We start from the raw sequence: 72,089 nt of genomic DNA, 5'->3' as shown, positions 1-72,089 counted from the left end.
AGGGCTGCTTGAACGCGACATTGTACTCTCCAGATAAGATCATGAGAGTGGGGCTTGCAGAAGGGACAATTTATTATTGTAACTTTATACTTCCACGCAGTGCCTTAGGTATATGCAGTTCTTTCGAGAGAGAATGTGTGCACAAGGGAAAAGAGGCATAAAATGCAATTACTCTTATATCGCCGCAAATCCCAAAGGCTTTCCTGAAAACAGAAGTTGGTGATTATCTCCTGTACATGGAATCTTCCTTTCATTACCCCCAAACAGGAGAAAGACAATGGAGGTTATCCAAAGAAGAACATTTATTTTCTATGGGCACTGGATCCAGAAGAACAGGCTCCGGGGTACAGTGGGAGCTTTTCTTCCTTGTCAGTTCAGTACAGTACAGTGACTGCCCTTTGCTGCGTTATGCTTTCATTTTCCTGTGTCTCCTAAGTGCAATGTCTTAGGCAGGAGCTCAACGGGTGCTGCTTTGTAGTGGCGTAGTAATGGCAGGCGCTTAGCCCCTTGAATGTCTTAATTGTGAAGTTCTTAAAAGGCACAGGAGGAGGAAATGTAGCCTATTCTGCAGTGACATGGTAAAGCCTCAGTCCTGGTGAGGTCTGTGTCATAAGAATTATATCCCTTGTCTGAATTCTAAAATAATCATTTTTGAGCAAAGAGTTTCTTGGAAAGTGTTGCTGCTCTTTCAGTGTCTTTGGGCCACCCATAAACAAGTCTGCTAGCTTTAAAATAAAAATGGTACAGCTTGATCACGGGCACATTTCTGTAGGAGTTCTAACGGGGTTTTTAACGGGGTGACCCTCTGGGAAGTGTAAGTAGGATGTAAGACCTAAGTTTTGGAAAACAGCTGTTGGTGCAATGGGTGAGGGCTCTTTGGCAAAACAGAAGACAATACCCTCATGGCCGCCTCCCCCCAAGTCCTTTGAAAGTAGATTCTCACTTTCTAAAACTCCAGTAATTGGTGGAACCTTTGTTTTAGATTATGCAGTCTATGGGGAAACTATATTCCGCATCAAATAGAATATTTTAGCACTTGCCAAGCATTTCTAGAACTAACATTTATTTATTTCTCTTTTTTAGGTATATGCTGCCTTTCCTCCCTAAAACAAACAAACAAGAAGAAAACAGAATGTGGATCACATTACAGAAAAGGAAGAGTGAGGTTTTAACAGCTGAATAAAGCACCGTCACCAGAAACACACACAGCCGAATCAAACAAGCTGTAACCAACCCACAAACACCCCAGAGCAGCAGAGGCAACAACCTGACTTCTCAAAGCTCAAGGGAGGGATGCCACAGCCTGTGATTTGCTTTTCATGTAAATAGATGACGTCCTTTGACTGAATAATGTTGTTATTGCTTATTCATATACTGCTTCTTTTGGCTCAAGGAACCCCACGCCCAACGACAAAGAAAACGGCGAACGACTCATTAATGCAAAAGAAACATGTAATCAAAGCACGATAGGCACAATGAATCAATCAAAACAATTAAATATCACAAAGTATCAGTCAATCAGGCTGGATATAGGTTAGGGGTGCCAATTAGCTCTGCAGCAAGGAATTGGGGGGATACATCAATCAGGCCATGCCTATATCTCACCTAGGGTGTACCCACTCCCTTAGAATCACAGAATTACAGTGGTACCTCTGGTTGAGAATGGGATCCATTCCGGAGGCCCGTTCTCAGCATGCAAAGAACGCAACCCGCAGTGGCGCGTCTGCACATGCGCGAGTTGCAATTCGCCGCTTCTGTGCATGATGTCATCTTGTGCTTCTGCGCATGTGCGAGTGGCGAAACCTGGAAGTAACCCTTTCTGGTACTTCTGGATCTCTGCGGGACATAACCTGAAAGAACGTAACATGAAGCAGACGTAACATGAGGTATGACTGTATAGAGTTGGAAGGGACCCCGAGGATCATCTAGTCCAGGCATGCCCAAAGTCCGTTTTGGGGGCCTAATGTGGCCTGCCGGTCGATTTAATCCAGCCCCTGTGGCAGTATATGTCCTGGGGTAAAGTCCTAAAAAAAGTTCAGCAACTCCAATTGTAAAAAAAACTCAACAACTCTGGTGTAAAATTGTAAAAAAAAAGCTCAACAACTTTGGTCGGCCCTCATGCATGTTCACTTCACCAAATCTGGCCCTCTTTGAAAAAAGTTTGGGCACCCCTGAATTCTGAATTCTAGTCCAACCCCCTGCAGGAATAGGCAGCTGTCCCATACAGGGATCAAACCTGCAACCTTGGTGTTATCAGCACCATGCTCTAACCAACTGAGCTATCCACTTATCCTTCTTGCCTATCTCCTGGAGGGAGGTTGGGGGTGATAAGGTTCTGCCACCAGGTTGTCACCCTGTACTGGGGCAGAAACCCCTTTTCTCTCCCATTGCAGCCAACCAGACAGCAGACAAAACACTAATTAACCCCACACAAGAATAACCAGAGCCTGGAGAAAAAACTGGGCAGGGGGACCCTGCAAACCTGGCATGCATGACTCACTCCCCTCCTGTCTCCCACCCAGGGGGCAAAAATTGATGGAAGTTGCACTGAAAAGAGATAGGAACGGAAGGAGAAAAACTCAGGGTCATATTAACACTGGCTGTATGCACATCATACGAACATCTACCCACCGACCCCCAATGAATCCTGGGAACTGTAGATTATTCTTCATAGAGCTGTAATTCCCTACACACTTAACAAAGTATAGTTCCCAGGATTTTTTTTTTTGGGGGGGGGAAGCCAAATGCGTTAAATGTGTGGTGTACATATATGCAGTCTCAGTTAAAGTGCCTAAAAGGTGGAGGCCAACCATCCCCTGCATATATTGTTCCCGAAAACTACCTATTTTGTAAAATAACTGATTTTATTTTTCATATTACCAAATGCCTGTCATTGTACAATGACCAAAGATTACCACCGTTTCAGCAAATTACTGAAAATAGTAGGCTAGCAATACAGTTGGTATTAAGCTAAAATTGACAATATCCCTAATCTATAGTCCGCTGCACACATGGTGTTCCAAAATGGGCAACGCTTTCCCGTTCACTTCTTTGGAAGAGTCACCTAACTCAGGAACAAAATTCCATGCACTGTATAATCACTGCCAAAATAATTAGAGATGAAAGCTGTCAGGAGGTGGTAGGGACTGGAAGGAACTTAGATCAATTGCGGTCATTATGAGTGGCTGGACATGGCAGCCAGAGCACACAAGGCCCTGAAAAAGAGGTCTAAGGTGGGGTAGGCAGACTTCAGACTTGTTGAATTAACCAGAACCCCAAGATCTACCCATCAGAATCAAGCACAAAAGCCATACAGTTAGTATTAAAGACCATGGTGCCCATCTTGAGCCAATTAATTTATTTTCAGTTCCATATTTGAACTGAGCTCACTGTCTTGTCACACAAAAGTATTCTCCTGGCTAGCTTTCTTCAGTTCAGCAGCCTAATTTATGATGTGCATAGCTCTGAGACTTTGAAGGGTGGTGTACAATTTTAATTACTTACTTAATTATTATTATTTAGGTGGGGAAACTGTGAGGGTTGTTTTTTGTTTTTGCTGCTATCAGCAACTGGGAGTCAAAAACCCCTTTAAAGGTAAAGGGTAAAGGGACCCCTGACCATTAGGTCCAGTCGTGACCGACTCTGGGGTTGCGGCTCTCATCTCGCTTTATTGGCCGAGGGAGCCGGCGCACAGCTTCCGGGTCATGTGGCCAGCATGACTAAGCCGCTTCTGACGAACCAGAGCAGCGCACGGAAATGCCGTTTACCTTCCCGCTGGAGCGGTACCTATTTATCTACTTGCACTTTGACATGCTTTCGAACTGGTAGGTTGGCAGGAGCAGGGACTGAGCAATGGGAGCTCACCCCGTGGCGGGGATTTGAACCGCCGACCTTCTGATTGGCAAGTCCTAGGCTCTGTGGTTTAACCCACGTCCCAAAAACCCTTGATTGAAAGCAGGCGTGTGGAATATTGCTGGACTCCAACTCCCATCAGCCTCAGCCTTAGAGAACAGAGGGAAGGCAGGGAATTTCAGTCCTCACAACGGCTTCATTGGGGCAAGACTTCCTGAAAAGAGTTGCTGAAACCACTAGGCTTGAGCTGTGGTTTGTTTTCTTGAATCAAGAGTTAACTTCACTGGCCTTGGGTGATTTATTGTTTTATTGCTGACCGATGCCTGATTCCAGTCCTGACATTAGGGAACTGGGGCAATTCTTACATTTTCTTGTTGCATATTCTTGGGATCCATTATAATTCATGGTGGCTGAGATTCCCCTGTACTTATGTCTTTAGGCTCAATTCAGATCGGGCACAATTGTGTGCCATTTAGAATAGAATTTGCCAACCTGGTGCCCTCTGGAGGTTTTGTACTGAAACTCTTATCAGAACCCAGTCAGCACATCAGCACCAACCTTCTTCCCATTCACTAAAATCTAATTTCTGAAAGCAGCAACAGATGAGAGATCCAAATGAGGGACTTGCTCCTTGAATCTTCCTTACTAGGGGAACTTCCTAGTCTTCTGAGCCAAACATTGCTAGAAATTCTGAGCTAAAAATTCTATGGGAATTGTAGTTAGTAATAATATGGAAACTCCCCACAAACCACAATTCCTATCAATCTTTGCACTTGGAAGTTATTTAATTAAGGCTATTCAACCTGATAGTGGGACGCAGGTGGCACTGTGGGTTAAACCACAGAGCCTAGGACTTGCCGATCAGAAGGTCAGCGGTTCGAATCCCCACGACGGGGTGAGCTCCCATTGTTCGGTCCCAGCTCCTGCCAACCTAGCAGTTTGAAAGCACGTCAAAGTGCAAGTAGATAAATAGGTACCACTCCGATGGGAAGGTAAACGGCGTTTCCGTGCGCTGCTCTGGTTCGCCAGAAGCGGCTTAGTCATGCTGGCCACATACGGCGGCTCCCTCGGCCAATAAAGCGAGATGAGTGCCGCAACCCCAGAGTCGGCCATGACTGGACCTAACGGTCAGGGGTCCATTTACCTTTACCTTTATTCAACCTGATAAGCTCTTGTGCCCAATAGCAGCCCAGCTTGGGGGTAGAGGATGAATAGGACAAGCTTATTTATGAACCAATGAAAAATTAAAGTGACTTCCGCTTGGGCAATAATATGTCCAGTATTCTGAAAATGAAAAGAGCTCATTTCTGGGGGGGCGGGGAGCACCCTATTAATTTCTGAAGTTTTTCTCAGTTTTCTAATTATAATGCTCCCCAAATCTGCATCAGTGTTTGGGAGTTGTTTTTTTTTAAATTTTCCAACCCTCCAGGGGCAGCGGATAGCTAACATGATAAAATGTATACTGGATTCTTCCCACAGCGGAAGTCCACCTGGCTCCCCTCTGCCAATAAAAAGCCTTTGCACCAGGGAAAAAGAACAACCGCTCTTCTCTATCATAAATAAAAATATGTTAAGTGATTCAACATTGAGAGATCAAAATGCAAATGGCTTCATTTAATTCCACATTTTATTTGAAGCTTCCGTTCTATTACTTTTAAGGAGCTTTTAAATTAAAGTCTTTTATAGGGCTTTATGAAGGATGCCTATAAAATTTCAGGACACAGAATACGTACATAGGAACTATACCATTGATAACCAGTAGTGGCTACTTCATAAATGGGGCATGATATTTATAGGCATTTATATTCCAAACACATAAATATTTCATCCTGACTAGAGTAGCTTTGTGAGAGATTCCATATGGTAGGAACGGAAGTATGATGATGGAGGAGGAATGAATAGCTATAGCTAAAAGGGAGATTTTGAAAGCCTGTTTAGGATTTGAGGAAACAGAAGGAAAATGAGAAATAATAATAAAAAAGTTTCAGCTTTTTATGTAGAATGTCATCGGCTCTGAACTTGCCTCAGACAAATGTTACAGCAATAAATCCATAAACAAATAAGACCAATGGTTGTGTAGACAGAGCTTGGTTTTTACAATTATCATTAAGTATGGACACTAGCAGTTCGAAAGCACATCAAAGTGCAAGTAGATAAATAGGTACCGCTCTGGCGCTGCTCTGGTTTGCCAGAAGTGGCTTAGTCATGCTGGCCATATGACCCAGAAGCTGTACGCGGGCTCCCTCAGCCAATAAAGCGAGATGAGTGCCACAACCCCAGAGTCGGCCACGACTGGACCTAATGGTCAGGGGTCCCTTTACCTTTATGGACACTGGAAAGAAATAACCCATACCAGATGAATTTCATTTATATTTTTTGACAGCGTTACAAGCTTGGTGGATCAGAGGAATGCTGTGGACATAGTGTATCTTGATCTCAGAGAAGTTTTTGACCAAGTCCCCGATGATATTCTTGCAAAAAAACTGGTAAAATGTAGGCTGGATGAGGTTACATTTATGTGGATTTGTAGCTGGTTGACTGACCGAACCCAAAGAGTGCTCACTAATGGTTCCTCATCATCCTGGAAAAAAGTGACAAGTGGGATGTACTGGGCCTGAAGGTATTGAGGTAATGCTCATCAAATTTGCAGATAACACCAAACTGGTAGGGGTAGCCAATGTTATGTCAGATAGAATCGGGATCCAAGATGGCCTTAACTGATTGGAGAACTGGGCCAAAACAGGAACAAACAGCTGCACACATATAAGGGGACATGTGGCCCTTCATCTGAAAAGTGTTCCTCACAGGTAATAAGCTGACTTCTAGCGGTACGTCATATTGCCATGTGTGCAATAGTAGGTATTGAAGAAGCATATTCACCTCTGTTCCTGCAGCTGAAGGTCCATGCCAAGTTCCTTGGGGAGATATTACTTGCCAACAGAAAAAGACGTATAAGGGAGTGTAAAAGTAATGGGTTATGGTTTGCCTCAGGCTCCTGCAGAAGCCAAGAATCTGATCCACTTAGGAAGTGTACCAAAATGTCTCCTCTTGGGTACGGTGAGACAGTTTCTTGCAATTTATCCAGCTTTTGCCACTCGCCTTGAGTTGTCATTTCCTTCTTCTATTTTCCCTCTACGGGGGCGGGGAGCGATAAGCATATGCTAATTCATTCATTAATTGGTTTTGTTACATGCATCTCGAGACAATTTACCAGCACATCAGAGAAACAACTAAAAATAGGGGTTTCCCTCCCAAAATAGTCCACAACCCCTACAGATACTGAAGATATTTATTGAAAGCAAAAGAACACCACCTAAGACTCGGACCTTTTCATATACCTGAAATGCTTTTTAAAACAACAACAAAAAATGCCTTCGCTTATTTCTGCTGTATCTCAACAAGGGGGCTGTTCCAGAAAACGGATAGCCACACTGAAATGTCTGTTCCAGGTGACTGTAGGATGGGTACCTCATTTTTTAGGGACTTGAGCCACTCTGCTGCAGAATGCAGTGACCTAGTGGGTTTATAAGGGCCTTATATGTTAGCACAGTGTCTTGAACTTGGCAGCAGGTTGGCATTCAGTGCAAATTCTGAAAACAAGGTGGAATTGTGAAAACAAATTCTGAAATTGTGAAAACAAATTCTGAAAACAATGCTAGTGGTAGTTTATTCACACAAGCAACCAAGCTGCTGTGTTCTACACTAGCTGCAGCCTCAAGCGCAGCCCCACACAGAGTGCATTGCAATGCTCCAATCTTGAGTTTACCAGCCCATGGCCAGCTGTGGCCAAGCTATTCTGATCCAGGAGCAGACATAGCTGCTGTATCAACCCAACCCGTTAAAAGGCACTCCTAGCCACAGAGGACACCTGGACTCCAGCGGCAGAGCTGGGTCTAGGAGCAGCCCCAGGCTATGCACTTGTTCCTTCTGGGAGAGTGCAGCCTCATTCAAGGGATGCAACCTCCTGACTTCCCAGACCTGGGAATCGCTCACCCACAGTGCCACTATCTTCCCAGGATTCAGACTCATTTTATTAGCCCTCATCCAGCCCATCACTGCATCCGTCCTTTCCCAGTTCAATGTTAGAGAAATAGAATTGGTACCATCAGTGTGGTTATGGCACCTTGCTCCACATTCCCCAATGGCTACTCCTTTCTATTTCTACCACCACATACAGAATTTTTAAAAATGGTTTGTTCTTTTTGCAATTTTAAGAATTGGAGCTGCAAGAACTTGTTCTCAACCAATGGAAATGTGGATGGATTTAGAAGACAGTGAACTTGAGACTGAAAAAACAACAGCCAGACCATACTGGGTTTTTTTGCTTCCAAATTTATTTTTAAAATGCTCCAGATACAGATTAGGTTTATTGTTTCAATATTTATTAGGATGCCAGCTGCTGGCAAATGGGACTGCTTGCTGCAAGGACATCAGTAAATGATGCATAGGGATGGTTCTGTCAAAACATTTGCAAAAGCAACGATCTTCTTGCCAATTCAATACATTAAAATGTAACGCTACATAAATATTCCTGTTACTAGATCATACTCCAGTCTCTGTAGTATTAGTGGACATTGGAAGCAAACCACTGTGTCCTTAAATACAGTATATATTCAGTTAGCTCAATTTTGGTGCTTCCATGGTCAATCCTACATTTAAAATATATGTCCCAATGATTCTTAATGAACATAAAATATTGTTGATTTTAGATTGTAATTCCCTTGGAGTAGGGATTGCCATACCTGCTGTTACAAGGCACCATGTACATAGTTTCCATACCCTGAAGAATTGTTGCATTCATTTCATGAGAAGGCATACTTGCACAGCTCAGCCTTCTCCAGGGAAGTGAGTGGGGAACTTTCCCACCCGAGCAAACTGCAAATGTAGGGAGGGTCCCCTACTCAGGACTGGGGCTACAGCAGAGAGCAAAGGATTAAGGATGTGGGTGGCACTGTGGGTTAAACTGCAGAGCCTAGGACTTGCTGATCAGAAGGTCGGTGGTTCAAATCCCCGCAATGAGGTGAGCTCCCGTTGCTTGGTCCCTGCTCCTGCCAACCTAGCAGTTCGAAAGCACGTCAAAGCGCAAGTAGATAAATAGGTACCACTCCAGCAGGAAGGTAAATGGCATTTCTATGCACTGCTCTGGTTCGCCAGAAGCGGCTTCATCATGCTGGCCACATGACCCGGAAGCTGTATGCCGGCTCCCTCGGCCAATAAAGCGAGATGAGCGTCGCAACCCCAGAGTCGGTCACGACTGGACCTAATGGTCAGGGGTCCCTTTACCTTTACCATCCCTTGTGGGATCTCCAGTCTGGATCAGGGTCCTTGTGCCCACCATTTGTGAAAGTTTGCAGTCAAGGGCGAACTACAAGATAGACATTGTGGATAGTTTGGCCCTGTAGACAGAGCTTTAGCTTGAGGCCAATGGAATTTGGTTGTGGGTTTGTTTTTTGTTTTTTTAATGCATGTCATATTAGTGTATGCCCCTTTCCCAGGCTCTTCAGCACAGGGCTCACCATGCTTTGGTTTAATGTGAACAGTAAGCTTACTGTACCTTCATTAATTCTCCATTGTCCGTATGACTTTTTCCTCTAAATCCCTGTCTTCTCATACTTTCCCATCCGCCAGGGCTTATCCACACTTCCCTTACCTCCACTCTTACTAGGTACTGTCCACACTTTAAAGCTCCATGCCCACACGATTTTCTTTTAGCCCTGGAGCTTTCTCCCCGAAAACCCACTTTTTAAAGCTCAATCAGATTAATGACACTCCATGGAAAACTAGAATTGATGTTTGCTCCGAATCAACGCTAAAAGAGTAGGCTTTCTTGGAGAAAGCTCTAAGGCAATAAATAAATTAAAATGCTCGGATGCAGAGCTTTTAAGCATGGACCTGTGTTTGGAAAGGGCAGGGCAAAATGTAACTGTGGATGAACCTGCAGTCCAGATTTTCTCATAGCCTCTCCTTTCTGAGTATCCTTGATTTGAAAAAATCTGGATTGAGTGGGGGGAAAGTGTGGGAAGGCAGTGATTTGGAGAAAAAAAGCCATATGGCCAGCAGAGAATTAAAAGAGGCATGGGAAGCTCATTACCCACATTAAATGGCAGTATGGAAGAGCCCTTACTATAAGTTACTAAAACCTCACCTTTCGCAAACCTGCCAGAAGCCACCTACACCTGGATCTAACATGGAAGTCAAGTTCAATGTTGCTCCCAAATGAGCTCTGAAGCACAGTTCATAGTTTAGTGACTTTTAATTGCTCTTCGTTATAATTAGAGTGTTGGTGCACCTTTCTCGGAGGAGGAGGGGAAGAAAAAGCATGCCAAAAGTTCAGGAAAGGTCATGACAAAAGCAGACCCAAACTGGTTTCCAGAGATACAGTAAATGTTTACCTAAAGACACACTGGGAATGCTCTTATTAAACAACATGTTAGTAGGGCATTGTGTTGCTGAATGGTAAAATAGCATGCCAATGAATGATCTTGTGGAAAGAAACCTTGTTTTCTCCTGAATGATTCTTGGGGGGAGGTTTCGCTTGGGGCCAACAATGGACCCCTCACTCCCCCAGCCTCCCCACACTACTGCCAAAAAGTGCCACATTACCCTCCAACAAACACCCAGTGATGTTTCAGTGATGGATAGGTGTTGGTGATAGTTTCAAATGGGGGTCTAAGCTCAGTTTCCATTCATAGTGGCCACCTGTTATTGAAAGTTCCCACAAGGCAATGCCTCAGGCCTACCCAGGTACCACCACTTGTGCCACCACCAGGGTCCCAGCGGTGAGGGCAATGAATGGTGGCTCAGCTGGGATGGTCAGTGAAGGGGCCCATGGTCAGCACATGACCTGGCCAACTGCTGGCCCAGGCCTGCATGCTTTCCCTGACTTCAGTGTAGCTTACTTTGAGGAGAATTCCTTTGGAATAAGTAATAGGTATATTAGCAACGGTTTATATTGTGCTTTTTAAAAACACCAACAGTCACAATACAGTGGTACCTCGGGTTAAGAACTTAATTTGTTCTGGAGGTCTGTTCTTAACCTGAAACTGTTCTTAACCTGAAGCGCCACTTTAGCTAATGGGGCCTCCCGCTGCTGCTGTGCTGCCGAAGCACGATTTATGTTCTCACCCTGAAGCAAAGTTCTTAACCTGAAGCGCTATTTCTGGGTCAGCGGAGTCTGTAACCTGAAGCATATGTAACCTGAAGCGTATGTAACCTGAAGCGTATGTAACCTGAAGTACCACAGTACTGGATAGTCTTCACTCACAAGGTACACTAGTTCTCAATGGTTCTCCAGCTAAATGGAGAGCTGAAGTTCAAGTCTTTGCAGCTACTGAGCTTTAATGGTTGGTTTTCAGCCTGCTTCCCAAATAGAAGTTTTTTTAAAAAAAGAAACCTGATCCCCTATGTTGCTTTTGGCCAATCAATTAAATCAACTGTCAAAATCCCTCAATGCGGATGATATTTTGAGATAATGCAATAGCAGCTTCTCTCATTGTTTGGAAAAGCACTTTAAATATATTGCCTGAGCACACCTTGACAAAGCACGCCTCCAATTAAAAACTGATTAACAATTCAAAATGCTAATCTATAATTAATCAGTTAATTGCATTTATTAATTAAATCAATGTTTTCAATCCTAGTTTTATTCCTCACTGCTTTGTAGAAACAGCACCCAAACAATATTGTGGGGGCGGGGGAGGAAATAAATGGATGAGAGTTAGTTTTCAAGACACTGTGCCGGAAAAAGATGTATATGGGCAAAGAAGTAACTTTTAAAACGTGTTATACTGACCAACTAGATGTGATTTAATTGTAGAAATGTACAAAATAGATTGATCACTGCAGATGATGACAGCAGCCACGAAATTAAAAGACGCTTGCTTCTTGGGAGAAAAGCAATGACAAAACTAGACAGCATCTTAAAAAGCAGAGACATCACCTTGCCAACAAAGGTCCATATAGTTAAAGCTATGGTTTTCCCAGTAGTGATGTATGGAAGTGAGAGCTGGACCATCAAGAAGGCTGATCGCCGAAGAATTGATGCTTTTGAATTATGGTGCTGGAGGAGACTCTTGAGAGTCCCATGGACTGCAATAAGATCAAACCTATCCATTCTTAAGGAAATAAGCCCTGAGGGCTCACTGGAAGGACAAATCATGAAGCTGAGACTCCAGTACTTTGGCCACCTCATGAGAAGAGAAGACTCCCTGGAAAAGACCCTGATGTTGGGAAAGATGGAGGGCACAAGGAGAAGGGAACGACAGAGGACGAGATGGTTGGACAATGTTCTCAAAGCTACCAGCATGAGTTTGACTAAACTGCGGGAGGCAGTGGAAGACAGGAGTGCCTGGCGTGCTCTGGTCCATGGGATCACAAAGAGTCTCATACGACTAAACGACTAAACAACAACAACAACGAAATAGATTAATTTGATATTATTAGTGTTAGAGATTTTCAGGCATGGGAACAGAGATCTAGAATCCCGTTTGCTCTGTTTTTCACATTTCCTTTAGAATTGTTTTTGACAATGAATCAGACAGCTTTCCCCAGGTTTGATCTCAATAGTCAGGCCTTTGCTTGATCAGCGATCGGTGTGCAAGTATTAACCATCCGGTAACCGGCTATGAATTAGGCTTTAGGGAAGCTAATGCCTTGCTGTTTGCCTCTCTTTTCCATGAGGCTTAAAGGGAAGGGTAGGGACGCGAGTAGCGCTGTGGGTTAAACCACAGAGCCTAGGACTTGCTGATCAGAAGGTCGGCGGTTCGAATCCCATGAAAGCTTGAAGACTTGGTGGCTATCTCAGACTATGGGGCGGGGGAGAACTCTACAAGCATCAAAGAAGAAATGAACCCCTGAATAAAGCCACACAGGAATGAAACAACTGCAGAGGTTAAATGGAGCTATTTCACAAACCAACAATATCTGGCAAACCGCTGCAGCAAATAAATAGTACCAGCACTTTGCCATGAATTGCAGCTGAGAGCAAACAAGCCGTAAAGTGTGCGTGTGTGTTTCTTGTAGTAACCTGGTGTTTCTGAAGGAACTTAAGGGCTTTTGCTTGTTGGAGAGGTAACCTTTTACTCTGTGCTGGTCAAGTGCTTGTACATGCAACATGGTTCCTTTGGAAAGAAATCAATAGGAAGCCAAAGACAGCAATCACTGTAAAGAAACTATCCTTTGGGACTTCATCACTGCATCGTCCAAGGCTGTTGCTTCAATGTTCTCCATGCATATTCTTTTCTACCATGTGCCTGCTGTAGGCTTCCTGCAAAATGGCAGACCAAAACAACCCATTCTGCATCTCTGGACACTGAATTGGGAAACTGAGGAGACTAGGCATGCATGCTGGGAGTTCTTGTCCCCCTCTATCACCCATTGACATGAGTATGAGGCCAAGCTGCTTGGCTCTTCAGTCTGGCATGTTTGATGAATTGATAATACAGCAGTACCTTGGGTTAAGTACTTAATTCGTTCCGGAGGTCCGTTCTTAACCTGAAACTGTTCTTAACCTGAAGCACCACTTTAGCTAATGGGGCCTCCTGCTGCCGCCGCACTGCTGGAGCACGATTCCTGTTCTCATCCTGAAGCAAAGTTCTTAACCCAAGGTACTATTTCTGGGTTAGTGGAGTCTGTAACCTGAAGCATATGTAACCCGAGGTACCACTGTGAAACAATAATGGGTGAAACCTTGATCAGACTCCCCAGCAAGTAATTCAGTCAGGAAAGAGATTTTCCTGCTAAAGACAGAACCCAAGTATAATGCAAGTCAAGGGACATACCTGGGCAAATAGAAAAAATCAGATTGCACTATACTTCCTGGGAAACCAGGATCCACCGCAAACTATCTCATCTGAGGCACATTTGTACTTTCTACTCCAAAAAAGAATGTTTAACTTTTAGTGGGATGAAAAACACACCCCACTTCTAGAAGGGCTTGCTCTTCGCTTGTAGATACTCCTATGAAACCAAATTCTCTCTCTCTATCCCTGCCAGACTCTACACACACTGCTTGCTTTCTTCTGGGAAGAAACACTTCACTACAGAAAGCTCTAAGGTGAAGGATTCTGTTGCCTGATTTCCCCTCACTTCAATCTTCCTAGTCCCAGAGTTGAAATTCACTTGGGAGCACACTGGCTTGAGCTTCTGGTTCTAGCTTCAACATGTACACCATGCTGTGACATTGCTAATCACGTCGAGTTTCAAGGACTGCTTGAAGCCCCGGATAGGTAAACCCTTCTTCTCTCTTCTGTCTTTTGGAGTTTTGTGCCAGCTTGATCTGCTCCCACCCCATTTCCCCTCCACCTTTTAGCATAGTACTCTTCTGAGAATTTATTCTCTTTTTTAGGGTTACAAAGGCAGTAGGGTGTTGAGTGAAATGCACAAACGAATTTATGTTTTGTGAGCTATACCACATTGTTCAGCATGTAATTGAATTCCCTTTCCCACCCCACTTCAATAAACAGATGTTCCAGCATTCAGTCTCAGGTCTTGGTAAGATTTGAATTCCTGGATAAATTACCAGGGCAGCATGTGGTCAACTCATGTAAAACATTCCTTTCTCTTGTAGGTGTGTCTAGGACAGGGTCAGCAAGGCTTACCAGGCATGGGCTGGATCACTCCCTCGGAGATCCTCCGTGGACCAGACTGACGCAGCACAATGCCAAAAATTGCATCTGCGCATGTCCGCGGCACCGGAAATCACTTCTGCACATGGCCAGACGCCGAAAATTGTGCCTGCGCAGATGCAATTTTCAGTGTCTGGGCATGCGCAGAAGCGATTTCCGGAGCCGGGGAAGAGAGTCCCTACACCGCGCTGCGCCGGTTTAGCGCAGCGTGTGGGGACTTGCTGAGCGGGTGGCTCAGTTCGGGGGTGGCTTGTGGGCCAGTTAACCAGCCTCTGTGGGTCGCTTCTGGCCCACGGGCCTTAGGTTGCTGACTCCTGGTCCAGAAATTATAGGTGAGGATATGGAGTTATCCGACCCCTGAGCTGTCTGAAGGCAATCCTGTACAGGAAAGGGGTTTTTTAATGTTTAATGTTTTATTATGTTTTATATATGTTGGAAGCTGCCCAGAGTGGCTGGGGCAACCCAGTAAGATGTGTGGGATATAAATAGTAAAATTATTATTATTATGGAACAGGACATCTCCTGTTTGCATTGGAGAAATGTTGGAGGGTATGACTTCAGCAAAGCTCAGCTTGAATAAAAAAAGCTTTTGCTTCATTTTCCATCTCTTCTAATATTATTGTTGTTGTTGCCAAATCCATAGAAGCCATGGAAAACCAATCATTTATGTCCAGTACTGAAAACTAAGAGGCACTTTATCTCCAAATTCATAGGCACTCCTTATACGTGGTAATGCTAAAGAACAAATGCACAGATGGTTATTGCTTGTTCAGACCCAGAAACCTCTCCCCTAAATTAAATTAACATTTGACTCAAAATTTGGTTTTGGTTTTTGGCAGAATTTAGGCCACAACTTTATTGATTACATAAAGTGACTAGTTGCATAGGCTCTGGTTCGACTAGCTCCCTGCACCCTTGCAGGTAGCACTGATCCAGGGTTCCAGCGTAGGTCAGAAAAGGGTGAACACCTGGATGAGCGGAAAACCAGGAACGGGCTAACACCGCCACCCAAATGCCCCCCTGGCCTCAGGCACAGGCACAACCCCCTCTCAGGGGTTGACCAAACCATCAAGTCCCTGGATTCCTTTAACAGAATACCCTTCATATAGGGATGGCGAGACCTTTCTCCCATCCCTATCACCTGAACCAGAGCCTATCTGCAACCTTACAAGTTGTGACGATTTGCTACGCAGCAGGCAAAACCCAAATAGCAACAGCCAATCAGCCAAGTGGGGAAAATTCCTGCCGTGCCCCTGTCCCAACAACAGTCGACACACGAAGGCATAGCAAGGTCAAGGGCACAAGCCCTAAAAGTAGGGAGAGGTGGGCAGGTGTTCCGATGCATGCACCGAAAGAGGAAGCTCTAGGTCACATGCATAGGTATATATAGGTTCCTTGATCCGTTTAGTCTGCATCCCACTGACCTGATTAAACCCAGCATCAAGGGACCTACCAATCGGGTGTTGTGGCTGACCAAACGTACCCACCCACAACACAGGGTGTTGGTTGTCCAGGTCTCACCGAAATACATGCCCTCTTTAAGGGAGGACCCGATATTATTATTATTATTATTATTATTATTATTATTATTACCATATCATTCAGCGTCTACACCATTGTCTCAAGGCGATAAAAACACAAACAACAGCTGATACATGCTAAATGCTGCACCTACACAGTTTATGTCAACACGCTTTTCCTCGGGGTGCTGAAACTATTTGCTACATTAACGTTTGCTTAGTCGGTCGGTATGTAATCCTGTGCGACTGCAGGAGAGCACTCTATACCCCCAAAGTATAAAAACCCTTTAACACATTTTCAGACGAGGCAATAAAGCTTGCTCTGTTTCACATTTGGAACTGCAATTGTAATCTGGCCCTTATGTGTATTGAGCCAGGAGGGACACAAGAAGGAAGAAGTGATGAAAAAGCAAAAGAGCATTTTCCAGCAACCGTTCTCCTTTCCAGAGTATTACACGCAGCCTAGCAGAGCATCCTAATCCACTACCAAGGAGCAGTAGAGGACCCACATGAAAAACACCATATTCAGATCTACATCATGTGCTGCGTTCCTCCTCTTCCCCCACCTATCCATAAATATGTCCCACTCTGCACTTGGGAATGTTATCTATTACTAGGCTCTAGTTCTGTGATGTAAACGTTTTCATAATTTTGGGGGATGCTTTGCACAGAGAAAGAGATACAAATGTGTGGGTGTCAGGGAGCTGTCGGGGAGCAGGTTCCTCAACAGGTCAGAAGGGAGGCTTGGAGACTCAAAGTAAAGTTAGTTTGTTTTATTTAGGAAATTAGCATACAACAGAGATCACTCCGGCACAGCTGCCTCCGCGAAGATGTTGCCAAGGCTGGCTCTTGTCACCCCCTTTTCCTGCTACCCCTCCTCTTCTGGATGTCTTCTGAGCAGACAAAAACTCTGGCAGGAAGGAGTGGTTAAGAGCGGTAGACTCGTAATCTGGTGAACCTGGTTCGCTTCCCCGCTCCTCCAGATGCAGCTGCTGGGTGACCTTGGGCCAGTCACACTTCTCTGAAGTCTCTCAGCCCCACTCACCTCACAGAGTGTTTGTTGTGGAGGAGGAAGGGAAAGGAGATTGTTAGCCGCTTTGAGACTCCTTAAGGGGAGTGAAAGGCGGGATATCAAGTCCAAACTCTTCTTCTTCTTTTTCCTAGTTTTCTGTTTGGCCACGCGACCTTGGATCCTGAGCTCTGAGTGTGTTCCTTGGTAGGCTCCCTGCCTCTGGCTCTTCTTGTTCACCCGAGCCTCCTCTGTCTTCTGCCTCCCAGCTTCCTCCCTCCTCTTATGTGTCTCCTGTGTCTCCCCACCACTCCTCTGGGCCTGAGCCTTCTTCCTTTGTGCCTTTCCTTGAGGGTTCCTCAGCTGGAGCCTTCCATCACTCTTCTTCTACCAGCCAGTCCCTGGAAGAGTGGACTTTTCTGGCTACACAGGCATTTGTGCAGTGCAGAAGCAGGCCATGTATACAAACTGGCCCTACCGCTTGTACAAAGCAGGGGAAGATGGCTGAGGGTGGGGCAACCACATCTGCACCTGCTTATTTGGTACTACTGTATTTTTCGCTCTATAGGAAGCACTTTTCCCCCTCCAAAAATTAAGGGGAAATGTGTGTGCGTCCTATGGAGTGAATGCAGGCTCCTTGGCTTCAGTGATAGCAACACGCTCCGGAGGCTTCGCGTTGCTTTTGCTGAAGCCTGGAGAGCGAGAGGGGTCGGTGCGCATCGACCCCTCTCGCTCTCCAGGCTTCAGGGATAATCGCCTGAAACCTTTGGAGCACAGCACGAGTTCCCGCTGCGTTCTGGAGGGTTCAGGTACCTTTCGCTGAAGCCAGGAGAGTCTTGAAAGGGGCTCCGTTTCCCCTGCCGCTTCACTGAAGGGGCGCTGAGTAGAGAGGGGGAGATTTTTTCCCCTTGTTCTCCCCCTCTAAAACAAGGTGCGTCCTGTGGTCGGGTGCGTCCTATAGAGCGAAGAATACGTTAATTTTGGCGAAGAGGCATAGCTCAGTGGTGAAACATCTGCCTTGTCTGCAGAAGGTCTCAGGTTTAATCCACAGTTAGGGCAGAGAGCTTCCCCTCCCAGAAACCCTAGCAGCGGTTCTCAACCTGTGGGTCCCCAGATGTTGTTGGACTACAACTCCCATCATTCCTGAGCTCTGGCCCTGCTAGCTAGGGATGATGGGAGTTGTAGTCCAACAACATCTGGGGACCCACAGGTTGAGAACCGCTGCGAGAGTCACTGCCAGTGAGTGTAGACAATATTGAGCTAGATGGGCCTGACTCTGTATAAGGCAGCTCTATGTTCCTATGGACTATTTTAAAAGAAACAAGGGAAAACAGCAGTTACACACAGGCTTTTTTTGTTACTGAGGAAACAATGCTCTGTACCATGCCCCCACCCCAATCCTACGTCTTTCTAAACCCATTAAAGAACTTGCCCATTATATCTGTTGCGTTCCATTTCCTTTCTTCTTGTCATTTTAAATCTGCAGGAATTATACCATACCCATGATTGTGTGTGTGTGTGTGTGTGTGTGTAATGGTATCTTCGCAGGTAATGAAAAAGTAGAGGCAAGCCTCTTGCCAAGTGAGGCATATAATAATGCCGCAATTCTCTCTGCCTGCGAACTCAACTTGAGGAGCCTTTGCAGATCAACCCTTTTAAAAATAAATCTTTTGTTTTTAATTGATCTGAAGAGAGACCTGAGTTCTGCCCCTCCCAGTTTCTCCCCTCTCTTTGCCCTTCTGGAAGTGGCTGTTAATCAGGGCTCCTCTCACACTAGAGCAGAGCGCTGTATCTGTAATGTGCCCACTCCTTTACAGGAGGGGAGGGGAGGGGAGCCTGCGCATTTGTGATTTATAATTTTTAAATGGGTCATTTAAGATGTGCAATAAATGAAATAATTATTCAGGATGGCAATAACTCTCTTGAATGCGATGTTAATGCAATCAACCATTTATTGAAGTGATAACAAGCTAGGCTGTTAGCTAGTAAACAGGTAATTAAGTGTCTAACTATGTGGTCAACGCATCCTGTAAGAGATATTTTTTTTCTTCTTTAAGGGCTTGTGGAAAGGTGCCTGTTCAGGTTGAATATGTTGTTATCTACATAATTCTCTCTCTCTCTCTCTCTCTCTTACACACACACACACACACACACACACACTTCGGGCTCCTTTACGTACAAGTGCTTTAGCACGAGGGTCTCAAAAGTCCTTTCATCCACAATGGCTCAGTTGAAGACACTGGGTATAATTTAACTCACATACCCTCCAACATTTAAACAATAAGTGATAAATGTATTATTATTATTATTATTATTATTATTATTATTATTATTATTTATAAAAGAAGAATCTTCTAGAACAGCAAGCTCCAATGATTTAAAAACATCATCCTCATCATCATCATCCTCATCATCATCATCAACAACAACAACATTTTTTCCAGCTTCCCAGGCTCTGAATTTGTCAATAGGAGATGTTTGGCCAGCATGGCTTGGCCTTATGATCCAGTTATGCCACTCATGTTGTCCTTGTGATTCTTAATAGAAAAACATATGTCCAAACAGAACCGCTAATGCTTTAGAAACACCTGTGTACCAGGTGCTAAGGCAAACAAAATGCAGGGGAAATGCATATTTTTTTGGGGGGGGGGGCACTGCAGAGGGCCTGCTCCCACACACTTGCGGCAATCTCACTTGAGACGTAGAACCTCATGAGTCACAAAGGAAAAGTTCCTATTTCAGTTCTGAAATTAAAATTTCCACATTTCTGAAATTACATCATGGCCCACACTTGCAACATTCCTCTCATGTTCCACCACCCACCCTTGGGGATATTTTTCTTTCATATCATACCCATTCCAAAGAAGAGTCCCACAAAGGTTCGTCCTAAAAACCCCCCAACACAAATGGTATTACCCTGTGGATATTTTGATTTTTATAAATCTATTGCAGAGACGGGGAAGCTCAGGCCCAGGGGATGGACTGGCTGGATGCCCATGTTATGGACTGGCTGGATGCAGAAGAGTGCTGGAAGGCACCAGCTGAGGAAAGGCTCAGAGCCAGGGGAATGGTGGTGGGATGACGATGTGTGGTCAGAAGGAGAAGAGGGAGAAGACTGGGAGGAGGAGGTGTCGGAAGCTGAAGAGGAAACAGGGTTTAGTGAGCAGGAAGAGGCTGTGGCAGAGGGCAGTCCAGAATCAGAGGCTGGAGAGGAGGAAGGCCAGGAAAGAGTTCAGGCAGGCTGCTGAAGAATCCCCTCCTGCTGCACCATAGCTGGCAACCGTCCCTTATTTGGCGGGAAAGTCCCTTATCCCAGCGCCGTGTCCCGCTGCTGTCCCTTATTGATGATGTCCCTTAAATTCCCCGGGTTTCAAAGGAAGCAGCTCCTTTCCCTCCCTCCCTGCCGGCCAGGGAGGAGGGAGGCTCCAACTGTGTTGCTTGGCTGCATTGCTCACCCAATAAGGAGTCTAAGAACGACTGGGGGGGTGGAGCTTGCATGCTTTGTTCCGATCAAATCGGCCGCTTTGCCTGGGGACTCGCCTTTGCTCAGCGCTTCCCAGCGGAGAGGTGACGGTGGTTTTCCTTGCTGCATTTCCTTTGCCGGGTTGCTGCGCTGTGGGAACCACTGCTTGAGGCTTCGTTTGGCTGCTGGTTGACTAAAAACCCTTATTTTTGAGGCTGCTGGTCCCTTATTTTCAAATCTGTAAGTTGACAGCTATGTGCTGCACCCAGTGCCCCTCCTCCCTGGTCTCCCAGAACACACAGAGAAATGAAGAGGGTGCAGCAATGGAAAGATAAGATGATGAAGCCTTAGGTTGCTGGGGAAGGAACTGGAGGAGGAGCCTCAGAGAGCAGTGGGAAGGTGGGGATAGTCAGCCCTCACAACTGTTTCATTGGGGCAAGACCTACTGAGTTGAGTTGCTGTGACTACTAGGACTGTTTTGGTTTTTTTGAATGAAGCGTTGACAACAGTGACATTAGGTGCTTAATTGTTTTATTGCTGACCTCAAGCTCCCGACAGTGCAGTGCTGTGGGCCTCTCCAACTAACCCTTGAAAGTATCCTCAGGCTACAGTCCTCAGTAACTCTACTTCATAGTCTGGAATGTGTCCTCCAACTCTAATGATGCCTCTTGCTTGCAAAATTCCAAAATGTTCCTTTGTGGCTCCTCCCACTTTTGCCTTCCCCCCCCCACCCTCACTGGCATGTGACCCTTGGGAATTTGCTCCTAAGGAAAGGTGGCCCATGGTCTGAAAAGGTTCCCCATCCCTGTTCTTATGGGACTGGCATGGCTGCATGTATGCTATAGATAAACCAGTTCATTTTAAAGCTTTATTTTTCTGCCCCTTTCCATTGCGAAACAATGAATTATCTCCCCAAAGTCAATTTCTCTTTCAACTTCACACTCAATAGACAAAATAGCTAAGTGATTTAACTGTTCTTGCTCCATAATGAAACACCTGCAGTTTTTGATGAGTGCTAGCCTGCTGAAACTTCTTTCAGGGCCTGCCACAGTCACTGGCAGTGTGAAAAAAATCCATATGGCTAGGCACACCACTGAAAATTAGTTGCAGTTGGGGGTTTTTTTGGTGTGTGTGCGCGCGTGTGTTTTAAAGAAAATAATATTCATTTAGTAAGATATGTGGGGGTAGTTCATAGCCTTTTTCAAAAGCAGACTTTTGTCAAAAGCAGTGGTTCACAAATAAAATTCCTTGAAAGATCTGTGGAGTAGACCTTTATAAGTTTTTATTACAGTGGTACCTCCGGAGGTCCATTCTTAACCTGAATCCGTTCTTAACCTGAGGCGCACTTTCGCTAAGGGGGCTCCAGCTGCAGCCGTGCAATTTCTGTTCTCATCCTGGGGGAAAGTTCTCAACCCGAGCTACTACTTCTGGGTTAGTGGAGTTTGTAACCTGAAGCGTTTATAACCTGAAGTGTCTGTAACCCGAAGTACCACTGTATTTGTATTTGCAACCCCAAAAATGGCAGTATGGTATGTGGGTGTGAATGTAATACTAAACTGGTTTAGTACTATGTGAAGAAGCCAGAAGCATCCCAAGTGATTTTTTTGGGATGCTCTCCACTTTTCCCACCTGGCTGGGAATATGACTTTTGCAGCATTTAGTGTCACTTCCATAGTATATAGATTTGGTGTTACATATGAACCAGTGACAGTCTTTTAAAATGAACTCTGATTAGTTAAACAAGCCAGCTTCAAAACCATGGTTTGTACACAACGACAAGCTGTGATTCTTTGAAAGTGAAACTAAATGCTGCAGAAGTCTTTCTTCCAGATGCACAGGAGGAGAAGTACGGGGGAGAATGCACAAGCTGGGCACTTGGCTCATGGACATAGCACTAAAACCACAGTTTAGCATGATATGCAAACAAGCCCATTTAATCACATAGGATAGGTTTTTGCTCACCACTAGGTTTTATGTGCAAGCTCATTGTTCTTTATATATAGATTATATTGTATTTTGTCATGTGTCTCTCCCAATTACATCTATAAATAGATGATGAGTAGGATGAGGTTCAAGCGTCTTTTTGAATAGGAACTGATGGTGGAACTAGAACAGGGGTCAGCAACCTAAGGCCCATGGGACACAAGCGGCCCACAGAGACAGAGAAAAAAAGTCTGTGGGTTGGGCTAGTCTGGTGTGAGAGAGTGAGAGAATTTGTTAAGAGGAGTCAGTCAAACAGTTGAGATAATCAGTCAGAAGGTATTTGGAATGTATAGGCTTTGTAAAGAAACTAAAGTTAAGATGCTGACAGGAATATTACCTGAGAACCCAGTTTTAGGAGTAGGTGAGAAAAGACAAGAACTCTTTCCATACCCTCCAACATTTCTTGGGACGTCCTATTCAACAACAACAACAACAACAATTTTATTATTGATACCCTGCCTATTTTACTGCCACTCTAGGCAGCTTCCAACATATAAAAAAAATAATAAAACATTAAACATTGAAGAACTTCTCTATACAGGGCTGCCTTCAGATATCTTCTAAATGTTGTATGGTTACTTATCTCCTTGGCTCGGGGGTCTCATAACTCCACACTCTCCAACATTTATCCGATGAAAATAGGGATGTCCTAAGGAAAAGTGGGGCATTCTGGGATCAGATAAAAAACCAGGCTGGCTTCTGTAAATCCAGGATTGTCCCTGGAAAATAGAGACACTTGGAAGGTCTGTCTTTCTTTGTGTGGAGAGACGAAAGCATCTTGGACATCCTAGTTTAGCGGGGGGCAGAGAATCATCTTGGGGATTGTGGCAGCACTTTATAGAATTCTGAATGGTTTTGAGAAAATAATGGGAGAGAGAACTTTTCTCGTTTTCTCCTAACACCAGATATGGGGTCACAAACAACACTGAGTAGGACAGATTCAGGAGAGACAGAGAAAGAACCTTTTTCACTCCCAGAGTATAATTAAAATTATGAAATTTGCTGCCACAAGTTGTAAAGCCAGTCACTGGCTTGGATGGCTTTAGAAGGAGATTAGAAAAATTCATCGGTCTGTCAACAGGGGTTAGCCATGATAACTATATCCCAAAGCACCATGAAAGCAATAGCTGCTCAAAGAAAGCAATGAGTGTCCTGCATGCAGGTTTGCTTAAATTTCTAGAAACAGGGTGATAGACTAGAATGACCTTCCTTCTGATCCAGCAAGGCCTTTTTATGTTTTTACTGTTGTCTGGTCATCTGTTCCTCTAAACAGAAGGTGTGTTTGTGACAACTGATGATTCAGGGCAGATCATCCAGTGTCTGACGTGGGTGCAGAAATGTTGGCAAAGAACATCTCTGGGAGAAGAAGTTGCAGCCAGCACCATTATTTCTTTTAAAAGATGCTTTTAATATGTCAATTATCATTAACTCTGATTTCCCCCCTGCTACATCACCGACAGGAAAATTATCATGTCTGTACCTACATATTTAGTGCCTACTTTACCTCCCCTAGAATAAACAAAAGGGGTAATACCCAGTCGCTATCCGCAACAACATATTTTTGGTCTGCCAGGTATGTTTTTCAATCTTATATTTCTTTTTTAAAAGAAAAACAGTACTAATTAGAACTGCAGTTACCAGATCAGAAGAGCTGGTTTTCCCAGAAAATAAGGGATTTTGGTTTCACTCTTTGCTGTTGTTTTGTCAACCCTTCTCCATTGCTACTCTTGTTATCCAGAACTCCCTTCAGCATAATAAAGATACAATACAATATTAATGAAATAAAAGCACTTCTTCTACTTTATTAAATAATGAAGTAGTGTAATGGGCTGATGGCGAGAGTCCTCCGTCACAAGCATATAGCCTCACACAATTTTCCACACAATTTTCTCTCTTCCCTACTTCCTGCCCTTTGAGCTGGCTAGATATTTTGATTCAGGCATGATAAGCACCACAGATGTCTGGGTAAAACAGCTGCAAAATACACACAAAGAGAAAGAGAGAGAGATTGGGAAAGAAAGGTAAAGGTGGGAGCTGACTTCTCACCTTCTGCCTTTTTGCAACACAATAACTATGATCTCTTTTTTCCAAAGAAACCTATTTGCAAACTCTGGACCAGAGGCTGTTTATTAATTTTCCAGCCAGCTTGATAGCTTTTGGGGAATGTTTCTAAATTGAATTTGTATGCATATATGGCAGACTGTTCTGATTCCAAAGGACAGGTAACAATAACTTAAAATTAGCGCCAAAAGCACTAATGTGTTTAATATGTAAATCAATTTAAAAAGGAATTGATTAGTCAGCAGGGCCTTATCTTAATTTAGGAGGGCAAACTGGAGCTGTAAACTGAAAGCACAGTGGTTTTTTGTTTTCTTTTGTTTTTCTGGAGCATCAGAAATATTACAGATGGCCTTTCCTATTTTTCTTCATACAAAAAACATCATAGGTTACCTTCAATATCCCCCAAAAGGAATAATCAAAAATGTTGAAGTTTTGGTTGTGCGCATACTTGAATTGAAAAAAAATATATATGAATAAACTCAAAATATTGAATTGTTTGATAGCACTAATTAAAATGGACACAAAACCAACACAACATATGCTCCACTTTTTTTGGTCGAAACTGCAGTCCTGTGGTTTCTATAATGTGTGCAATGCATAGCACACTTGTTTTACCTACATACTGGATTTGATATCCTTCTCTTTTGATGTAGGTTATATTACAGGACCTGCAGGTGATGTTCTGTTTGTTGTAATATGGTCTCTTCATCCTGGTGCTTTTGAAGGTTCATCCATGAGATGAACACAGGCGATACAATGTTTGGAATTACAAGGATGCAATCTAGCCTTGCTGCTAGATCGCTGAAGTACAGCTCTCACTAACAGTCTGCACAGATTTGGAGGCTGGGAAAAAACTATAATAGGAGGCTTGTTGATAGCTTTAGCAAGACAGTCAGAGTTTGCTAACAACAGGTAGCTTTCTCTGATTGTCAGCTTATAGTTTGAAGCTGCTGGATGGAAATCTACCACAAATGTTAGCACAGTACACCAAAGCCTATAAGAACCAAGTCAGTCAAAATGTATATCATACCAATCCCCAAAATGTACCTTGGGCTGGTGGATCACTTAGAATTAGCAATGTGTTTGAAGCTCATCATTTACTGGTCTGGAGCACAAATTTCCCAGGGAAGAGGGACTGATGGTTAAACCATTTTGAGAATTCTAGCTCTGTGAGGGAGTCTCTCCACAACTCTCAACACCCTTAACAAACTACGCTGCCCAGGATTCTTTGGGAGAAACCATGACTATTAAAGAGGCATGATGTTGCTTTAAATGAATAGTGTAGATGGGATTTGTCGTGCGCTCCCCAAAATTCTTCTGCATCTTGAAATGCACAATGAGTTTGTGTGCAGGCTCACGTGCTGCCAAGCATTCAGCAAACCAGACATCGAAAACCAGGAGCTTTGTAGGTACCCGAGCAAAAGTTCTGTAGTGTTAAAGGACTATTGATGAAAGTCCTGTTGATTATTGTGAAATGATGCAGCAGTTTGTAGGCGCATGTGCCCAGTTTCTTCAGTATTAAGTCCTTACTCTCATTAAGTGAGTAACCAGGCTTGCTGACCAGGGCCGTCTTACCCATAGGCGGTAGGGGTGCAGGGCACCCGGGCGCCAGGCTCTCAGGGGCGCCAGGCCGAGAGTCCGTGGCCTGGGAAGAGCTGACAGCCGCTGCTGAGCAGAGCAGAGCCCATCAGAGCGCCGCAGCTCTTCTGCTGCAGGCAAGCGAGGCTCTGAGGCAGCCAGCTGGCTCTGCTCTCCTGCACACCTGGGATTAGGGGGCTATCGGGAGTTCCGCCCAGCACAAGTTGCTCACATGAGTCTCGGGCTTGACTGTTGTTGTGCTGGGCTCTGCTTGCCCCCGGCCTTGCTCTGACACTCAGGCTCCTTTGTTGTTGCTGAGGCAGCTGGCCAGGGGCCAACTCTGCCATGTGGCCCTCGCTGGCCCACCCTTAAAAATGTCAACAACTTTGGGGTTCTCCCCAAAAAGGTTGACAACTCTGGGCAACCTGGGGGGGGGGTGCTGGGTGGATCTTTGCACTCCAGCGCCACATATGCTTAAGACTGCCTTGTAGCTGACCCAAGAGCTTTTAGTTGGGTAGGTATTTTCCCCCTCTGTTTTGGTCAGTTATCGCCATTATTCCTTGAAAACATTTTATATGGGTGATGTCTCCCATATAGATTTTTAAAAAACCCCTCTTTTGTTCAGGTGTGTTGGGGGTTTTTTGGGGGTGGGAACTAAATTGCAAAGCAGCTCTCTGTTATGGCTGGTGCTGGGAACTACAGTTTTAAGGGATTGGTGCTATAAAGCACATACCTGCAGCTGCATCAGTCTCCGTGCACCAACATTGCAAGTTGCGAAAGAAAAACAGATGAGCTTCTCCCATCATTTGCCAAGAAAGCTTCTAATGACTGAGCCAATTCCAAAGCGAGCCAGATGAGCTTAGCCATCACTACTTGGAACAGGATTCTCCTTATATTTCCTGTACAACTTGTGTGCTGTGCCTAAATGAAAATAGGTATTCCTATGCAATTTGACCTACATAAATCTCATTGGGGAGATCTTTGCAACTCCAAACCGTATTCCATTCGCATTTCCCTACCCCTTAACACAATCCTCCTGTAAATCCCTTTTTTTTTCAATCCTGTAAATTCCTGCTATATGTAGCCTGACATCTCGAAGGACACACTTTCCTACAGATCTTTATCATTTTCACCAGGGGAGGGAAGCAATACTGAAAAGGCTGTCTGCAGGGAAGCGCCTTACTGCTGCAGTTTGTCAATATCACTGAAAAAGGTGATGAAATCGACAATATTTTCTTAACATTTGGGAATAGGAGCTGCAGAGCACTAGATAGGGTGACTCCTTTTTAAAAAGTACTAGGTCCTCTGGGTGAATGTGTTATTTTGCTTGGCGCTATTGATTTCACATCACCTTCCGAAAGATACGATACTTGCACACCCAGAGTTTGCACACCCACAAGTGCACTTACACTGCAATCATGAATGCTAGAAGAGAAAACACATTTTAAAAGAGGAAGGAGAGGTGCGTTTTTCAGCAATGAAACATTGTGTGCTATTTGTTCTGCTTTAAAAAAGAAAAAAAGGAGCATAAAGCCAGGATATTCTCAAGCCTCAAAAATGCAATTTATCAAAATCCTGTAAATAATGCTGTTTACAAAATCCTATAAACAGAAATCCTAGCCACTGGAAAAAGTTCAATTGAGTTAAATCATGCAATGTAATCCCAATAACATAAATATTAAACACAGCTCCACTAATGCAAAAGAAAAATAGAATATCTAGGAAAATTCTGGTTAACAGTACCATTCTATACATGTCTATTTAGAAGTAAGCTTCATTGAACTCACAGTAAACATAGATATGACAGCACTCCTCGCTATAGCATGGTTAGACTTTATGATAATGATCTAAGGAGCTCATTTAAACAACTGTTTGGCAGCGATCAGTCCACATGATTAATGGTTCACCTGATCAGTTTCAGTTCAATTTGGATATAAACCATTGGAGAATAGAGATTAAAAAACAACAGCTTCTTGGCTTCAACAGAGAAGTATCAATTACAGTTGGCAACTTCGATGTTGACGAATATACCTAATGGCAGGGCCTGCATGTAGGAAGTTGACTTCTGCCATCAGTCCATCTTAGCCCCATTTTGTCTCCTCCAAGTGATGGCAGCCTCAGGCAGAGGCCTCCCTCATCTCCTGTTCCCTGATCCTTCCACCTGGGGGTGAGCACCATTAAGCAGAAATGCAAGTTTATACTCCTCTCCTACTCCATAACAAGGGTGCATTCCTGTTATCAAAAAGGAAAGGGGAAAACAGATCAGCAAAGGAAGCCTCTCTTCCTCTCCTCGGTGTTTCACTGCATAATTAAAACTCAGAAGAAGAAGAAAATGAGCAGAAGAAGAAAAGAGAGAGAAGGACACAGATGTTTCCTTCCTCAATCAACTTTAAAGTGTCCTAAATTTGTATAGGCTGTGAATATATTTCATGCCCCGCTCACTTAGAATTAGCATGAGAAGTCATCGCAGAGTGAACACAGGCAACTGGGTGAATTTCAGTCTGCTACCACAGAAAGCAGCCACTTATGTTGTTTGATGTCAGCTGCAGTCACATCAAGGCAGACATCTTTTAGAAGACTAGCAAAAGAGCGTCATTTTTGACATGGCCGCCTGTCCCTTTCCGCAGCTCAAGTGACAGGATTCAGAGCATGCTTCCTGTTTCTCGGTGTATCTAACGAACCCAGGTGCAGAGAGGACTCTCCTAGGCTCCTCTTTGAAGAATGTCAGATCAGCTCTGGGGTTTTTTTGGTGTGTTTTTTTTAAAACTGCTTCTTTGGACCGGATGACATGTCGCACCATGCTGGATTTCAGGCAACAGATAGCACTTGGGGGACTCAGGATCACTAATCTAGATGAAAGATAGGAATAAAAAATTAAGTTTATGCGGGCCTATGCACCACCAGGGAACAAAAGCAGACTACAACATTACAAACACAAGAGTTAAAGGTATTTCTGTTGTACAACTATGCTATTCTATTTGATTTTTTATATATATAAAAAAACACCACAGGTTCACCTATTAGCATGTGTTAAACTGAGTTATTCCACGCTTTGTCAGTGTGGGCTTTGCAGTGTGAACCCCTTGCTCCCACCCAACCTCAAGGGCATTAATGTGCATGCGTGGAGCATGATTCTTTACTGGTATGTATGGAGAAGAAGAGGGGGAGGAGGAGGAGGAGTAGTTTGGATTTGATATCCTGTTTTAGCACTACCCAAAGGAGTCTCAAAGCGGCTAACATTCCCTTCCTCCCCCACAACAAACACTCTGTGAGGTGAGTGAGGCTGAGAGACTTCAGAGAAGTGTGTCTAGCCCAAGGTCACCCAGCAGCTGCATGTGGAGGAGCAGAGACGCGAACCCGGTTCACCAGATTACAAGTCTATCGCTCTTAATGGTAAACTGGCTTACTTGCCCCTTACTTGCTCCTCAGGAATAGCTGAAGGGAGAAAAAGCAAATAAACAGAGTGCAAACTCTGATTATTTTGATTCTTTAAGCAAAGTGTCCATAACCCTAAATATGGGCACGCACACACTTATGCGCTTCCCACTTGCACATAGCCACATTTATGTGGGTTGCCACAAAATAAGTAAATAAGTAGATTGGCCTTCCATTGCTTCTGCCTGAGAGAGGTAAGGCAGCCTTCGATCGACCAGCATGGGGTGGGAGTTGCCTTCTCCCTGCCTGCGCTGCTCTGCCATCTTGTTCTACCTCACTTTGAAAGCTCTCCCGAGGAAGGGTCACCTATCAGCCATGACTTTTCAATATCAGTGAAGATCTTCATTTGCGCAGGCTCACTGCCCATGTTCTTCGTCGTTGAATGTCCCTTCCCTCCAAGATCACCCTTTGTGTTAGAGCTGATGCCTGTCAGAAATTCTCTCCTCTATAGGCGGCCATTGCTCAGACTCTACAGGCTCAGAGCCCCACTTAATTCGGCTATTTGAAATCCTCTGAGAAGCTGCACCACATCACTGGGCTTCAAGCCTGCTCTAATCCTGCAGATGACTGTGAGATCCAGACTTCTTTTTCAGCATAGCCAGATGCTAAATTTATGCTCTCCTCTTCTCCCCCATCTCTGTACTTCTCAGCCATGTTTGTTGATTTTACTCGGATTGGTCAAGACCCTTGAAAGAAGCCCAAGTTATTTCGAAAGGAAGCCAGTGTGGTGTAGTGGTTAAGAGCGGTAGACTCGTAATCTGGTGAACCGGGTTCGCTTCCCCACTCCTCCACATGCAGCTGCTGGGTGACCTTGGGCTAGTCACACTTCTCTGAAGTCTCTCAGCCCCACTCACCTCACAGAGTGTTTGTTGTGGGGGAGGAAGGGAAAGGAGAATGTTAGCTGCTTTGAGACTCCTTCAGGTATAATAAAGAGGGATATCAAATCCAAACTCCTCCTCCTCCTCCTCCTCCTCCTCCTCCTCCTCCTCCTCCTCTTCTTCTTCTTCTTCATTTCTGGAGCACTATTAGGAAGGTTCTGGGGAACCTTGGGTGCTGGGTAGCTCAAGAGTGATCCACAGAGGTTGGTATACCTTTGGAACCCCATCATTGTGTAGGTCTAGAAGCCCGCTTTCTGGAAGTTTATTGACAGCTCACATGTTCACCAGAAACGATATCTAGGCTGGTTTTCTCACCATAGAATTCATCTTCAGCCTCCATTAGAAACCTCTGATGCAGCCGCAAATAAACACTCAGCAAACTCATGACGCAGCTCCTTTTACTCTCTTATTCTCAGGATCAGCAATTAGTGTGTTTCTCCACCTTCATATCACTACCTTTCTCATTTCCATAGCCTTGCTGCCTCTGAACTCTCATGTTAATCTAAACGCAAGTAATTTGCATTCAAGATTTCCATCCCTTGCGTTTAGACCTCCGCTGCAACTCTTCCTGTTTCCCTAGCAGCCACCTTATATGGATAAGGCAATTTCTCTGCATAGCTCTACCTCTCTAATAAGCTTATGGTCCAGACAATATGGATCTGTGTAGCCTGTATATCTCGCAACAACTAGCCACCTGCCACTTTTGCATTCCAGTACTGGTGCCTCAAGCTGGCAAAGCCAGTTTACTCAGTGTCCACCATTTTGTGTAAATAATCTCTGTTCATTTATATTGACATTTGTTGGTTCATGCAAATTTTACCAAATAAGAAAGAAAATATTGGCATATCTCTTTTTCCTCTTTTAGTCATCCAACAAAAAAGAGGTATGCAAGTAAAATTTGTACACCACACTGCGTTTACAACACAAATAGTAGGTTGAATGATTAGCTAAAATTAAGTATTGGTGTTTTTTAAGTAACTGTGTCCATTGCAATAAGCCATGTATTGTGCAGTCACATCCACAAAGTGATACTTTTGTAAATATGTGTGTAAGATACAGGTTCACATGTATGTGTGCAGACCCACAAGCAGATCTGGTATCACTACATGTGTTGATTCTTCTCTTCTTTGGCAAGTTCAAGTTGAGCTCTATTGGAAAACTGTTTTCTTTCCAGCTGGCCTGAACGGGCTCACTGTTGACCTCTGAGGAAGCCAAGGTCTCTGCAGCCGCTAACCTCTTCATTTCAGCACTTTATTCTTTATTCATTTTCCACATCGAGTGATGTCTACAAGAGTATTCCTCAGAAGGCAGGGAGTGAGTACATTAAGATTCCAGCGACTGGGGGAGTAATCTCCACAATTTATTGCAAGAAGGATTTTCATCATTGTTATTGATATTATGTGCTAAAAGAATAATGGCCGGGAGCCCTTAATGATCCATCTTTGACCTGAAATCTAAAGTATACACACTGCTTCTCATCCGTGGAGAGCCTTCCGAAGCTGGCTGAAATAGTGGCTCTGTAGAATTTCAGCGCTGCCATTCTGCGGCGCTTGCTGTTTATCCACAAATAATGCAGTCATTCTGTAGGGAAAGGAAGGAGAAGCAAAGGCGGGCGCACATTTTGGCAACCCCAGAAACCAAATGGATTCTGTGAAGGTCTTTCGATACTACTAATCAGTATGGTAATTAAATTCTGTCCTCGAAGGGGGTCAAGTTCACTTGTTGGTGGGGGAACTACAACTGCCCCCTGCCCCAGCCATGAAAGTTTTAGCTTGTGGGACAGACAGGGGTGCCAACTTGAATGAAATATTGTGGGGGGGGGGCAGGTAAGCCCCGCTCTGCATAATCGATCACATGACACGGTGCATGCACACCATTTAAATGACAATGTCCATAAACTTTGCGGAGGGGCCCTAAAATATTTTATTACGGGGGCCAAAGCCCCCACAGCTCCTAGGAATTGGCTCCTATGGGAGCAAATATGCTTTCGCTCGTTACCTTTGGATATTCAAGCAATTGCGCATTGACAGACAAATCCATGATTCTGTACCTCTTTCACAATGGAGAGCCTTTTCCCTTATTTCCTTGGGGGGGGGGAAGGGATATTGGGGCCACATAATGGCCGTGGACAAAGTCCAAAGTAGGCAGGTCAAAAACACTCAACTCAGATCTCTCTCCTACCCTGCCTCTCTTTTTCTCTCTCACACACTTGCTCCTATTGAATTTCTCATTTACAGTGGTACCTCGGGTTACATAACCTCGGGTTAAGAACTTTGCTTCAGGATGAGAACAGAAATCGTGCTCCGGCGGCGTGGCGGCAGTGGGAGGCCCCATTAGCTAAAATGGTGCTTCGGGTTAAGAACAGTTTCAGGTTAAGAACGGACCTCTGGAACAAATTAAGTACTTAACCCGAGGTACCACTGTATATAAAATGAGGAGGGATGGCAGAGATGATCTGCTATTTCCTCCTCATTCCACCTGCTCTCTGGACACTCTTGACATCTGCCACACTTGCGAGTGTGCTCTCTTTCTCTTTCTGTCTCTCTCCTTTCTCCAACTCCTCCTTCTCCTGCTTCCTCCACAGAGAATAAACACAGTGATGTCAGAAGAGATCTCTTCCTGCTTCGCCAGCTCACTGCATTTCCTGCCTAAGGTTTCCTCTCGGTGAGCCAGTGTGGTGTAGTGGTTAAGAGCGGTAGATTCGTAATCAGGGGAACCGGGTTCGCGTCTCCGTTCCTCCACATGCAGCTGCTGGGTGACCTTGGGCCAGTCACACTTCTTTGAAGTCTCTCAGCCCCACTCACCTCACAGAGTGTTTGTTGTGGGGGAGGAAGGGAAAGGAGAATGTTAGCTGCTTTGAGACTCCTTTGGGTAGTGATAAAGCGGGATATCAAATCCAAACTCCTCCTCTTCTTCTTCTTCTTCTTCTTCTGTGCTCAAGGAGAGAGAGGTCCCACTTTTTAACTTGCAGAGAGGGAACACAGATCTGTTCCTCTCTTGTCAGCTCACTCTTTGCATTTCCTTGTCGTGCACGGAGAAAGGGACTCGGTGCTCAGAAAGAAACTCCTCTCACAGCAGGAAACACAGTGAGGGGAAAGGGAACGCGTGACACTTGGCAAAGGGCTTCCAAGATCTGATCACTGGGCCTTTGCAAAGCTCTCAGCGAGACTCCTGACAGTCTTGTGAAGAGAGGAAAAAATCTCATTTTGACTGAGCGAAGTCTCTACCTCCCAAACCTGACATAACATTATCTTTATTATCACTATTATCTCCATCTCTACCTATATATCCCAATATGATGTACAAGATACAATTGAACAGCCTGCTACTCCTGCTTCTAGGTCACATCACTCAACTCTCAAATCTGACCTTTATCTTTTTCTAACTACCAGCCACGGTAGGGAGGGAGGGAGAGCCACCCATTTGGTGTCTGGCACAGGTCCTTTGTTCCCTTAATGACCCATTACCTAGGCCATCACCTCACCTGGAATTCAAAGTCTTGCTTATATTTTAACATTTGCTGGATCCAAGGGCTATTAGGGTCTCCCCCTCTACAAACACACAACATATATTCACATTACTTGGTTGAAAAACTGCATTGCAAAATTAAGCCTAAATTTTGAAGGAGTTAGCATATTATTTTGGATAGTGCAAATGAAGAAAGTTTGCTGTTAAATGTGAATTTAAATTGTGTTTTCTCCCCCGTTCCTACCTGACAACAAAAAGTATTATGTTAGAGGGCCTTTTCAGTGGTGGTTCCATGCCTCTGGAACGCCATCCTTGGAATGGGATAAATTTTATACAGAATGATAAATTTTAAATAGCTCACAAAGCCCCCCTCCACCCACTTTTATTTCATATTTATAGTGGTACTTGCCTGCTGCTGGTCTTTGCGCTATTTTTGCTGTCGGCTTTTACACTTCTATTGTTTTTGTCTGCTAATACAGTTTTTCCTCACTGCCTGTGATAATTTTTAGATTAGTTATTTTAGGTTGTGCTTTTTTATTATTTTTACTATTGTGATTTTATAAATTGTTAGTAACAAGTTGAGAGCTGCCTTTTGAGACTGGCAACCATGAAAGGTTGCCTAGAAATGCAGGAAATAGAGACACGAGCGGGAATCAGAAGCGAAAATTGAAGCCAAAGAACCAAGCCAGGACTGAGGCCAGAGGTTTGGGAGCAAGACTGTGGTCTTTGTTGTACCAGACCAACAGCAGGCTACCTTTTGGGGTACAGGAAAGGCTATGTGGTACACACAGCTCTGTCCCACAACAGAAGGGACTGTCTGGGGACGGGTGTCAGGAGGTACATCCACAGTCCTCTAGCATCCAGTTCTTGAGGCAGCTGCCTCACTCTGCCTAACAGTAGGACCAGCCCTGGCGGAACGTTGCCAAGGGCACATTCAGCTGTCAATTCTGCTCCCCTGAGGAGTAACAAAGAGATATTTCCTCTTATGAAATTTGTCGTCATTTTGTCATCTCTCATCCCCTACTGAACAACGGTGCATTTTCTGAGGAAACTTTGGAGCCTCTCTTTATGGACAGTCATCCAGAGAGGAGGAGGAGGAGGAGGAGGAGGAGGAGGAGGAGTCTTCTTCTTCTTCTTCTTCTTCTTCTTCTTCTTCTTCTTCTTCTTCTGTGATCACTCATAGCTGAGTAAGATTGTCTTCCATGAATATGGTCTTAACCAGGGGTTGGCAAGGTTTACCGGCCATGGGCTGGATCACCCCACGGAGATCATCCATGCGCCGACGGGCACAGCATGATGCCAGAAATTGCATGTGCGCAAGTTAACGGCACTGGAAACTGCTTCTGTGCAGGCGCAGATGCCGAAAATTGCGCCTGCACAGAAGCAATTTTGGGCGTCTGCACATGCGCAGACACGATTTCCGGTGCCGCTCGGCGAATCCCCACAGTGCGCTGGTTTAATGCAGTGTGTGGGATACTGGCCGAGTGGGCAGCTCAGTTCGGGGGCAGCTCGGGGGCTGGTAAAACGGTTTCCATGGGCCGCACATTGCCGACCCCTGGTCTTAACAGTGTGTCTGTAAATAACTGTGGAGGCCAGTTCTGGATCTGGCCATCCTTCCACAGTGGGGACATAGGTTTCCGGGCAGGAGTTGATCACAGTGAGGATTTGCAAAACGTGCCATTCTCTTAGTCCGTTTCTCCCTTTTGTCCTGAGTTCATGCTTCTTCAAAGTCCATGACGCCTTTGGTAGAGGCTGTTCTTCAATTGGAGCGCTTGCAGGCCAGTGATTCCCAGTTGTTGGTGTTTACAATACGTTTTTTAAAGATTTGCCTTGAGAGCATCTTTAAACTTCCAGAGAGCATGCCTGTCCCAAAAACATTTGCAGGAACAAAGAGTATTGAAAGGGAGAGTATCACCACCCCAATACCATCATGAGTGCAAAAGTCTTCATGGAAGCACCTCAGGGTATTTCATTATTTTTGTTTATTATTAATTTATTGATTGCCTTCTATACACAAAAGCAGATACACTAAAACTCTACACTCATGGCAAAGACCCAATTATCCAACTAGGGAAGCCTGTGGGAACCAGAGTTTATTCAATTGTTCCTGGAAAGTGCAGATAGTCGCCATTGTTATTTTACAAAGCCGGTGCACCAACGTGCAGTCCTGTATCTCACCACATGGGGCAGCAACATGCAGACCGGAAGGTTCTTTGTTCAAGCCCTGACAACAGAAGAACCCAATAGCATAGCTCCTGTGAATTCTCAAAGAGCTGCCCCAGGAGATATTCCCTGTGGGTGGTGCCTTTAGGACTGCTGAGGCTTTCTGCAAACTCAGCCTCTACGGAAAGAAATTGCTGGCCCTGACAGTTTTGTCCTACGTTATCCACATGGTGAGAAGATTCACCATTGAAACTATTTTCTTGCCTCTGACTAAATTTCTTGCGTTTACCGCCATATCTTAGAATTTATTAACACCCCCCCACCCCCACCCCAAAAAGAGTCCTAGCAGTTAAGTCGTTTGCATGCAAATGACAGTTTCCTCCTTCAGGGAAGCCATAAGAAAACTTTTTTATGCAAATGCACATATCAAAAGAGAATGAAATATTAACCAGCCAGCTGAGCACTTTTATTTTTAACTACGTTCCCTAGCACAATTTTTTTCAAGCCTTTTGTGTGAGACGTGGCAACATTTATTTATTTCTTAACCAAATGTCGCTTTCTGCGACTCCAACAGTGGAGGGACAGGACAGAATTCTGGTCACAACAAACTTACATTTCTGTTCTGTGTGACAATATTTCTTTTAATAACCTTCCTTTTAATACACAGGTTTCCTGAAGAATTTTGTCAGAATTTTGGATATTTTTATGTCAGGGACTAGAATGCTGGGGGGGTTGAGGAGAATTTGGCATTCGGTGTGGAGGGCTGACAATAACACTGTAATAGCTGACTGGGGACATGGATGGCGCTGTGGTCAAAACCACTGAGCCTATTGGGGTTCCCGATCTGAAGGTTGGCTGTTTGAGCTCCTGTTGCTCTGTCCCAGCTTCTGCCAACCTAGCAGTTTGAAACCATACCAGTGTGAGTAGATAAATAGGTACCACTGTGGCGGGAAGGTAAACGGCTTTCCTGTGCGCTCTGGCACTCGTCACAGTGTCCTGTTGCGCCAGAAGTGGTTTAGTCATGCTGGTCAAATGACCTGGAAAAGCTGTCTATGGACAAACACCAGCTCCTTCAGCCTTAAAGTGTAGATAAGCATTGCACCCACCCGCCCCATAGTCGAATTTGACTGGACTTAACCATCTAGGGGTCATTTACCTTATTAGATGACTATTAATTTGTGAGGTCAATTGCTTTCTAGGATGGTCTGCTGAGGAGCAAACTATCAGATCAGTCTCTTGATAGCTGGGGACCTCTCTCTGTCTTTGAATGATGTTTGGAGGTCACATTGGTGTGTAAACACATAGCAGCAAAGCCAGTTTTGTAGCTGGAGTGGGTGAGGAGAGAGCTCTGCCTTCTTGTGCTGACCTACTGAGGCATACCTGTTCTTTTCAGCCCCACCAGCTCCTGCATTCATTTGCATTTCCTCCCTATCTCCTGTCCCCTCAGCACAGGGCGATTCCCAGTGAAAGGTGTGAATCCCAGCTAGTCATCTATCTAGGTGCCCATCCAAGCACCAACCAGACCAAGACCTGTTTGGTTTCAGCAAGGTGGAGGTCCCTTGTTTCTCCAGACCAACTCAGAAAAAGCACAGAAGCTGACACCGAGCTGAGGATTTAGTGTTCTGTCTGAGAATCTTAGCTCTTGGTGTTGTTTTTTCAAAGCAATTTCTAGTCCTTCTGACTCACGTGAAAGTAAGTTCTGTGACAGAAATGGAATAAATTTTGCCACATAAGCAAATATATGTAGATTTGTTTAAGTGAGATGTAGGTTTTCATTGTGCATAATTTGGGAGTACCTGAGTGCAGGTTCTCTCTCTCTCTCTCTCTCTCTCTGTGTGTGTGTGTGTGCGTAGTATGGTGTGATTGACACGTGACAAAAATTTCATAGGACTCTAAATCAGAGGCAAACAGAAGCTATTTGCACACAGCAATCAAACACGGCTGTTTCCCCTAAATTGTGGCTTTCACAGACCTTTATTTTGATAGATGCCTTTTTTCAAAAGGGAAAAGAAAGCAGGACATTTTATTTTGAAACATTTGCATCCTTCTATTGCCGAGTTTCATACACAGGTGTCTCACCTTGGGCCTGTTAGGCTTCCCCTAGGGATTTGGGAGTAGGAGGGGGAATGTGCAGGAGCAGGTAGGGGGAGCTGGCCTCTTTTGGTCTAAGCTTGGCACCCCTCCCTGCGCCATGAATGAATGGGAGCCAGGGGTATACTTGTGAGAGAGCAGCTGTTCTGAAGTGGAACCGGCACGCTTCTGTGAGAGCTGTACAAAAGAGAGTGTGGCCTGAGAGTGGCTGACAGTTCAAAGAGCTTGGCTTTTATTATGCCACACCTGCTGTTGGCCTCATTCCATCTGCCGAAATCCCCTATAGGGGTTGGTTGTTGTTGTTTTTCCTAATGAGGGAAAATTATGAAATGAGGCTTCTCTACACGGTGAGGAAAGGTGTTGAAAGAGAGCTATAAATACTACATGGTTATCACTTCACTGCATTTCCTCTGGAGAACTGCGGCAGCCCCACTGTCGTAAAGGGGAGTTCGCTGGGATGCCATGATGCTCCACTTCTGCCTATGGCAAAGGAAGGACCTTCTTCACCCGCTATCATAGACTGGCTGGACGCAGAGGAGAGGTGGGAGGAAACGAATGGGGAATCCTCAGGGGAAGGAGGCTCAGAGCCAGGGGACTGGTGGTGGGGTGACAATGAGTGGTCAGAGGGAGAAGACTGGGAGGAGGAGGTGTCAGAAAGTAACAAAAAATTGGGAGAACTTAAGTGGTAGAAAATATATTTCAGATTTCAGTACAGTGGTATCTCTGGATACGAACAGGATCTGTTCCGGAGCCCCGTTCGCATCCAGAAGCAAACATAACTAGCGACGGCATGTCTGCACACACACACATCACTTTTCGCTGCTTCTGCGTATGCGCATGACGTCATTTTGAGTGTCTGCGCATGTGTGAGCGGCGAAACCTGGAAGTAACACACTCCGTTACTTCCGGGTTGCCGCGAAGCGCAACTCGAACACGCTCAACATGAAGCATATTCAACCTGAGGTATGACTGTACTGGCGCTGTGGTCTAAACCACTGAGCCTCTTGGGTTTGTTGATCAGAAGGCTGGCAGTTTGGATCCCCGTGACGGAGTGAGCTCTTGTTGCTCGGTCCCTGCTCCTGCCAACCTAGCAGTCTGAAAGCATGTCAAAGTGCAAGTAGATAAATAGGTACCACTCCAGCGGGAAGGGAAACGGCGTTTCTGTGTGCTCTTTCTGTCACAGTGTTCCGTTGCACCAGAAGCGGTTTAGTCCTGCTGGCCACATGACCCAGAAAGCTGTCTGTGGACAAATGCCAGCTCCCTTGGCCTGAAAGCAAGATGAGCACCGCAACCCCATAGTCCCCTTTGATTGGACATAACCATCCAGGGGTCCTTTACCTTTTACCTTTACTGACCCTAACATGAATAAAGCCAGGCTCAGTGGAGACTGAAAATTAAAAATCAAATTCACTATTTTACATCCTTAGTAACCTTGAACTCCAGACCTACTCAAGAGCCGATGGGAACTTGTAATAGAAAGCCGGTCTGCAGAATTCTGAACTGATCAGTAATCACTAATCAGTAATTTCCCAGAGCATGTAGTTGTCACAGGAATGGGGAATAAAGACGGGGGGGCAGGGGGAGTTATTGAATCTTGCTCTGAGTGCATTTGTTCAGGGCACAACATACGATGCATGTTGAGGCTAGATATGGATTATAATGAAGAGGATTTGCATATTTCCCACAAAGTTTGGGTGTGTTGAATAACAGCAACTAAAAAGCATCGGGGGGGGGGCAAGAATGCAGCAATTTGGAGCACTTGCCGTTAAACTGCCAGTGAAATACTTAGAATGTGGGTTTAGCAGAAGTTTGATTAGCATACGCATCTGGGATGAGATAAACACCGCAGCTTGGATTCAGAGATGCACCAGGGGAAAATGGCTGATGGAAGGTGATTCTCCACTCACTTTTTCCTTAGGCAGCCCCCGCCCCCAAAGGAGGCTGAAAACCCTGTTCTGAAGGTTGGGGACCCATCCTGAATGTGGTGGACTGTGGTAGAAGGATCGCCAAAAATCAGACTGAAGCACCTTCCATGAGCATAGTTGCCACAGACCTCATCAGTGGTGTAGTGGTTAAGAGCGGTGGACTCGTAATCTGGGGAACCGGGTTCGCGTCTCCGCTCCTCCACGTGCAGCTGCTGGGTGACCTTGGGCTAGTCACACTTCTCTGAAGTCTCTCAGCCCCACTCACCTCACAGAGTGTTTGTTGTGGGGGAGGAAGGGAAAGGAGAATGTTAGCCGCTTTGAGACTCCTTAAAGGGAGTGAAAGGCGGGATATCAAATCCAAACTCTTCTTCTTCTTCTTCATTCAGGGAGTAGACTGACCTTCAGGAAATGGCTTCCTGGGGCAGATTGGGGGCTCCTGAGGGATAAAAGCCACCTCCCACAAAGCCCCTTCTGCTGGCATTGCTCTGAACCCAAACCCACGTTCACACATCTGGGAACCACTGTTTATTCTCAAATGCTTTCTCGGAAGGGGGTTTAAGTGAGTTGGCGATATTTCCATGATGTTGGTGGACAAGGTGACCTGCAGGGGAAGTTGTGGGAGAGAAGCTAAGCTGGAGAAGGTAAGTACCCACCTCTCTCAGTGCAGCCAACTCACAGCAACCCAGTTGTTCAAGGGCTGCCTTCTTCCAGCAAAACACTGCACTATGCGTTGAGCGCTGGGAGAATGTGGTGTCTCTAGCATAGAAGCATTCTTTGAGGGAAGATGGTTGAAACCCACACAGCAATGGAAACCGATTGGCCAGAGTGTACTGTGGAAACAAACGGGTTTAAGCACACCAAACCCTGGTTTGGATTGTGGCCATTGTCTGGAAGGGCCCTAATATGCTACGCAGCAGCTACCATGCCGTGTTTTGTATATTTAAGATGTTTGATTTTTATCTCGCAAGGGCAGCGTTGGAAAGGTTCCACATTCTGCAGACATCAGCACTTTAGGGACACTGCAAATATTTTGGCTCATTTCTAAAGACATTTTGCTCTATATGTGTTTTCTCCCTCTATGATATCATATTCACATATAGTAGGATGGTATTGACTTCAAAGGGAAAAAATGATAAATATTAACAGAGGAACACACATTGCACCAATATATATTTTTTCCTCTTTCTAATGCACCAGTGATAAACATGTGCTGGTTTTTTAGATTAAATAATTTATCTTTAGGGATTGTTTCTTAACTGAGATTTCCTACAGGTTCTCTCCAGGGACTGAACTATGAATATACAACATATAACTGTATAAATCAGCCTAAGAATTTGGGGATTTTCACTGGATCAGAATTGCAGACTGTCTTACTGGGACTTCAGAAATAAACACCAGCGGTAGGCTTTGTATCATGAGGTTGTGGGGGGGGGGGAGATTAAAAACTGATCCTAAATATATGCACAGTCACAATGGGGAACTGCTTGCAGTAATTTAGAAACTGTGCTATCTTGCAAGAAACAAAGAGGGACAAATGATATATAATGAACTGAAAAAAATGTTGAAAATAACTTTTCCTAAGAAACCAGAAACTTTTCTTTTAGGTATTACAGGACCAGAGATCCCGAAGGACCAGATGAAACTATTTATGGATGCAACCACCGCTGCGTTGATTCTGTTAGCCCAGAAATGGAAAGAGGGTACAACGCCAACCAAAGAAGAGTGGCAGATAAATTTGATGAACTATGCTAAGATGGCAAAACTTACAGGAAGAACCAGGAACCAGGAAGAGGAGGTCTTTAATAAAGAATGGGGAAAGATTATAATTTATTTGAAAAAACTATTGTAAACAATTACACACATTGGTAGGTTTGACAGAAAACTTGTAGCAAAAAATTGAAATATGGAATGATAAAGGATTTATAAGAATAGATTTAGGAAAGAGATGCAGAGGGGAAAATCATTATATTAAGATCCACAATGGGGGGGGGGGAGCATTCCTTGCAGTGACAGAAGGGCAGCAGTAAAGGTAAAGGACCCCTGGACAGTTCAGTCCAGTCAAAGGTGACTATAGGGTTGCGGCACTCATCTCGCTTTCAAGCTGAGGGAGCTGGCATTTGTCCGCAGACAGCTTTCTGGGTCATGCGGCCAGCATGACTAAACCACTTCTGGTATAATGGAACACCGTGATGGAAACCAGAGCGCACAGAAGCACTGTTTACTTTCCTGCCGCAGCAATACCTATTTATCTACTTGCACTGGCATGTTTTCGAACTGCTAGGTTGGCAGGAGCTGGGACAGAGCAACAGAAGCTCACCTCGTTGTGGGGATTCGAACTGCCAACCTCCTGATTGGCAAGCCCAGGAGGCTTAGTGGTTTGGACCACAGTGCCACCAAAGCAGTAGTGGTGTGACACAACTGTTTATTGTTTAGCACATAATCAAGTGCAAATCACGTAGGAAGGGGTTTCCATTGGTTGTGAATTTCCATCCATATTACAGGTTATTTTATTTGACAACACCAACACAGCTGAGGACATGTTTGAGTAGGATCTTAGTCTACAGCACTGTTAAGTGAGCTAGCTTTCGAAACATAGGCCTTTCTGGCAGCAGTTCCCTGGTTTTGAAATGCCTAGTGAGACGTTCACCTCTCCCTCATTACTGACATTCAGGGGGAATTTTAAAAGCATTCCTCTCATCCAGGTATTAGATGCCTGAAATGTACTGCCCCTGGCAACCTTGAAAATATTAGCTTAGAGGATGTATGACTAACTTTAAATGCTTTCAGATGTCTTTAAACTGTCTTTAACTATGTTGTTTGCTTCCCTGTGCTCCTGTGGGAAGAAAGGCAAGGTAGAATTTCAAGAATAACAGTAAAGAATAGATATTTTTTTCCCACTACCCCGGAATCCAGGGTGATTACACTGGGCTAATGCATTTTTATGACGGTTCTTAGATTCCATGAGCAGAACAGAAAACCTGTTGGATCTTTCCTGACTGTGCTTCAGAAGCTTAATTTGCTGTGACTATTTAGCACTTCCTACCAATATTTGGAGTGAAAGCAGCTGGGCTCTGCTTGCATGCATGGCTTGCCTCGCTACCTAGGGAATGTGTATATCTTGTCAGGTGTGCAGTGAACGAGGCAGGGCTCCACAGGAGCCATGATCATTTTGGCCAGCCCCACTTACTCCTTTAATTTAATAGCGTGATGACCCATCCATTCCGTTTTAAAACTTCAGCTCCTTCCCCGTTGTGCTGAATACACACGACAAAACCAATTAAACTCCAGGAAGTCCTCCCAACGTAAAGCCAAATAACAACCTAGAATCCACACGTCATTTACACATCACCAAAGGGCACACCGTTACCAAGACATATCCTGTCATGTAAACCAATGAATTCGCATCACCCACAAACACAAATTTAGCACGTACACTGGCTGTCCTTCTTAAAGAAATTTGTGCATCCAGCATCCACTACCATAGCGCCTAGCTTGAGTCAGAATTCAGCGTATTAGTGGCTGACACAAGATGGAAATATGATATGCCATACAACAACAACAACAACAACAACAACAACAACAACAACTTTATTATTTATACCCCACCCATCTGACTGGGTTGCCCCTAGTCATTCTGGGTGGCTGCTTCCAACACATATAAAAACATAATAAAATGTTAGACATTTAAAAACTTCCCTCTACAAGCTGCCTTCAGATGTCTTCTAAAGGTTGTATAGTTACTTATCTCCTTGGCTCGAGGGTCACATAACTCCATATCATTCAACATTTCTATGATGAAAACAGGGACATCCTAAGGAAAAGTGGGACATTCCAGGATCAAATATGAAACTGGGGCGGCTTCTGTTAAGTTGGGACTACCCCTGGAAAATAGGGTAACTTGGAGGGTCTGTACTGGCAGCGGCAATTGGCCATTTCTTTTCTGACATTTTATGTGCCACTTTTCTTGCCTCAGCAGCAGCGACCAGACTCACACCTGCTTAGCTCCAGAAAATTCTATAGCTGTGTTGTTGTTGTTTAGTCGTTTAGTCGTGTCCGACTCTTCGTGACCCCATGGACCAGAGCACGCCAGGCACTCCTGTCTTCCACTGCCTCCCGCAGTTTGGTCAAACTCATGCTGGTAGCTTCAAGAACACTGTCCAACCATCTTGTCCTCTGTCGTCCCCTTCTCCTTGTGCCCTCCATCTTTCCCAACACCAGGGTCTTTTCCAGGGAGTCTTCTCTTCTCATGAGGTGGCCAAAGTATTGGAGTCTCAGCTTCACAATCTGTCCTTCCAGTGAGCACTCAGGGATGATTTCCTTAAGAATGGATAGGTTTGATCTTCTTGCAGTCCATGGGACTCTCAAGAGTCTCCTCCAGCATCATAATTCAAAAGCATCAATTCTTTGGCGATCAGCCTTCTTTATGGTCCAGCTCTCACTTCCATACATCACTACTGGGAAAACCATAGCTTTAACTATATATACTTTTGTTGGCAAGGCTGTAATCTATGGCTGTAATTTGTTCTAATTGTATATAATGCTGAATTTTAAGTTTCTGTAGCCTGCCCTGGGACGTGTTGATAAAGAACGAGTAATACCTTTAATCACCATCATCATCACCCTTCAGACCATACCTTGGGCTCATCTGTTAATGTAACAGACTAGAAGGAAAGTAGTGTGTACTATTGGCCAAACCAAACCAATCCTAAATAAAAGTCTGGCAGCTTGATCTTGTGCAAAAGCAAGTTAAATGGAACATGCCTTCCAAGTAAGTGCTCACAGGATCATGTGGTATATGTAATTTGGAAATAATAGATTGCTGCAATGTATTGCTTATTCTTGAAGACTACAGGAAACATCCAACTGGTGCAAACATTGTTATCTGAAACATATGGCCATGTTATGGTTGGCATCATAGAAACCTCCCTCCACCTCACCAACTCCACCTCCTCGTAAGTAGAAGTGACCCCACTGCCAGGAAGCTAGTGTTGCAGTTTGGCTGTTTCTGAGGAGGGGTGCTGGCAAATTGGGTCCTCCCTTAAAGAGGGCACATATTGCGGTGAGACCTGGAAACCGACACCCTGTGTTGTAGGTGGGTTCAATTGAATAGCCACAACACCCAATTGGTAGGTCCCTTGATGCTGGGTTTAATCAGGCCAATGGGATGCAAGCTAAACGCATCAAGGGACCTATATACACCTATGCACGTGACCCAGAGCTTCCTCTTTTTGTGCGTGCATCGGAACACCCGCCCACCTCTCCCTATATTTAGGGCTGTGTGCTTGACCTTGCTATGCTGTCATGTGTTGTCTGTCATTGGGACAGGGGCACGGCAGGAATTTCCCCCACTTGGCTGATTGGCTGGTGCCATTTGGGTTTCGCCTGCTGCGTAGCAAATCATCACAACTTGTAAGGTTGCGTATAGGTTCTGGTTCAGGTGATAGGGATGGGAGAACGCTCTCGCCATCCCTATGTGAAGGGTATTCCTTTAAAGGAATCCAGGGACTTGATGGTTTGGTCAACCCCTGAGAGGGGGTTGTTCCCGTGCCTGAGTCCAGGGGGACATTTGGGTGGCGGAGATAGCCCATTCCCAGCTTTCCACTTATGCAGGTGTTCACCCTAAGCTGACCTATGCTGGTGCCCTGGGTCAGCGCTACCTGCAAGGGTGCAGGGAGCTAGTCGAACCAGAGCCTATGCAACCACTCACTTGCTGTAATCAAACAAGTTGTGGCCTAAATTCTGCCAAAAACCAAACCAAAATTTGAGTCTTGTCTGAATTTATTTAAGGGGGAGGTTTAAAGGTCTGAACACACAAATGGGCTGCTTGTAGAGGGGATGGAAATGTCTGTGGTTGGCAATGAGGCCAATTCCCTCTCCCAGGCTATCAAAGCTTCATCTTCTGAAGGTGGTGAGTGAGATTTCTAGGTCACGGTTCCATATCTCAGCTTTCCCCCCTGCCCAAATCAAATAGCCTTGAATGCATGTCTCACCCTTACCCCCTCTTAGGCAGAAACAAGACATTCCACTTCTCAGTGGATGGATATACCACTAAAGTTAATACACAGTGCACATTTTACTGCACAATCCTATAAGACACAACCCCATAAGTCCCATTGAGTTCAGTGGGGCTTACTCCCAAATAAGCGAGTACAGGACTGCAGACTCAGTCTGCTCCCTGGGGGTGATTTCGCAAGAGTTTAGCCAATCAACCGAGTCTTGTAAGCACAAGAGTGGCAGTCGAAATGTGATGCCTGTGCTATTACAAACAAACAAACATTTGCTCTAATTGTGATTCCTTCAACTCTAAATACTAAAAGCCAGAGTTCAGCCTTGCAGAAATTCAGTCGAAGTTGAAATGAACACTCGTGCAAGCCAATGCCCTTTACTTGGGAGCAAGCAAAGTCTTCATTTCCAAGTAAAGAGGCATAAAATTGAGCTGTAGAGAAGGACACCCGTTTGTTATTCAAATGTGAATGTCCTGTCCAGCTGTTGTTGTTGTTTTTTAAAGGGTAACATTTCTTAAGCTAAAGAGTCACATTCAGAAGGGTCTCCACATGTTGTTGGCTCCCAGTTCCCAACAACCTCAGCCAGCCAACATTGCCAATCACACACACCCTGGTTTTGTTAAAATTGGTGTGAGCCAGGGGTCAGAGGTTGTGCATTTGCTCCGCATCCTCCCTTTGAGACCACCATCAGTTGCATTTCAGTAAACAACAACGACAACTCAGGGCAAAGAGTTTTGCTGTTTAGGACCAAATAATTGTGACTGCATGGAATATGTAGTTTGGTCCTAATCAGCTTGATAAATCCAACATTAGTCTTCACTGCAAAGCAAGCCCCACTTTCTCCAGTCACCTTTTATTTGATAAACTGGTTTCTCTCTCTCTCCTCCTTATTAGCCTTGTATTTAGAGAGTACAACCTAAATTACCCAGTCTTTTTTCTTCCTTTTCCCCCGAAGCAACTTTGTTAGAGACATGGTAGGACTGACTGTCATTCATCACTGCCTTCTCTTGCTTCTGAAAACAGCTATTTGTGATTTGGATCACACAAGCCAACAGATGACTGTTCGTTCGTATGAATAGCTACTGCACCTTGCAGAATTCTTGCCACCTCGGTTAATTATAGTGGTGTCTCACACAGTGCAGTAGTAAAGGAGGACCTGTCAGAATTTCATTTTTTAAGGCGCAGGCATTTGCTTTTACATGAATTCCCTCTACCACACAGGTTTTCTGCTTCTCCTACTCTAGGTTTAAAAATTATTACGGAATATGGAAGCAAAACTTTTAATATCTTATGAAATCAAAAGGTTTGGAAATAAATGTGGCGGAACTGTCGGACTACCCAAGCATAACGTTGACAAAATTTATTTTAAAGTACCATTTTGAATCTAAGTTTAAAGCTTTGTCTAAGTCTCAGACTAAGGGCGCAATCTCAAGTATGATACTTTGAAGGAATAAGTTCTGTTTATCTGAATGGGACTTACCTCTTTCTATTTAACTTTCCTACTTACCTCGGACCCTCCAAGTGTCCCTCCTTTCCAGGGACAGCCCCAGATTTATAGAACCCGTCCCAGTTTCTGATTTGAGCCTGGGATGTCCCGCTTTTCCTTAGAATGTTCCTATTTTCATCAGAAAAATGTTGGAGGGTATGGAAGGACACCTCTATTCTCATCAGAGAAATGTTGGTGTGTGTGGACATGTGACCCCCCACGCCAAGGAAATAAGTAACTCTAGAACCTTTAGAAGGCATCTGAAGGCAGCCCTGTAGAGGGAAGGTTTTTAAAAATATATGTTTAACATTTTATTATGTTTTTTTATATGTTGGAAGCTGCCCAGAGTGACTGAGGCAGTCCAGTCAGATGGGTGGGGTATAAATAATACTATTATTATTATTATTATTATTATTATTATTATTATTATTGAGTAGGACGTCCTATTTTCGTTGGAGAACTATTGGAGGGCATGCTACCTGCCTGTTTACACATACACATTTTCTTCTGAGGAGATCAAGGTGGCGTATATGATTTTTTCCTTTCCTCACAACAACCCCATGAGGAACGTTGGGCTGAGAGAGCAACTTGTCAAATTTTATCCAGCGAGCATCATAGCTAAGTGGGGAAGTTGTTGCTGCAGTTGTTGTTATTGTTGGTCCAATACCGTAACCACTACACTATGGAAGCTCTCATTATAAGGATGCTTAGAACTGTACTCTAGAACTATAAGTGCAGAGGTATCCAGCATGCTCTTCTCCCAGTTATCCAGACTTCATTAGATGAAGAGGGGGACTTTTCACATTGAGTGGTATCATGCTGAAAGTCTGACTCCGCTGGACAACTGCAGAATTGACTCCTCAGAAAGGCAAAGCTGATGACATACGATTAGATTGCGCAGGAAGATGTCACACCCATGTTAAGGGCTGTGTGATTTTTATTTGAGAAAGATCTTCAGTCCAGGCAAGCAAGAGGCATTTTCTAAGTTCAAAGACACATTTTCCCCAGGCAAAAACAGTCAGGGACAATGCAGAGCTGGACCACTATGCTGTCATGGCTGATGACGACATGTGGCCATGCCCCTTATCCCGGGGGCCAGATAGAGATGTTTGGAGGGCCACATTTCCCACCCCTGAGTAACTGAGGGGACTTTTACATTATGTTTTTGCTGAATGGGTTCATTGATTTATAGGCACAAACAGCAGCATGAACACAAATGTATATAACTTTTTTCCCTCTCTGGATGATAATATTTCAGGCTTGTGTGGAGGGTGAGAAAAACAAGCTTCCTAGTATAACACTCTGGTGGCGCTCACTTTTCATGGAAATTATGTGTCTTTTTGACCTGAGGGTAAACACTGGTGTCCAGTGATTGAACAACGAAATCAGAATTTATTTTTAAATCAAAAGGAAAGCAGCAGAACTCCATGTTTTTATAAAAATAAAAATGGCACCACTTTCTTCTCCCCATCCACAACTCTAGGCCAAACTATCCCTGGCAGGAATGATGAACAGTCTCCAAAGAAAGGGTGAATGCTGCAAAGAGCACAAAAATAATCCTATTGCAATGTCAGAATTATAACAGGAAACTTCTTTTAGGAGAGACTTGAATTACACAAAGCTCCACTCTTTCCAAGCACCATATAATTAGACTAAGCTAGATTCTCTCTTTGTGTACATCTTCCCCAAATTTAAATCTCACTCTTCTTCTGTTATCAAGCCAGTGCTCTCACTAGCAGTTTACTCTGGGATCTAACAAGAAAACTGCTGCTGCCACAGCCGCAGCAGTATTCGATCTGTGCGTAGGAAATGTCCACAATAATTTCAGACCATGCTGGGGAGACCCGAATTGAATTGCCAATGCGTATTACCCCTCGGCAGAAATTGTGGCAGGAGAAGGCTTTTGTCATCTGTCCACTGACAAGTTTGGAAGCCGCTGGAATTCCACTCAAATAATTTCCCCTGAGTGTGAGCGAATTCTTGTATAACACACACACACATGATACAAAGGAGAAAACTAGGAACAAAGGGAAGACTCAAAGAAAGCTGGAGAAAGTTGGAGAAATTCGCAGGCAGCTACCCATTCTCAATTGAGCGTTTAGCTTTGCATTCTTGCATAGGTTCATTTAGGCCTGTAGCTCAGTGCCACAGCATTTGCAGATGGCTTCAGGTTTAATTCCCTTGGCATCTCCAGGAAGGACTAGGAAAATACTCCTGCCTGAAATCATGGAGAGCGACTTCCCATCAGTCTGGACAATATTGAGTTAGAAGGACCAATGATCTGAATCAGTATAAGGCAGTTTCCCATAGTCCTACACATAATTCTATAATCCAGTTTATTTTTAAGGACAAAGTTTTCCACTGGCTTATTTTTGTTGTTGTTTTTTAAAGGAAGGCAGCTCCTCTTTAATTCCCCACTAATGATTCTTTGCTCCTGCAGGGAATATGCCTTCCCTTCCCACTCCAAGGTAGGGATGTAAGAAAGCGCCATTTCCATTCTGATCTGTATTCATCACAATCAGCCCTGTTTCCTTTCTGCTGCAGTTTGGTTCCTGCCAAATGCTGCATTAGTCATCTTATTGTCCACTAATAAATGTAAGTCACACAAGCATTTCTGTAAGTTACATTCATTTTACTCTAAAGGAAGTGTTCAAAAGTCACGAATTATGCATCATTCCAGAACTTAGAAACTGTGTTTATGAATACCTATCATGATTTATTTTTATCCCTGGCAGAATAAATACATGAAATGCACTGAGGTCCAGTTCTGAGGGCCTTCTGGTGGTTCCATCACTGTGAGAAGTGAACTTACAGGGAACCAGGCAGAAGGCCTTCTCGGTATTGGCACCCACCTTGTGGAATGCCCTCCCATCAGATGCCAAGGAGAATAAGAACTACACAGTCTTTAGAAGACTTCTGAAGGCAGCATTGTACAGGGAAGTTTTTAATGTTTGATGTTTTATATCTGTTAGAAGCTGCCCAGAGTGGCTGGGGCATCCCAGTGAGATGGGCAGGGTACAATTATTATTATTATTATTATTATTATTATTATTATTATTATTATTGCAATTCCCACTTTCTTTTCTATTTCCACTATAATTCCCTGACATACTCCCTGCCCTGAGCCAAAGAGAAGCAGGCAACCATCTCACATAACACAGCCTGTACGATCACATGCTGTGTCTCAATTCCTAGAGTGCTTTTCACGTGCCAACATTGTCACCATTTGTATTGGGTAGCCACCTATAGTTGAGTGCCCACTCATAGCCACTGTCAGGGTTCAGCATGGTCAAGCACTCATCAAGCACCTGTACCTCAGAAGCACCAATAAGAGCCTCCTGGACATTGCCTGTCATGAGCACTTCTGCCCAAGGTATAAGAGCGCCAGAGGAGTCGGGAAGCAGCCAACAAGAGAGAGGCTCATGTTCTTCCCAGGCAGCTGTGAATGGTAGTTTATCAACTGCCCCTCACTGTGAGAATGACAGGAATGCAGAGCATGTGCTAGAGAGAAACCAACTCTCTCAAATGACACAGGCAATGTCAGAAGGCGGGAGGGAAATCAGTTCCAAATTGGAATGGGAGTTAATTCACTCAAGGAGAAGACGTGTGGGAAAGTTCTTACATAGAAAACAAAGCCGGAAATAGAAAGGGCAAAGGTTCAGGATATTCTGCCATACCGGGAATTACTCCCCAGAAGGGTCAACTGAATCATAAATCACGGACGTGCGGATATGCGCGAGGCTGAGTGTTTGTATTACAATAAATCTTCTAGCTAATTATGACTTGTGTGCTATGGTATCAAGATGGCAGCCTGGCTCCTGACCTCGTCCTCCTCACCATTACCTGTTCACCTGCCTGTTCCTACTCTGGCTCAGATGATATGAACAAGAATGCAAATAACAGCAGTAGCGAGGAGGAGGAGAAGGAATAGGAGCTGTCACTGCTTGCTTATTAGCTCTCTCTGGTGAGATAGCAGAGAGTAGCAACAGTGAGCAGCTGGCAACAACAGCAACGAAAGGGTAGACTTAGTGAGGGAGGGGTGCCCAAAGACACCCACCCACCCATCTCCAACAAACCTGGAGCCTGTACTGCACCAACTGTTCCATTTGGTCCAAAGTCTGGTTTCTGTTGTGAGTTCCCCCTGCCCCCCTTTAGAGAAATAAAAATTGTATGGCACCCCTCTACTGTGCTGTTGGGGAAATGCTTCTGGAATATCTTCTTCTTTGGCGATCACTCGTAGCTGAGTAAGATTGTCTTCCATGAACACGGTTTTAGCAGTGAGTCCATAAGTGACTGTGGAGGCCAATTCTGGATCCACATGTCCTTCCACAGTGGGGACATAGGTTTCCGGGTGGGCATTGATCATGGTGAGGGTTTGCCAAACATGCCTTCCTCTTGGCACGTTTCTCCCTTACGTCCTGAGTTTGAGGGCCTTCAAAGTCCATGACACCTTTGGTAAAGGCTGTTCTCCAAATGGAGCACTTGCAGGTCAGTGTTTCCTAGCTGTCGGTGTTTATACTACATTTTTAAAGATTTGCCTTGAGAGAGTCTTTAAACCTCTTTTGTTGACCACCAGCACTATGCTTTCCATTTTAAGTACAGTCATACATTGAGTTACAGACGCTTCAGGTTGCATTTTTTTGGGGTACGGACCCACCGAAACCCGGAAGTACTGGAACGGGTTGTTTCAGGGTTTCAGGGGTCGCGCATGCACAGAAGCCCTAAATCGCGCTTTGCACATGCGCAGAGGCACCGAATTGCAACCCACGCGTGTGCACACATGCTGCTGCAGGTTGTGAATGCTGCGGGTTGCTAACGTGCATCCCGCACAGATCACGTTTGCAACCCAAGCATCCACTGTAGCTGCTTTGGAAGAAGATAATCAGGCATCTGCACAACATATAAAGCAACACAGGTTGGTCATCCAAGCCTTGCTGCAACCTGTGCCCTCCTGAAAGAAAGACGCTGAGCACCTGCTTGAGAGGGTTAGATGTCATCCTAATGTTAAGCTATGCACATGGGAGTGTGGGTGGGGGGAGTCAAGAGACCCCACACTCCCATTTGCATGTCAGGTGACAAACTACAAGGCAGAACTGTCAACATCACAGCTGGCCCCGGAATTCCAAACTTAAGGGGATTATTAGGCTGTAACGGCTTACATCTGAAAGCAATGCTCTGTTCAGAAATAGGAAAGTGCAGCTGTGTGAAACCTGGGAGATTTTAATTTTTAATTTTTTTTTTTTTTTGCTTTGTATGGCAAATCATAGCCCTAGTAGTGATAGCATGACATTATGCATTAGTTACCTTGTTCCCACCTGACTGGTTTCCCCAGAACACTGACAATGGAAAGGTTAGGATATGTCCTATAGAATGGATGGATGACTCTCAAATGTTAAAGCATGTAAAGAAATGGCCTGTGGTTGAGAAATGGTTGAGAGCAGCAGATCAACTTTTGGGCAATCGAAGTGGGGGAAAGAAGATTGCACCACACACAAAGAACTCCAGAAACCGTGTTCACCTTAAATTTGGCTGGAACAGTGTGACTTGGCGAAAGTCGGGGTTTAAGAAAGGATTCCTATAGGGAGATGCCTCATCTTCACCAGAAGCCACCAGCTGAATGACAATGCTCCTTAACACCCATAAGAAAAATTGCTCAGATTTATTGAAGAAAGAAAGCTCTACAGCCAGCCTTCTTGCAAAGACATGTGCACATTTAATGCGAGATCCCCGCTGTACAGGACCTTGAGGCAGGAGGCTATCTGTCCTTATTTCCTGTTAACATCCAAAAGAACTGCTCCAACATCCTTGTGTAAAGCGCCACAGGTAAGCCTGAAATAGCCAGAGGTGTCACACAGTACTAATATTCTACAGTCCAGCGGATTGCAAGATTTATCTTCCAGGAGCCTGCTTGTGTCATAGCGAACTGCTGCTTTTCGGTCCAGTAGTTCCAGGGTTTATGTCCGTCCCCCCCCCCCCCAAAAAAACCAGACAGGAAAAGGTTGCAGTGTTCTGGACAGTTTTGATAAGAAACATTCATAATCCTTTAAAAAATAATAATCTTGAAGTGTAGTTGAGGTTTAGACTCATTAATAGGTTTAGACTGCATTCATAGAGGCTTTCAACACACACACGGTAAAGGTAAAGGTACCCCTGCCTGTATGGGCCAGTCTTGCCAGACTCTAGGGTTCTGCGCCCATCTCACTCAAAGAGGCCGGGGGCCAGCGCTGTCCGAAGACACTTCCGGGTCACATGGCCAGCGTGACATCGCTGCTCTGGCGAGCCAGAGCCGCACACGGAAACGCCGTTTACCTTCCCGCTAGTAAGCGGTCCCTATTTATCTACTTGCACCCGGGAATGCTTCCGAACTGCTAGGTTGGCAGGCGCTGGGACCGAGCAACGGGAGCGCACCCCGCCGCGGGGATTTGAACCGCGGACCTTTCGATCGGCAAGCCCTAGGCGCTGAGGCTTTTACCCACAGCGCCACCCGGGTCCCACAAAGCGTGTTCTCCCTAACAGAGAGCACGTGTTGCGGTTGGGGAAACAGGCCACCCTGTCGTGACTCAGCGGATTGGAGAAACCCAAGCCTGTAAATGGTTAATATTGGGTTGCTGAGGATTTTTGATTGTAGCCAATTTGGAGGAGGGGTCAGAGTCTTTAAATACAGGGGCCAGACGTTGGACGTCCTCTTGGCCATTTTGCATCGGATCACATGGAGCACTTGGACAATCTTCTCATTGTCTGGTTACATTTCTTTATTTCCTTATTTTCCCCTTTCCTTTTTAATCCTCTCTAGTCCCATAAATAATTTAATTTCCCCCTTTTCCTGTTCGATTTCCCACCCCACCCCTTACCCAGCCCTGTGTGAAGATTCTCCCTGTATCTGTGGCTTGCCTTTCCCAATAGGGAGAGAGCCCCCGTTAGGGGCTTTCTTTTGCAAAAAGGTTTCCCTCATTTCTCTTGTTGAAATTGTGGGGCTAGTCAGGGCTGTTCCCAGCTTAGCTTGAATCACTTTCGTTTATAGTATCCCCGAAGGTTGGCTTTATTTTGAGTGTGTGCAGCGCTGTTGGCCAAATTTTAAGCTAGCCTTTGGTTAAAACACTAATTTGAGTTCCTTTAATATTGCTATGAGACTAAGATTCTCAAGAGCAGAAGCTAGGCCTATTCGGCCTGCACATAACTTCCAAGCCTAAGTCTGCTACAGGTAGCAGTTAATTGTTAGGCCTCTGACACGTGACTCACTCTTGCTATAGGAATGTATCTGCTCGCAGGCCCAGTTGCTGCTAATGTATATCTTAGGCGGACGCAGGGCCCCAGAGGCTCTCTGTGCCTCCAAGGACTATGAGCACTCTGTATATGCTCTTGAACTATGCTGTTTCGGAACAAGTTTAATTTCTTTAAGTTTGTTTTGCCTTGATAGTGGCGACTGCCATTTTAGAGATGAGCCATTGTGGCTTAGTGGCTAGAGTGTAGGATATAGGAACTGGGAGACAGGGTTCATATCCCCCTCTTAGCCACATAACAAAACAAAATGCTCCTTTTGGGCTGTTCTGTTGCTGGGTAGTTTGGCCCATTTGTGATAAGAACTTTGGGGTTTCTTGAAGGGGTGCTTCCCTCTAAAAGGGCAAGCAGGGGTACCTAGACAAGCCGTGGGCTACCTCAACTCTGCTATTTCACTGGAAACATTTATGCCTGGTCTAGCAGGTGATCCTTGGGCTTTGCCCTAGAATTCGATGGCCTGGAAGCGTTTCCGGCCTGAATAGTGTCCCCATGTGGTCCATGAAGCATTGGTTTCACTGGGTCAGTGCATAGTGCCGTTAATGCCTAGGTTGCAGGATTGGTCCCTGTATGCTCACCCATTGCTCTACCTGGACACTTAGGTCCTTTTGGTGGTTACCTCACTGTGAGGGATGTAATGGGTGCCACGTTTGCATTATGCAAGTGAGAGAAAGCACCTTTGCATGCCCGCATTGCAGTTTGCTCTGTGTTTTGCAGGGCACAGCGCTGCACGGGCTGCAATTGCATTGCATTGCGTGAGAGATTTGCAGTTGCATTGCATGGAGTGTGTGTGTGCATTGCACGGAGTGTGTTGTTGCATTGCACGAAGTGTGTGTGGATTGCATGGAGGGTGTAGTTTCATTGCACAGAGTGTGTTTTTTGCATTGCACGGAGTGTGTAGTTGCATTGCACGGAGTGTGTAGTTGCATTGCATGAAGCGTAGTTGCATTGCATGGAGTGTGTGTGCATCGCAGGGAGTGTGTTTTGCATTGCACGGAGTGTGTAGTTGCATTGCGCAGAGGGTTTGTGTGTGCATTGCACAGAGTGTGTAGTTGCATTGAACGGAGGATGTGTCCAGTGCGCAGTGTGTAGTCGCATTGCACGGAGTGTGTAGTTGCATTGCACAGAGCGTGTAGTTGCATTGCATGGAGTGTGTGTGCATTGCACGGAGCGTGTAGTTGCATTGCATGGAGTGTAGTTGCATTGCATGGAGTGTAGTTGCATTGAACGGAGTGTGTAGTTGCATTGCACGGAGTGTGTAGTTGCATTGCACGGAGGGTTTGTGTGTGCATTGCACAGAGTGTGTAGTTGCATTGCACAGAGCGTGTTTTTTTTGCATTGCACAGAGCGTGTAGTTGCACTGCATGGAGTGTGGGTGCACTGCTCGGAGTGTGTTTTGCATTGCACAGAGTGTGTGTCTGAAAAGGAAGCTGGCTCGGCAGCAGCTTTGTCGGAACTTCTTTAGGGGTTCTGGCCAGCGTCGGCCCTGTAAATTTATATATCATGATGGCAGCACAAGATGCCCCCTGCCCAAGCGGGGGCTGGAAGCTGGCAAGCAATAGCTCAATACCTGTTGCCTATATTCCCATTTTATTTAGGGATCCAGTTGGATACCATTGCTAAAACATACCACTTGCCTATGGAGAAGCTGTCTGCCTTGAAGGAACTTCTTTTGTAATACTTCCTCTGTAGCAAGTGATGCTTCATCTGATCCGATCTGGCTGGGTTAATCTTCCCACTAGGCCAGGCTGCCTGAGGTCCCCTTACCTTTGTGTACGCCTACCAAGTGTGGTGAAGGCAGATATCAGGCGATGGTAGCAATTCCTGAATGTATGCAATAGTAGTGCGCCATGGCAGGATACCTTGAACCCGCACAGGGATTTTCAGGTTCATGCTGGTGCTGCTGGATCTTTGCCTTTTGGTTTTTATTTCAAGGGCTGCTGGGTGCAATGCTATGGCCTCAAGCCCAGTGTGGTGAGGCAATCATGTGACATAACTTTTCTTGAGTTTTCCCCATTGTAGTAGCAGTTCGCATGTGGCCCGAGGAGTTCAGTGACCGTCGGATCTGCTTTTGGTCTGATAACCAGGCAGTAGTGAGCGTCTTGGGAAAACAGTCCTCACGCTCTAGCACAGTCTCCGTCCCCCCGCTCATGCTTTCGAGCTGCATTGCTTAAGGTTTAATATTGTGCTTTCTACTCTCCAAATTACGGGATCCTCTAATGATGTCGCTGACACTATCCCATTTTCAGATAAGCACTTCAGATCCTGGGCTCCAGACTCAGCTATTGCCAGACGTTTCCAGACCACCTGTGGCATTTTGACAACAATTAGTAATTACAGAGAGCAGCAGCTTCCATTTCCCCTTCTGCTTTTAGCTCTTATGGGAAGGCCTGGATGGATTTCTTAGCCTTAAGCTGGCAGTCCTTGGCCATTCAGATGAATTGGCCCCCATCCTCTGAGCAGATCCTGCAGTATTTGTTCTGCTGCAGATTGGGCATGCGGTTATAACTATCAGAACTCAGTCCGCTGCAATCTATGTTACACTGAAGCTTTATTTTTCAGAGACCCTTGTATAAAGTTTGTAGTGCACAGGGTCTTGGAAGGTTGGAATAGGCTCCAACCTCATAGGACAATGGGCAGGAAGTCGGTCAATTTTACTTATGCAGTATCTGCAACAAGTTAACTTGTCTGCTGGCTAAAGATCAAGGCGAGACTCCTTTCAGTAGTCCATTGCATTTTTGCACTGAGGGTTGGGAAAATGGTTGTTGGAGCCAGCACGAGGCTGAGAGTCTGGAGGCTTATTGCTTCAGGACTTTTCCTTATCCTTTGGAGCTTGTCATTAGAGTTGGGAACTCTAAAACAGACTTAGTGGACAGGAGTGCCACAAGCAGGCTTCCCGCCACAGGTGAGGAGGGCCCTTGCCCGGTTATGGATAACAAAATATTTGGCTTTTCATTCCCTGGGGGCTGGCCCGCTCCTAGTGCATGTAAATGGGTTCCCGTTAGCCAGGCATCAATGTGCTTACGTTGTGCACCAGTTATTACGGCCTGCGGCTTGCTTACCGCTGAACACGCCTCATTCCTTACGATTAGGTGCTGCTGCAAAGGCTGCACACTGGGGGCCTGTCAGTAGACAGGATTGTGAATACGGGTCATTGGAAGTGTGACGCTGACAAGGGTTATATCAGGAAGTGTCACAATGATGTCTGTGCTGATGCTTGTCTGTTATTTCCTTTTTTCATAGGAGCAGCTGTGCACATTTGGGCCACAGCATTGTACACTGGGCTGGCAAGCGCACTGACGAGTTTGGACTGGGGCGCCATCTCAGTCTTTCTGCTCATGTGAACATATACTGGATGTCCGGATGGGGAATGCTTTGGGAGGAGATCCTTCCTTTGGTGCGGTTGAGTGTGACCTGTGCAGGTCCTCCCGCAGTGCTGGTGGTACAGCTGGGCGAGAATGATTTGCTGTCCTCCAGCATAAGTTTGCATTCCTGCATGCAAGAGGGCTTGGATTGAGTTGATGGCAGCTCTCCCTGGACTCAAAATAATTTAAGGCGGTTCAAGGTGGTCTGGAGGGGGGGTTGGAGCACCTGTCCCCTCCAATGCGCAAAGATATTCCATTAAGGGAATCCAAGGATTCGCCATGCTTTTGTCAACCCCTTTTGAGGGGTAGGGCCACGCAAGAGTCCCTGGGAGCATTTGGGGGTGAGCTTGAGTCTGATCCTGGTTCATTGCTCTCCCACGCTGTTTATTTGTACTGACGATATGAAAGGGCCCTGTCGTCAGTGCTGCCCTGCTGAGGTCAGGTGCAGCTAGTTGGGAACCAATGCTTAGACAAACTACCACCGAGCAGGCCAGAAAGCATGTTAATAAGGCGGTGGACAATAGAATAAAATAAATAAAGTAAATAAATAAAATAAAATAACGAATAAAATAAAATAGGTCCTTGCTTTAGGTGGTTCTGTAATATTGCACCCTGCTATTTTTCTTAAAGGCTTTTGCCCTCTTTAGGGTAGATGGGGTGCATCTTTCCCCTATGGGGAACGACACCTGGGGGATGGCCGTTCTAGAGGCCTATTAATCCAGGATGTGCAGCTATCTCCCATGGAAATGAGAATCACAATTCAGAACTCAAAGACGGATCAGAGTGGTATGGGTGCCCTCATCTGTCTCCCTGCCACAAGGGAGGCTGGTCCCTGCCCAGTGAAGGATGTCAGCAAGTTCCTAGCTGTTCGCTCCCCTGGGGATGGTCCTCTGCTCAGGCACGAAAACGGGTCGCCCCTAGCAAGACCAGTTTGCCACAGTGATGCGTAAGGCGATTCTGGCCTGTGGTGGCACGGCCAATGGTTTTGCCCCCCATTCCTTCAGGATTGGGGCTGCCACGATGGCGGCCCACTGGGGTTTGTCAGCCTCCAGAATAAAGGATAAGGGTCGATGGAAATCGAATGTGTTTAAAGGTTATGTTCGTTAACAATTGATGGCTTACACTTTTCTGATTTGTTTGTCTTAGGATTAGCAGCGGTCCGCATTTGGATGGTGGGGCACAGCATCATCCATTGGGCTCGTATCGCTGCGCGGCAGTCCGGATTGGGTCCAGGTCTCGGCCTTCCGCCACATGTGCAGTTGCCTTGCCTTGGCTGTCCAGACGGGGCATGCGCTGGTGAGAGTTGCTGCCATGGATCCGGAGGCAGTTGCTGCTGGAAGGGCCACCCGTGGCTATTGTGGTGCAGCTGGGTGAGAACGACCTGGTTTCCTTGGACTGTTTGTACACTACGTTCTGCAATTTTGGGTGACCTGGAGACACTGCAGGCAATGGTGCCGCAGCAAAAAATTTTTGGTCAAAGCTTTTGCAACGACGCGTGTGGATGGGCAGTCGTTGCCCGGCGGCCACGGAAAGGGCCAGGAAACGCATCGATTCTGCTGTCGCCAGAAAGATTTGTCGAGCTGGTGAGATGTGATTTATCACCCTGAGATTCTTTTTCAGGCCGCATCCTTTTTCAGAGCGGATGGTGTGCACCTGTCTGCCTCAGGGAATGAGGCTTGGTTGAGTGCAGTGGTGGCCAAGCTGAGGGCTTGGTTGGGTCTGTGAGTGGTTTGGCGGGGAGCTGTGGGCTCCATGGCGGTTAGGCATTGGTTAAATTGGTGCTTGGAGGGGTAAGTGCCTACCCCTCCAAATGATGCGGAAAGGGAATTCCGTTAAAGGAATCCAGGGGCTTGCCATTCTTTCGTCCTTGTCCCTGGCATCGGACTTGGGCCGTGCAAGCCCCAAAGGAACATGAGGGTGAGAAGTGAGGGACTGATGCCCAGCTTCATTTTCTCACCCAATACTTGTTTCCCACGCTGGCTTCCGTTGGTGTCCGGAAGGCCAGCTCTGTCCCTGAGGGCATGGACAGATAGTCATAACCAATGCCTAAGCAACCACTCACATTTTTTGTATTTTGAATAAAGTTGTGGCCAAAATTATGCCAAAAACCTTAACAAAAATTGATGTGTGATGTGTGAATTTTTTGGGGGTGGCCTTGTGGGACTCAGCACGCAAAGCGTGTTCTCCCTAACAGAGAGCACGTGTTGCGGTTGGGGAAACAGGCCACCCTGTCGTGACTCAGCGGATTGGAGAAACCCAAGCCTGTAAATGGTTAATATTGGGTTGCTGAGGATTTTTGATTGTAGCCAATTTGGAGGAGGGGTCAGAGTCTTTAAATACAGGGGCCAGACGTTGGACGTCCTCTTGGCCATTTTGCATCGGATCACCCGCCCTCCCTCCCTTTAATAGGGTGGTTTTTTTTGGTTCACTTGACCTTGCTATTGCCTGTCAAGGGGTCGTCCGCCTTGGTGCGGGGGCCTGGTAGGAATTTTGCCATCTGGCTGATTGGCTGGTGCCATTTGGTTTTTGCCTACTACATAGCAAATCGTCACAACTTGTAAGGTTGGCGGTTAGGCATTGGTTAAATTGGTGCTTGGAGGGGTAAGTGCCTACCCCTCCAAATGATGCGGAAAGGGAATTCCGTTAAAGGAATCCAGGGGCTTGCCATTCTTTCGTCCTTGTCCCTGGCATCGGACTTGGGCCGTGCAAGCCCCAAAGGAACATGAGGGTGAGAAGTGAGGGACTGATGCCCAGCTTCATTTTCTCACCCAATACTTGTTTCCCACGCTGGCTTCCGTTGGTGTCCGGAAGGCCAGCTCTGTCCCTGAGGGCATGGACAGATAGTCATAACCAATGCCTAAGCAACCACTCACATTTTTTGTATTTTGAATAAAGTTGTGGCCAAAATTATGCCAAAAACCTTAACAAAAATTGATGTGTGATGTGTGAATTTTTTGGGGGTGGCCTTGTGGGACTCAACACGCAACACACAATAGCAAAACCCACCCATCTCCCAAAGAAGGGACTTTTCTTTCTGAAGGAAGCTGTTGAGTGCTTTTTATATTGGCAGAGTGAATCCTACTTCTACAATGTAGGTTTTCTGTGAACACAAATGCATTCTTCAGGAGACTGGTGCAGGTGACAGGCCGGTAGCCATTTCCTGTTAGCGGCGCAAAGTACACCCTCTTTCATTCTGGGCAGAATTTTAAGCACCAAGCATAAAAGCAGAAACAAATCACAGGTCAAAAACTCCCATAATGGAGCAGTTCAGCCTTCAGGTTTTAGGGTGTCTGGCTCCCCCATAAGAATAACAATTATAAATAAAACTGATAGATGATGATAATGATAACGATGATTTTTGCCCACCCTTCACCAGAAGGTCCCAAGGCATGTTACAGCAATATAAAATACTGCACTAAAAACAGTTTAAAGCTAATTGCAGGCTCAGTTGCATGGCCATCCCTCCCCTCCGCCTGCAGTTAGATAACCTGTGGTAGAACGGACTCAGGCAGTCAACCAATTGGATCGAAAATGGCCACAACTTTAATGGTTACAGGTACAGGTTGATCTTTGGCTCAGGCATTGGGTGTATTTCCATCCCAGCTTCCTGCTGGAGGGCTGAAACTGCTGCAGGGTTGTGCCAGGATTATGGCCTCCCCGAGACATCAACCTATTAAGGGGGCCGTCCTAACTTTTATTGTATTAAAAGGTAAAGGGACCCCTGACCATTAGGTCCAGTCGTGGCTGACTCTGGGGTTGCGGCGCTCATCTTGCTTTATTGGCCGAGGGAGCTGGTGTACAGCTTCCGGGTCATGTGGCCAGCATGACTAAGCCGCTTCTGGCGAACCAGAGCAGTGCATAGAAATGCCATTTACCTTCCTGCCGGAGCGGTACCTATTTATCTACTTGCACTTTGACGTGCTTTTGAACTGCTAGGTTGGCAGGAGCAGGGACCGAGCAATGGGAGCTCACCCCGTCGCGGGGATTCAAACCGCCGACCTTCTGATCGGCAAGTCCTAGGCTCTGTGGTTTAACCCACAGCGCCACCCGTGTCCTTGTATCGTATTAGGCTGCCCCAATTTGGATTCGTAAGGCAACTTGAGCACTGAGAAATGCCATTGCCCAAGGGGTAACAAGCACGGCCAGGTGCCCTTGCGAATATTTCATCAGCTGCCAGGGAGGATGGGGAGAAGGGCAGAGAAAAGATGGAGATGCGAAAGAGAGAGAGAGAGACTGTCCTTTAGTCTTCCATTTCTCTGTCTCTCTCTGCCCCTCTCCCCACCCAATCAGTGCTACTCTAGAAGAAGCAGTGGTCAGATGAGTGAGTAGAAGCGACATCTTCTCCATCTTTAATTAAAAAGGAGAAGAAGAATTCTGGGGGGTCATTCTAGCAACCTCATTTTTTAAAGGTGAGTATTATGACCCAGCAAGATTCATGTTCTGAGCTGATGAATCGCGAAGCTCACTCAGTAACATCTCTGGAAGTATGTAACACTGCAATCGATGAGACTTACTCTGGAGGAAAAGGGCTTGCGTATAAAAAAACAAACCCAGAGATGAAGGTAGAAGGTTGATTTATCTCATTGTCCTTTAGAGTGACCTTTTATCCCAGTTGGTGCGATTTGCTCACCTATTAGCTTCTCTGTTAATCCAATACCATCAAAATCTGGTCTACGCAGCAGAATGCTCCTTGTGATCCAACAGCAGCTCATTAGATGTCAGGGCATTTCCTAAAGAGAGCAATTAGGAGTTCCTGGCCATTAGTGCTCAGAAAGCAGGCCTTGATTCCAACTGCAAAAATGTTTGTCCAATTTGAGGAAATGCTCGACAGTGGGTGTGTTATTCCCTAGCAGTGCCGGACAGCCTCTTTGCTGGAGGCAGAAACCTGTCCCCCCCCCCCATTCTCCCTTTCACAAACCTTTGCCACTATTAAAGCATCATTATCTCTCACCATTGTGTCCTCGGTAATGGCATGTTTGCTAGGCACATTTGATGTTACCTGCACAATGGGATACAAAGACTCCATTGTCTAAATGCATTTGGGGGGACACAGATCCGGAGAAACATGCCACATGATAGGCCCCTTCTCCTGCACGTCTGCCAATATATACAATATGCTTGTTATCACAGTATTTTCCCTCCCATCTCCTGGTGCCACATTCTTTTTAACCAGCTCTGCTATTTGTTCAGGAACTCTGTCCTTAAATGTCAGTTTTCATTTTCAGCCCACGGGAAACGGGGCTGTTTGCACCTGTGTATCAAAGACTCAAAAATCCTGAACCTTTCATCTTCTACCCTTTGGGATAATTGTCTTCCTTGCACCAAAACAGTGTAATTTCTACTAGAAGATTGCTGCTAGGGTTTTTCTGCCCATCAAGCAGCTCTCAAAACTTTATTAGTGCTTTCGAAGCACACCTTCTATTTAGCAGACAATGCTTTACTGCAGCAAGTAGCTGTTGCTTCTGTTGGAAAGCACAATCTCACAAGCCACTTTAAAGGAGAGGTTTAGGGAGGTGCAATTTCTTGTGAATGGACCTGGGTATTCAGGCCATAGTAAGCTCTGTGAAAAGGACCACAAAGGAGCCTATCAGAGTGATACTTTGCAGGAAAGTATTTCAAATATCACTGCAATGTGGGGAGGGCCAGCTCCGAACTCCGTGATACAGTGATATTTCTATTAGAGTCCTGGTCTTTCTCAGGGATCATTGGTAGCAACCATCTATCCACCTACAGTTATTTCTCCACATGCATTTAAGTAATCAGAAACTTATGGTCCTCCAGATGTTGGGTTCCACCAGACGAAGAGACGATAGGAGATGTAGTCAAACAACAGGTTTCCCATCTCTGATGTGTTTGAATTCTTACTCCCATAAGACATTTATATAAGCATTCACATTTTTAATCATAGAATTGTAGTGTTGGAAGGGTGTCTGTAGCAATCAGAATATTCAAAACAGAAGTTGGAGAGTCCTCAAGGAACAACAACAAAATTAATGGTAACCAGTTATACTAGGAGTATGAGTGATGAAAATGAAAGGCAATGATGGGTTGCTGAGAAGCCCTACACACCAAGTTCAGATCAGTTTAGGCACTTGGGGCCTACTCACCGGGCAAAACTAAGAGGTTTAGATGCCGTGAAATTTTTATTCATTTGACTAAAAGACAAAACTAATACAGTGGTGCCCCGCAAGACGAATGCCTCGGAAGACGAAAAACTCGCAAGACGAAAGGGTTTTTCGTTTTCTGAGTTGCTTCGCAAGACGGATTTCCCTATGGGCTTGCTTCGCAAGACGAAACGTCTTGCGCCTTTTTTTTTTTAACCGCCAATGCATTACTATGGGAAACCGTCAATACACATTGGTGCTTCGCAAGACGAAAAAACTCGTAGAACGAAAAAACTCGCAGAACAAATTAATTTCGTCTTGCGAGGCACCACTGTATCAGCTATCAAAGGGGCAAGATGAAAAAGAATGAGGATAAACTACTGGCGGGAACACATAAACAACCCTGACGCCATGGAAGTGTGGTGTAACTATGGAAGCAGAGGATTCCTGTTTGCTCTGCATTTTTGAGCGAACGTACTCATTTTACACCCCCAAAGATGCATGTTTGGATTGGATTGTGAGGATTAAGCCATATAAGCAACAAACCAGTCTGCACATGTACCTATTGGGGGATTCAGGTAGGTAGCTGCGTTGGTCTGACGCAGTCGAAATAAATAAACAATTGTCCAGTAGCACCTTAGAGACCAATTAAGTTTTGTTCTGGGTATAAGCTTTCATGTGCATGCAAGTACAGTGGTACCTCGTGTTACGGACGGGATCCGTTCTGGAGGCCCATCCGTAACATGAAATGCTCGCAACTCAAAGCGCTGCGTCTGCACAGACGCACGGCGTGATCTGGCACTTCTGCACACGCGTGAAACATGGTTTAGCACTTCTGCGCATGCGCGAGCGGCAAAACCCAGAAGTAACCCATTCCGGTACTTCCAGGTTACCACGGGGCATAATGCGAAAAAATGCAACATGAAGTGGATGCAACACAAGGTATGACTGTATAAGCTTTCGTGTGTATCTGAAGAAGTGTGCACGCACACAAAAGCTTATACCCAGAACAAACTTAGTTGGTCTCTAAGGTGCTACTGGACAATTATTATTATTTATTTCTATTAGGGGGAGACGTCTTTTCTCCATGCAATCTCCCTGATGGTCTTACAAGGATACTGTATGGGTATAGGATGCAGGTGGTGCTGCGGTCTAAACCACTGAGCCTCTTGGGCTTGCCGAATAGAAGGTCGGTGGTTCAAATCCCCATGACAGAGTAAGCTCCTCTTGCTCCGTCTCAGCTCCTGCCAGCCTGGATGTTTGAAAGCACACCAGTACCATTGCGGCGGGAAGGTAAACAGCGTTTCCATGCGCTCTGGATTCAGTCACTGTGTTCTGTTGCTCCAGAAGCGGTTTATTCCTGCTGGCCACATGACCCGGAAAGCTGTCTGTGGACAAATACCGGCTCCCTTGGCCTGAAAGCGAGATGAGTGTCCCCATAGTCGCCTTTGACTGAACTTAACCCTCCAGGGGTCCTATACCTTTACCTTTTACCTTACTGTATGGGTAAAAATATGTCTGTACTGATAGGCAGGTGGAGGAGCAATATTTTCTGTGTACCTTCCACGGGAGAGATGGCATTTTATGACAATCAGATGCTTCCTAGGACCATAGAAAAGTTTTAATGAACAAAATCATGTTGCCACGGAGAGGGTATTAGCTGTTCTAAGCATCTGTAAAGACAGCCATAGGACCACCTTGTAAGTCTTTCCTTTCCTCTCTCTCCCTCTCTCTCTGTAAACCTGGCAGATTATAAAGGATTTTCCTTTAAGAAAATCTACCCAAAAATGAGATGGGATGGATAAGGTTTTTTAAAAAGAAATAAAGTCATCATGGGATGAAAGGAGGTTGATCCGTCCTTCCCTAGATGCAATCGCATCAAGCAGTAACTAAGGGTTTTCTGTCAGAATAGGAGAAAAACCTAAACTATACAATGTCCACTCTTAAACTGCATGGGCCAATCCACAAGAATTCTGCCCTGGCAATTGTACATTGCAGCCTGAAAACTATGCTGAGTTCATGCCTTACAGTTTTTGTGGGGCTGCCAAGCTTTTAGATCCTGTGTGTTCGAAAGGTTCTCAAAAACGCTTTGAAAACTTGATTTGATATTTTAAAAGATCTTAAATCAGCTAACGTTCTGATATAAAGAAGCACATTTGTTTGTTGCAAAATGGCTCTAACCAGCATAGCGCAAGGTAGAAGATTATACTGACCATTTAGGACGCAAGTATGAAAATGGGAGGGATATGACTGAAGACAAGAGTTTTTGCAATTTTATTTTTATTTCAGAGGGCATTTCCAGCTGCTTAACTTTACTGCTAGCTGTGTCTTAATTTTCCTGATGGTGGGTTTTTAAATGGTTTTGCGTTTGGTTTTATAGCTGCTTTTGCATGTGGGTTCCCTACTATTTTAGTGCTTTTATTATCTTTTTACTATACAGTTATTATATTTCGGTATGTTTAATTGTGGTTTACTTTAGTGTTGGTTTTATTGCTAGTTGCTTCGAATCTATCTATATAATTATGATTATTTTAGAAAAGCCCATATTTATAAAAACAGCACTGGCACAGTCATATGCAAGACCGATGGAGGTGAAGGAAGTAGGCAACGGCTTAAGTGGCAAACTTCTAATTGTTCATAACAGTGGTGCAAAACCAAACAAGACACGTCCTGTCTCATTCTCCATTGCCACTACCACCAGACCCTACCTCCCTAAGTCTAGTACTTCTCATCAACCTTTTATTTTTGACTTCAAGCAGAAGGAAGAAGATTGGGGGCAGGGGGACATTGCAGTTTCTCCTCCAGCTTCCTGCACCTTCCAGAAGATCGTGGGATGAGGCATGGGGATCAGCAGCTGGACAGCAGATAAAACAATAATTGTTGGTTTCTCTCCATTTCTCATTTCTCCAGTCTTCAGCTTCTATCTCAGCATTTTTAAGTCCTCATAAAAATTCATCAGCAGTTTAGCACAGACGACTACTAAACTTTTTGCAAGCGGTTTTGCCGAATATAAACAGTTGTGCAAGTAATCATGTGATACAATATTTCTTATGTAATGTGTTTTTGTGTGCTATTTCACCAACACATGCCTCTAAATTTCTGATGGGAGTTAAGTTTAGGTTGAATTGTTTCATTGCATAAAAAGGTCCTGTTCAAATACTGGCACCCTTAAGCAAGCTTTAATCAGTGTTTACTAGGAATTCCTGCAAGACATCAAACTGCAATCCTTTTCTGGTCCTCATAATGGTACAATGAAACATAGATATTGTCATATGATATATGTTTACGTTCTATATTTCCCATGATTGTACTATTTATTTTACAATATGGGGGTGCATTTTATCATACAGTTTTTACTCCAAGAACCCGGGAACAAAATTCCTCCTGATAAGTGTATCATCCCAAGATACTTGTGGATAATAGTCTGTTTTTGTTGCTTCATTTCCATCTTCATCCTAAGATGTGCTATGGGATAGACACAGCCAGACCAAGTGCTTCTGCTGTAACATTCATATATTTGGTTAAATAACACTAGAGGAGCTGTTTTAACTTTATCAAAAGTGTAATTGGCAAGACACATTTTATTAATTTGCAATATTAAAGTTAATAGGACTCTATAATTAGCTAATGAATAAAGGATAATCACACTGAAGTTATTTCAGTTAATGAATAATTTGAATATTTTTCAAACTATTCCAGGAACAGGGATTTCTTAGATAGTCTTTTGTAAAAAGAGAAAATGAGTTCAAGGATGGGATGATGATCGAGAAGTTCCACACATTCCTTCTTTCCTCGTGAGCATTTCTGTGACTATCGTAGCAGGTGGACTTTATATTAAACCTGTAGTGAATAAACTCATAGCCATTGCTTCTGTGATGACAAATGAGAACCTATCCCCTCCCCCGCCCCTGAAATTCTGATTTTAGATTAAGCTGCCATAATGGTTTCCAGATTGATCCACTGCATTGTTTTTTTCTCTCCAGCAATTGGCAGCCAATATATTCTTTTATCTTTGACTGGTTACTAATACCTCAATACCCTATAGTCTTACCTCAATGATAGCTTCAGGTGGAGATAATATTGGATAAAATTACCCATCATGTATACCTAAAGATAAATGATGAAGGAATGGGTAAGATGAGCAGGGGGGAAATTAGATGTGCTTATAGGTTGCTCTAATCCGGAAGTTTAATATAAATACCCAACAATGTTTCCCTTGCCTGTTTTCCCTTGCCATCCTGTATCTCGTGCCCAGCCCAACATTTCTTTCATCCTGCTCTCCAATTACAGCTGTTGATCTGCTGCCTTGTATCTACAAACATAACAGCATTTTAAAACATGGCGGCTTGCAAAAAATAGCAGTAACATCTGCTTTAGCCAGGAGCTAGATCTGAGAAGGATGGACAGGTTCGGGGATGGGAGGCTGTGCCTGGGTACAGCCCAAGGCAGGAGTAGACAAAGTTTATTAGTAGGCAGAGAACATTAGTAGGCAATATCAAGATCATTGGGCAAAGTGAACAAACATGGAGATCATATCCAAGACACAAACTGGTCAGTTTCTGATCTTACTCAGAGCTAGCTGTAAGTTGTAGGCTGCCGAGAGTGGCTGGGGAAACCCAGCCAGATGGGCAGATATTATTATTATTATTATTATTATTATTATTATTATTAGCTGTGTATGCTTCCAGAGCAGATAGCGTTCAATGAGACATCACAGCTCTTTTCTTCCACTGAAGACCCTGATATTTACTCTTAAGAAATCCAGCCATGTTTAATGCTCCTGACTTTAGCTGTGTTAGGAACGTGGCCCCCAGAGCACAGCAGAAGAGTCTGCCTCGGAAATTGAGTGAGGAAGAGACTGACTCTGTAGATGAGAACTGTCTGTCTGATTTTAGAGAGAACAGCCCGGGGCCCCTCCTCTCCAGGGAAGAAGCAGTTAGCTCCCAAGGGGAGGAAGAGTTGGAAGTCTGCCAAGGCATTGCCAGGCAACCAGCAGATAAGCCAGTGTTGGAGGCTGAGTCTTCTGAGGAAGAGGTAGCTCAGCTCTGCAGTCCTAAAATGATGAGATTAGAGAGCTCTGAGCTTGAGAGCAACGGAAGGGAAGGAGTCGAAAGGCGGGATTTTGGTGTTCTTCCTGTTGAGGGAGGAATGATGAGTCAGACTGAGCAACTATGATTAATGAGAACAGTCAGAATGCCATGCTCTGAATGTATTTTTCTTTTAAATAAGCTTGTATAAAATTGACGGAGAGTCTTTTGCTGCTTATCAGGCTGCTCGCCTGACAGAGATCATTATAAGTTGCAACACTTCTTATCTTTCACATTAAAAGCCAACAACAAGAAGAAAGCAACTCTTCCACCCCAATTATGGTCTGCCATACAGGCTATCATTGTGTTTGAAACACCCATGCAATTTACAGGTGTTGTCCCCCCCCCCTCCCCTGAATCAACGCCTTCACGAACATCAAGACTGTGTGGAATGTATATAGAGAATCGTTTAAGTTACTTCAAGGTGGCAGGGGTGGGGGGAGTGGGACATGGAAGGGTATATAGTGGTGACCACTTGTGCTATATCAATCTTCAAGGCAGATACTGCTTTACAATATATTTTGCACTGGCTTCCCTCTCACAAACATTGAAAAATGAACTCAGTGGAACAAATTTTGGTGTGAATAGGCAATTCTGGTATCTTAGCCTCATTGAAGATGACCAGCATTATTAGACCAATATTAGTTATCTATAGAATCATGCATTGCCTTTTCTAACATTCATTCAACAGGTCGCACCAAGACTGATAAAGATTCTTATTTAAAATAGAATTTCCTCTCCTTTCAATTTCATATTCTGAATTCAATGAAGCCAAGCCATAAAAAATGTGTCTGAATATTTTACCATATTCTCAGCATTGCATCAAAGAAAGCATTTAAGGAAATTATCACCCTAGAAATATTCGCAGTTAAAAAAAACACACCCGCAAACCTTAATGTCAACATTTTCATTATATTCCATTTGCTTGAGTGCTTTTGTGGAATACAATTATCATCCTTTTTCTTTAAACTGTATGTTTACAGAGCTATTTTGGGTATGATTAAATGCATTTGGCAAGGATAAAATGTTATAGTGCGGACAGTTAATGTAGGCATTGCATTTTCCCAACCATTTAAATAAGTTGGTAGATGAATTGAATTTAGACTACTTGACTTTGAAATCTCAGCTTGCAAAGGGATGGTGCTTGCATCTTGGACATGGCAGAATATGGACTATGCTGAAATCAGAAAAGAATGCTTAAGCACAGGAATCATTATGTCATGAAAGAGATCAAAAGGGAAGCAAAAAGAATGCAAAATTATGATTCGTGTTTACTGCGTTTGCAAGCAGCATTAGGGAGCTACCTTTTTAGCATCTCACTAATGTCCGGGGCCAATGCCTAGGACAAACGCAGATCATTCTCAATGCAGGTGGAAAGAAAAGTGCCTTGGACCCAAACACAGCCATGGTATCATAACAATTTCTTATATGCTGTTGATCAGGTCCACTATACCATCTGGTAGGAATGCATAGTTACACGTCTCATTGATTCTAACACGGAATGAAGTCACTCATCTTTGGAGGAAAATGCTGCCAGCTTCAATTTGCCCTCATAACATAGCTGTGTGTTCTCCCTTGCACATCAATAGAGCTTCCCGGTGTAATGCCACCTGTTATCTAAATAAATAAACAAATGAACAATCAGGTGCTTCTGTGTCCAAGACGATTCAGTTATCTTTAAGGCTGCAGAGGTCAAATAATATCAGCCCAATCACAAATCCCTCAAACCCCTTAACTCTCATTTCTCAGCCTCTCATTTTGGAGAAGTGGCCATCCATTGAATATATTTTCATAAGCATCAGGAATCCGTTCACTGAGGCTTGAACATCAGCCCTCGCCATCTTTTCCCAATGTAAGAACATTATTTTCAAGCAGAAAATAAACCGCTGGCTATACAAAGCCAGCTCTCTTATGCAGGATGGCAAATTTCTAAAAGCAGCATGGCTGAAACACCTTTTTGCAAATTGACAACATGTCATTACTAATTCTATTTTTTCTGCCAGATGTTGCTTTAATTCACACTCCAAAAGTCTAGAATCCATTAATCTCCCTTGTGGAATCACTAGGTCCAGATTTATGCAGACAAGTGATGCCTCCATATTTTCCGTGGTCTCGTGTTTTATGCACTCGCTGGTAACCATCTGACAAAAGCAGTACAGAAGGACTATCAGACATCTGGCTTCTCCACAGTCTATCGGCGAGCTGTAACTGTCATAAGGATTGCTTCGTACAAGATAGGAAGGACAGCTGTACAAAGACTCTATTCCAGTAACTGCTGCTATTATTCACTTTTAAAAATAGCGCAACTAAACTAGCACTCAATGGCAGAAATTGTAGTCATAATTCCAAGACAACATGTAAGAAGAAAAAACACACCCCTACCTACCTGATGGTGAAATGTAGAACTGGTTACAGTTTTATACTAATATTAAGGACGGTCACATCTAATTCTCAGACACTAGAGCTGATCCAAAATGATCACAAAAGTTATGGGTCAGTGAAGTTTATTCCACTGCAAGTACAGTGGTACCTCGGGTTACATATGCTTCAGGTTACATACGCTTCTTCAGGTTACAGACTCTGCTAACCCAGAAATAGTGCTTCAGGTTAAGAACTTTGCTTCAGGATGAGAACAGAAATCGTAGTCTGGCAGCGCGGCAGCAGTAGGAGGTGCTTCAGGGTAAGAACAGTTTCTGGTTAAGTACGGACCTCCGGA

This window comes from Podarcis tiliguerta (assembly GCF_965153285.1).
Source record: "Podarcis tiliguerta genome assembly, chromosome: 3".
NCBI lineage: Eukaryota > Metazoa > Chordata > Lepidosauria > Squamata > Lacertidae > Podarcis > Podarcis tiliguerta.
The sequence above is the reverse complement of the archived record's forward strand: the minus strand, read 5'-3'. Positions refer to the sequence as shown.